Source organism: Bidens hawaiensis, unplaced genomic scaffold (assembly GCF_021521415.1).
Source record: "Bidens hawaiensis isolate Kalapana, Puna unplaced genomic scaffold, B.hawaiensis_p1.1 tig00000358_1, whole genome shotgun sequence".
Taxonomy (NCBI): domain Eukaryota; kingdom Viridiplantae; phylum Streptophyta; class Magnoliopsida; order Asterales; family Asteraceae; genus Bidens; species Bidens hawaiensis.
This window is the reverse complement of record NW_027491026.1, coordinates 1-72,089: the sequence shown is the minus strand read 5'-3', so window position 1 is coordinate 72,089 and position 72,089 is coordinate 1. Positions and strand designations below refer to the sequence as shown.

Genomic DNA, 72,089 nt, shown 5'->3' with positions numbered 1-72,089 from the left:
TTTTTTTATGTAGATCTGATGAGATCTGATTGCCGTTTGTAACAGTGGATGGCGCCAATGAAGAAACGTGTATCTACTCACTGGTAGCAGATCTACTTTCCTCGGGTTTTGATTGTACTATTTCACCGATGGTTCTTCTGGATCTGTGTTCTTCCACCTACAAAATGAACAACGCCGTTAACTTACCCCTCAGAAAGGGACAGAGGGGTCCTCTTTGGGGTAACCCTCCGGCGTGAGAATAAGTATATGTAGGAGAAGATAATAATGTGAGAGTAAGGGAATCTGGAGAGTATTGCTTAATAGCTGAATACTGTATGATTGTGTGACTGTGTTTTTGTGTGTCTTTCCTTGTGGAGTTGATGCTGTATTTATAGTGCTAGGGTTTCCACTGATTGAGCTGGGACCAAATTAGGGTTTTGTTGGCCTCCTCCAATCAATTTGCGCCACGTGTCCTTGGAGACACCTGGTGCTTTTTCATTGGTTATAATCACGTGGTAACCCATGAGTCATGCCGAGCTGTCCACCTTTCATTTAGCAGCTGTCAACAACAGCATATCCTTATTCCTTAAAAAGATGCCTTCTGGAAGGTTGTCTGACGTGCACAATCAAGGTTGCCCTAATCCTGATTTGGATAAGGACGAGGTTGATTATGTGCATGTGTGATATGCGCCCATCCTGAGGATGCGCGAGGTCTTCTCTTTATTCTCACGCGCAGATATTTCATGCGCAGATGTGATACGCACAAGCATGTAATACACGTCACGCGCGGATGCCCCACGCGCAGCTGCGCCATGCGCAACTGTGATATGGGTGGGCATGTATGATGCGCGAGTATGTGATATGCGCCGCGCGCGGATGCGCCACGCACGATGTGATATGCATAAGCATATATGATGCGTGAGCATGTGATACGCGCGAGCATATGTGATGCATGAGCATATGTGATGCGTGAGCATATGTGATGCTTGAGCATATGTGATATGTGCAAGCATGTGATGCTTGAGCATATGCGATATGCGCTGTGCGCATAAGTTTTGGCTTTGTGCCTTGATAGTATCTTTGATTTCTAATGTCTTGTATATATCTTATGGGTTGACCCGCCCCGCTCGATGTTGAGGCGGGTACATACCTCTTCACCATCTAAGCTAGAAAACTTTTGGTTGAAAAAAAGTGTGCCAAAAATAATGAATTTGAGCCCTTTTTTTTGGTAAGTTAATACTTAAATAATTATTATACATTTAGGCTTAAAAATTATATGTTAAAACAATATATTAAACTATTATAAATTACTTCAAATTTAAAATGAAAATAAAAATCTATAAGTTCTGTTCGTTTCTCGGTTGCAAAACCGAAACCGAAGAAAACCAAACCTTCTATGTTTGGTTTCGGTTGGGTTATTTTGGTTTGATAAGCGACATTGCATATGTAGATGCTGAATTCAGTAAGCAGATCATCAAATTTCCCCAAATTAGCCTAAAAATGCACCGATTTCAAGCAAAATCGTTAGGCAATTTACAAATAGAAGGGATGAAAATGGACCTTCGGAACCGATTTCACGTTTAGTTTCAGCTTCAAACGATCGATGGTTAGTTGAAAGGCACCGCCATTGATGGAGAATGTGTATGTATGTGAAAGTGGAGAGTTAATATTATTATTAAAGTCAAAATGAGTGAGTAGGTGTGAATGTATATATGTTTTGGAGTTGAATTTTTGAGTCATAAATCATGCAATTAGTGAGTGTCTGTGTGAATACGTGGATGATATTTGGTTAAATAACAATACGGGTTTGGATCTACTGCTCGAACCATGGGTCTTGTCACGCTATTATGAATGCGGTGGGTTAATGGATGATTTCATGACGGTTTAAAGGTATGACTAAAATTCTCAAGAATTACCCAAAATAAAAGATAGAAAAAGAAAATGACCTAAGAAGAATTGAAGAAACCAAATTCCCAAAATAATTCATGAAATTTGTACTGTATTGGTAATATAACTGACGAGATTTTACAACCTATGAAAACTTAATTAGGTTGAATATTCCGTCTTGACCAACTAAGTCTTTGAATATTCCGTGTACTCCGACTATATTTTTAATTAGGTTACAGGTGGACTCCACTTTCATAAATTAATTTAATAATTAAATCTAATATCCCTATTATTATCTTCATCTTCTTCCGGTTCATCTTCTTCCATCTTCTTCAAGTTCAACTATATTTGTAGTTAGGTTTTAAATATTATTTAATTAAGGACAGATTTTAGTTAAAATTTAAGCGTTTATAATATTACATACACTAAATTGTTACAACATATGTTCAAGGACAGATTTAATTATATAACGAGTTGACGTATGTTCTTATATTTTACACATGATTAATTTTTAAAATTTCATTAGCTAGAATTGCATTTAAATTGTGCAGATTTTAAGCTTTATTATTAAAAAATCACACAAAAAACCATAGGCTATCATCACCATCTCACCATGGACATGCAAACATGTAAAATTATGAACACAACACCCCCATTTTGAACAGTATTCTCTCTAGAAATAACTTTAGGGAAGATAGAAGAAGATGAAGAAAATAATTGAGATATTATATTTAATTAATAAATTAATTTAAGAAAGTGAGGTCCACCAAAACCTAATTAAAAATATAGTCGGAGTAGACGGAATATTCAAAGACTTAGTCGGTCAAGACGGAATACCAAAAATCCTATCGGTCGAGACGATATTAAACTTTTAAAACTTACCAGATAAGAGCCATTAGAATATGAACTTGGAAGACGAAATTCGTTCAAAATGCGTCTTGAAAGACGAAATTCAAAAAGCTCTTTTTTTCAAGAAAAATATAATTTGAACGGACCAGATAAGAAACATAAAAAAAACCGTCTTGAGAGACTGCTTTTTACAAAATGATTTAAATTAGAAATATGGACGAAAACCCCAAGATTTTTAAAAATCTCGTCGAAAATGTCAAAAACTTTCCAAGTGTCAAGTTTTCATTGGTTGTAAAATCCCGTCGGTTATATTACTAAGGTGACGGCTCAGTACAAATTTCATGGATTATTTTGGGAATTTGGTTTCTTTTTGGATCGTTTTTTTCTCTCTCTACTATTTTGGGTCATTTTGGGAAATTTCCCTATTTTGAAGAGATTTCATTCAAAATTTCAAATGCAATTAGTTTTAAAACACGAATGGTCTACAGTATGACTAGAAAATTACAAGTTAAATCTAGTTTGAAACCTTTAGAGAGTTCTTTTGAAAGATATAATTGTGATACCTCGCATTTTCAGGTTAATTTTGTTAACACATGCTCCATAATCCTAGACGTTCATGCATAACATTTCACGAGTCGGTAACGAGTCACACACACACGAGCCCATCCGTACGAGTTGGTGATAAATGTCGAACCCGAAAGCGGTTACATTATAAACGATTATATATGTGTGTTACTTGATAAATTGCTTTACATGTGTATACTTGGTTATTTTACAACAACAACATGTGCAGATCATATTCTTATCCCATATACACGTTATTTAAAAAGAAACTTTCCTATAAACCCTAGATCACTTATAAACAAGTTCAGCCGTTTTTGAGTGAAACACTACAGCTCTTGGGTCGTTTGGGAAGCTTTGGGTGCATAGGAGATGCTAGGGTTCGTGTTTTCATAGAAGTTATCGCTAGTTGTAACTAACCACCTCCTAATCGATGTTTCTTGATTCATTGCATGTTCTTGTGATGTTAAATGAAGCATGGTATGAAAAATATCTGTGATGTACCTACTATATGACATATATGATCGTGGATTGATGATTTAGAATGTTAGGGTTGATGGAAACATGATTTATTTAGGGTTTATGTTAGATCAGATTCTGGACGAAATTTCATTCGCTTATGGTTTTACATGTAACTTGATGAAGAATGCTTAGTTTTGATCGATTCTTGATTTCATGACGTTCCACTTGGAGTATAGTTTTCAAAAACTTAAGGTGAGTTCATACTTTTCATACATGTTTCAGGAAGGAAACCAAACCACTTTGATACATGTTTTCCGGGAGAAAACACCAACTATCTTTCTTTTACATGTTTTTTTTTGGGGGAGGGGGGGGACACATACTTGTTTTTATACTGGTTTTCTGGAGGAAAACGCAGTGGCATACTACGGATTTTTGTAATTTCTTATTTATATCACAAGTTTATATTAGATGTTATATCACTGAAAGTCCTTACATTACTTTGAACCGATAGGATGGAATCGCGGGGTTATATTGAGTAGTACTACTGGGTTTGACAAACCCCACTCGGGCTAGTCGCGCTAGCACGACTGTGATGTCGTAAAACGAGTGTTCTATTTACCTAACTATTATACGCCAGTGTCGATGATAGACCTGGTGAGAAGGCATACATACAGTCAGCTTTGGTTCAACCGTCTAGTAGCTTGTAAATGGGCTAGCTACCCTGATAAAATTGAAATGTGAAAAATCTACTTATACATATTATATTTTATTATAACTTATGAACTCACCAACCATGTGTTGACACTTGAGTATTGATACTTGCCTAGGTCGCTAGGTAGTGCTAGGGACCACGTAGCATACTGCTTGGAGTTTTTATTAATTGCATGAACTTCATTTCATTTTTGTTTAAGACTTATGGGTTGTGCACGTTTGGGCACGCGTTACTTGTTTTAAAAACTGTTTATCCTTTACGCTTCCGCAAGACTTTGAACTATTTGTTTTTTTTAACTCGTGCTTTGGCGAGAGTTAGACCGTGTTTTAAATATTTTATGTGTATTGGTTTGGCATGACGAATGGTTAAGATCCTAGTGTGTCATGCGCCTCGCGGTAAAACCCCGCTAGTGGAAATTTGAGGGTGTGACAGATTGGTATCAGAGCCATTGGTTATAGTGAACTAGGTCGTTTTCAAAGAACCAGACTATAACCGTTTTCAAGGCTTAAAAAAATATATACATATATATTTCAAACATGTCAACCCATTTATAGATTTTCATCCATGCTTGCATTGCATACATTCATACATAGCATTCAAACACACCTTATGTTACAGGCATGTCAACATCCCCCTCTCAGCCATCCCCTAGTGGTCAGACTCCTACCTCTTCTACTACCTCGAGGCCTATGAAGAAACGACAGTTAGCATCGGTGAATGACACTAATATCTACGACAGGCCAGCCCACGTCCGTGTGCTAGGAAATCTCGATGATTGGGAGTGGTACCCGGATTTAATCGCGGACTACGTGCATCTGGAACGTGTTCCCCCTCCTCCTACCTTGAACCCCACCTCGACTAATTCATCTCTGCCATCTTTACCTTGTTCTATCGAACAGGCTTTTGCGGCTTTCGTGGCAAGAACTGATCGTGAGTTTCCGTCATATGCGAGAGGCAGCCGGCGAAATCACCTGCATAATTCAAAGGGAGGTCACTGCTAGGCATCAAATTGAGAAGCTCACTGAGGACTTGGATAAATCAAAGCAACTTCATAACCAACTGGTGAACTTGGTGCATGAGCAGCAAAACCAATTAGCTACCCTAACAGCTCGTGTGGAGGCGGCCGAAGCTAGAGCAGAAGCGGCCGAGGCAGTAGCTGCTGCTGCGGCAGTTGTGCCGCCAACTCCAGATATCGTTGAAGATGAGGAGGAACCTTTCGAGGTTGAGGAAGAAGAGGAAGAGGAGCTATCTGATGTTTCTTCTGCCGAGAGTTCAAACTAATGTCTTTTTCATTTTGTTTCTTTCATTTTATGAACTAATATGAGCGTGTTAGGCTCATACAACTCATGGATTTGGAACCTTTTGATGATTTAACTTTAAATATTTTGTGATCGGAGTTACAACTTATTTATTTAGGATTATTGTCGTTCAAAATTTGTGATGTTGTTCTGGTTTGCTCATTTACTAAATGTATGCTTATATGACAAATATATCTTGGATATTTTTCTCATTTTGGGTATATTGTGGATGAAGGGATATCATGGAGGGAAGAGCTGGTCGCGGTGGCATTCACATGACACAGGCACAACTCACTGCATTGATTAATGATCGGGTGAATGAAGCCCTAGCAGCTTATCAGGCTTCTCATCTAGGAGGTGAATATTTACGTTGCAGATCTAGCTAGTCCTCTTAGAAAACTTTCTTTATGCGTTGTGTAACCAAATCTAACCACTCTCTTGCAAACTCAGGTGAACAACCGGTTAATCCCCCAGTGTGGTACAAAAATTTTATGGACTGTAAGCCTCACATGTTCAATGGAGCTACTAGTGCTGTAAGCCTTCTCCGTTGGTTTGAAAAGCTCGAGTCGGCTTTCTCTATGTGTAACTGTCCTCAAGAAAATTGGGTCAATTCGCATGTGGCACACTGGAAGATGCGGCTTTAACGTCGTGGAACTCACAGACTCAGATGTTAGGCTTGGAAGTGGCAAATGCTACTCCTTGGAATGACTTTAAGGAGTTGGTGCGAGAAGAATACTGTCCCCGGGATGAAATTCAGAAACTAGAAACCGAATACTGGAACCTTAAAATGGTGGGATCTGATATCGAGACTTATACTAATCGTTCCCATGAGTTCGCGACTTTGTGCCCGAACATGGCGACTCCCGCATACAAGCGAGTGGAAAGGTACATCCACGGGCTGGCTCCACAAATTCAAGGAATGGTAACTTCTCAAATCCCGGAACAATTCAACAGGCCATTCGACTGGCACACAAGCTTACTGAGCAGGCCGTGCAACAAGGAACACTACCCAAGAAAGGTGCACATGCTTCTACCACTGTGGATAACAAACGCAAGTGGGATAGCACTCTAAACAAAAATTTCAACACCCACCAGTCTCAGCAACAACAACGAAGAAAGTTTGACAACCAGCGCTTATTCAACCAACAAACCACAGAGAACTAGGGTTCGTATTGTGGAAACCTACCGAAGTGCAACAAATGTAATCTCTATCATCATGGAGCTTGTAGAAACCAGTGTCAGCGTTATGGCAAGTTGGGGCATGTGGCGAAGGACTGCAGGTCTCAACTGCAGGGCAAACAACCAGAGCAACCATCACATAGGGGAACCGCAAATGGGTGTTTCAAGTGTGGCAGCGAAGGTCATATTAGGAAAGATTGCCCTCAACTCAACCAAGGCAACAGTAACAACAGTGGAGGCAGCAGTAGCGGGAATAACGGCAATGGTGGTGGTGCTAAAGGAAGGGCCTATGTAATTGGGTCAGGTGAGAGATATAATGATTCAAATGTTGTTACGGGTAAATTTTATTTGAATGACTGTTTTGCTTCTGTCATTTTTGATACCGAGGCTGACTGGAGTTTTGTCTCCTCAAGTTTTAGCAAACTACTCGATTTAACTCCAACTTCCTTAAAATCCAAACACGGCGTAGAACTCGCAGATGGTAAGCTAATTGAAATCTCTCACATCCTAAAAGGGTGTAAACTCAACCTCTCTGGTCATACGTTCGATATTGATCTCATGCCAGTTCCACTCGGCAGCTTCGATGCAGTGGTTGGAATGGACTGGTTGTCCAGAAACCGAGCCGAAATCCTTTGCCAAAAGAAAATCGTTCGCATTCCTCTCCCCGGCGGGGAAACTCTATCCATCTACGGCGAAAAGAGTGATACCTTCATAGGCCTCATCTCCTGTATGAAAGCCCAGAAATACCTGCAAAAGGGATATCCCGCCATTTTGGCTCTTGTCACCGATAAGAAAAGTGAGGAAAAGAAAATCGAGGGTATTCCAATCATTTACGACTTCACTGATGTTTTCCCCGAAGACTTGCCTGGTCTTCCCCCGTCTAGGCAGGTTGAATTTCACATTGACTTAACTCCCGAAGCGGCAGCCATTGCTCGAGCCCCGTTTCGACTAGCACCAAACGAACTGCAAGAACTGTCCGTTCAGCTCCAAAAGCTTCTGGATAAGGGTTTTATCCGACCTAGTATATCTACATGGGGAGCCTCAGTCGTATTTGTCAAGAAGAATGACGGATCTTTTCGGATGTGTATCGACTACCGAGAACTTAATAAGGTAACGATAAAGAATCGTTATCCACTTCCTCGTATCGACGACTTGTTTGATCAATTGCAAGGGTCTTGTTTTTATTCAAAAATATATCTAAGGTCGGGCTATCACCAATTGAGAGTCCGGGATGAAGATATTTCAAAGACCGCCTTCAAAACTCGGTACGGCCATTACGAGTTTCTAGTCATGCCGTTCAGATTAACTAATGCTCATGCGGTTTTCATGGACCTCATGAACCGAGTTTGCAAACCGTACCTTGACAAATTTGTCATCGTCTTCATAGACGATATCCACATATACTCCAAAAATAAGGAGGAGCATGAGGAACACTTGCATCTCATTCTGGATCTCTTGAGAAATGAGAAACTCTATGCCAAATTCTCCAAGTGCGACTTTTGGATTCGTGAAGTCCATTTCCTCGGACATGTAGTCAACGAGGCTGGAATATATGTCGATTAGGCTAAAGTCGAAGCCATTAAAAATTGGGCAACCCCAAAAACCCCCCACCGAAGTCCGACAATTTCTTGGTCTAGCTGGCTACTATCGTAGATTCATTGAGGGATTCTCAAAAATCGTCAGCCTCTTACGAATCTGACCCAAAAAGGAATAGCTTACAAATGGAGCGATCCTCAAGAGTCCGCCTTTCAACTACTAAAAATCAAACTTTGTAGTGAGCCCATTTTATCATTACCAGATGGAGTGGATGATTTCGTAGTGTATTTCGATGCTTCGATCCAAGGTTTTGGTTGTGTACTTATGCAACGAGACAAGGTGATCGCGTACGCTTCTCGTCAACTCAAAATTCATGAGAAAAATTATACGACCCATGATCTGGAGTTGGGTGCGGTAATCTTCGCTTTGAAAATTTGGAGACATTACTTGTACGGCACCAAATGCACTATATACACCGATCACAAGAGTCTCCAGCACATCCTAGAGCAAAAAGAGTTAAACATGCGACAATGTCGTTGGGTCGAACTCCTGAATGATTACGAGTGCGCCATAAAATATCACCCGGGTAAAGCAAACGTTGTAGCCGATGCTCTTAGTCGAAAGGAAACCAAACCCAGGCGAGTTCGAGCCTTACAACTAACTATCCATTCTGGTCTGCCCGATCAAATCCGTTCCGCCCAACTCGAAGCCTTAAAATAAGAGAATAAGAAATCCGAAACTTTCAACGGTGCCAACAAACACCTGGAATTGAAATCTGATGGTCTCCGTTACTTTATGGATCGAGTGTGGGTTCCACTTTACGGAGACTTAAGGGAACTTTTGATAGATGAAGCACACCGATCCAGGTATTCAATTCACCTGGGGTCTAACAAAATGTATCACAATCTAAAGACGTTGTACTGGTGGCCCAACATGAAGGCTGAAATTGCAAATCATGTTAGGAAATGCCTTACTTGCGCCAAAGTTAAGGCCGAATACCAAAAACCGTCGGTCCTACTTGTACAACCAGAAATTCCATCCTGGAAGTGGGAACAAATCTCCATGGATTTCGTATCTAAACTCCCCAAATCACCCAGTAGGTGCGATACTATTTGGGTGATTGTTGATCGTTTGACTAAATTTGCGTTGTTTCTGGCAATCAAGGAATCAGACAAGATGGAGAAGCTTGCTCAAATCATATAAAAGAAGTGGGGTCTCGTCACGGAGTACCAATTTCAATCATTTCAAATCGTGACGCTCGTTTTACTTCTCGTTTTTGGGAATCCTTGCATGAATCTTTGGGATCGAGGTTGGATATGAGTACATCATACCACCCGCAAACCGATGGCCAAAGTGAGCGTACAATTCAAACACTGGAGGACATGTTACGTGCATGCGTTATAGATTTTAGCAGTAACTGGGAAACTCACCTTCCTCTGGTGGAATTTTCTTACAACAACAGCTATCATACCAGCATAAAAGCAGCGCCTTACGAAGCGTTGTATGGGCGTAAATGTCAATCACCCATATGTTGGTCAGAAGTGGGCGAAAGCCAGCTTACTGGACCTGAACTGGTGCACGAGACTACGGAAAAGATCGTACAAATTCGAAACCGAATGGCGGCAGCTCGTGATCGCCAAAAGAGTTACGCAGATAATCGTCGTAAGCCTTTGGAATTCCAAGAGGGTGATAAGGTCCTTCTAAAAGTCTCACCCTGGAATGGTGTAATCCGTTTCGGCAAACGAGGCAAATTAAATCCGCGTTACGTTGGACCATTTGAAATTTTGGAGAAAATCGGTCCGGTAGCCTACCGTCTGGACTTACCAGATGAACTTAGTGGTGTTCACAATGTCTTTCATGTGTCAAATCTAAATAAGTGTGTATCCGACGATTCAGCCATTATTCCCTTAGACGAAATTCAAGTCGACGATCAGCTCCGATTTGTTGAGGAGCCGGTCAAAATCATGGATCAAGGTGTTAAAAATCTCAGGCATTCGAAGGTGCCTATTGTGAAAGTCCGTTGGAACTCAAGGCGTGGACCAAATGAAACAAAAATATCCTCATTTATTTCCATTACTTGAGCCAAGACCCCATGAACCAGTTGAATTTCGGGGCGAAATTCCTTCAACGAGGGGATGATGTGACACCTCGCATTTTCAGGTTAATTTTGTTAACACATGCTCCATAATCCTAGACGTTCATGCATAACATTTCACGAGTCGGTAACGAGTCACACACACACAAGCCCATCCGTACGAGTTAGTGATAAATGTCGAACCCGAAAGTGGTTACATTATAAACGATTATATATGTGTGTTACTTGATAAATTTCTTTACATGTGTATACTTGGTTATTTTAATAATAATAATAATAACAACAACAACAACATGTGCATATCATATTCTTATCCCATATACACGTTATTTAAAAAGAAACTTTCCTATAAACCCTAGATCACTTATAAACAAGTTCAGCCATTTTTGAGTGAAACCCTACAGCTCTTGGGTCGTTTGGGAAGCTTTGGGTGCATAGGAGGTGCTAGGGTTCGTGTTTTCATAGAAGTTATTGCTAGTTGTAACTAACCACCTCCTAATCGTTGTTTTCTTGATTCATTGCATGTTCTTGTGATGTTAAATGAAGCATTGTATGAAAAATATATGTGATGTACCTGCTATATGACATATATGATCGTGGATTGATGATTTAGAATGTTAGGGTTGATGGAAACATCATTTATTTAGGGTTTATGTTAGATCAGATTCTGGACGAAATTTCACTCGCTTATGGTTTTACATGTAACTTGATGAAGAATGCTTAGTTTTGATCTATTCTTGATTTCATGATGTTCTACTTGGAGTCTAGTTCTCAAAAAGTTATTGTTTGTAATTTTTGGATGAGTTCTTGATAGTTTTTATGATTTTACAAAATCATATGTCGAATCTGTCTGGTAAGGTGGGATTCTGCCCTACAGTCCCGACGTTATAACTTAATGGTGACAAAGCCAAATGGGTTAATTCAACTTCTGAAAGTTTCTACTTTGAATCAGGAAGTTGACCCAATTGGCCTTGCTTGATTTAGTTTGGTTTGGAGGTCTAGCCAAGCTTATACATTTGGTTGCGCAGACTGATTTAAAATCTGTACCTTCTGTGATGATCTGATTGTTGTGAATGTTTTACACAAAGTAAAAATGTAATAAAAATATACTGAGAAACCAAATTTATACGTGCTTCTGTGGTAATTTTTATGGAATTTATTTCAAAGGTATGTCTAGTTAGATAAATTAGTTTCCGCATGCGAGAATCTGTCTCATGAGATTTTTGAACAGATTCGAGTTAATTGATAACTGCTTTATGTTCGGATGATGTTGTGAGATAGGATGCATGCTAGTATAATTGGAAATAGTCGAAATTAATGTCAATCACCAAAGAGTCGTCCGGTCAGGTCCATGTTTGTGTGTGTGGGTCGTTACGCGAGTTTTAGGGTGTCGTATTGTTAAACACATCCTCATAGCTTAACGCTTGTATTGGGTATTGGTTAGGCAGACACACTTTCTTTCGTTAAGCTTGTTCGCGGAATCTCTTTTGCATACTTAAGGTGAGTTCATACTTTTCATACATGTTTCGGGAAGGAAACCAAACCACTTTGATACATGTTTTCGGGGAGAAAACACCATCTTTCTTTTACATGTTTTCGGGGGGGGGGGGGGACACATACTTGTTTTTATACTGGTTTTCTGGAGGAAAACGCAGTGGTATACTACGGATTTTTGTAATTTCTTATTTATATCACAAGTTTATACTAGATGCTTTTATATCACTGAAAGTCCTTACATTACTTTGAACCGATAGGATGGGATCGCAGGGTTATATTGAGTAGTACTACTGGGTTTGACAAACCCCACTCGGGCTAGTCGCGCTAGCATGGCTATGATGTCGTAAAACGAGTGTTCTATATACCTAACTATTATACGCCAGTGTCGATGATAGACCTGGTAAGAAGGCATACATACAGTCAGCTTTGGTTCAACCGTCTAGTAGCTTGTAAATGGGCTAGCTACCCTGATAAAAATTTGAAATGTGAAAAATCTACTTATACATATTATATTTTATTATAACTTATGAACTCACCAACCATGTGTTGACATTTGAGTATTGATACTTGCCCAGGTTGCTAGGTAGTGCTAGGGAGCACGTAGCATGCTGCTTGGAGTTTTTATTAATTGCATGAACTTCATTTCATTTTTGTTTAAGACTTATGGGTTGTGCATGTTTGGGCACGTGTTACTTGTTTTAAAAACTGTTTATCCTTTACGCTTCCGCAAGACTTTGAACTATTTGTTTTTTTTTTAACTCGTGCTTTGGCGAGAGTTAGACCGTGTTTTAAATATTTTATGTGTATTGGTTTGGCATGACGAATGGTTAAGATCCTGGTGTGTCACGCGCCTCGCGGTAAACCCCGCTAATGGAAATTTGAGGGTGTGACAATAACCCCTGGTTCTCTGATCCTCGGAGTAACCTTTTACTCTGATGCATGGATTTCTTCGAGAATTTAAATACCTCGGCTGAGGAAAAATAAAAAGGCCCTTATGCCTTAACGAAATTTTTTTATTCGCTAGTGTACATGTATAAAATTTTTATCATCCGGTTATTATAAGCAGAAACCATTATAAGCATGTACTTATCTAATAAACCATTGCAAATAACCTTATTTTTAACACCAAAAAACATATATATATAATATGTATAAAAAGGTTTGTGCCCCGGCCAATGGTGCGACTCGCAAATCCTCCGAGCCTCCCATGCTCTAATGCCACTTGACATCAGTTGCACCGTCACAAAAGTCGAAACCCTATGTCGTAATCTAGGCAAGATAAAACTCCCATTTTTTCTCCGATTCAAAATGTAAAAGAAAATTAAACGGTTCTCATTTTCTGGCCACACCTAAATATTCGTTTAAAGTGTTTTAAGTTTCAGGTTTATTTAGCATCCCGATCTTCTTTCTAACAATAAAAAAGTATACTAACTATGTTTTAAGGTTTATAATTTTAATTAAAACAGTTCTACTCGTGATTATTTTTTAAATTGTTACCTTTAATCTAATAAAATTAATGAAGTATGTTTCAAGTATGTCAAAAATATTGATCTAGTTTACTTTTTAAAAATAATAAGAAATTTTATTCAAAATGGGTTATCTTTTATAGAGCAGTATTTAGAGTGGCATGTGGCAACCCAGTGTACATGACATTGATACCAATAAAGATGAAAATGGGTCCGAAATTGAATGATGTTTGATAATTAAAAACCAATATCTGGTTATAAAATCATGTCTTATAAAATATTTGTCGACGATCTTATGTGATTGAAAGTTTAGTTGCTCAATGGGCAGCCCATTCCATGCTGTCATAATTGGCACATACTCATTATTCACACAATAAATATATAGATTTATTGGAAGCGTACTTGAATAATGAGTATCTGCCAATTATGAGCACATACTCATTATTCACACAATAAATATATAGATTTATTGGAAGCGTACTTGAATAATGAGTATCTGCCAATTATGAGAGTGGGTAATGGGATACTCATAAAGTAACTTTCAATCACATAAGATTTACCCGTTGCCATGTCTTACTCAACTACTCTTCTAATAACTCTATATATTTATTCAAGTTATTAATAATTTAAGAACTATTAAGTATGTTTTTATGAGCGTATAGTATACTAATACATTTAATTGGTAAATAGGTTCAGGTAATCGGACGAATACCACATATATCATACTATTTATAAAACCCGTGAAAAAAATTTAAAGCTAATTTCATAAGAGAAATTCATTCCAAATGTTTCAAGTTATCCAGGTTCCGTTGATTCATCTGTCTTTAAACTTCTATAAGATTGCATATCCACCGCATACTACACTGTATCATATTAAATTGATTAGCAGGATATTAACAAGGTTTTATGAAATTTTGTTTAACGAATTCTAATGGTTATAGAAAAATTGTTCATGTTACCGGCCAGTCCAGAATTCTTTTTACATGCATAGATAAAGTTCAGGATTTTTAATGTGATTTTAATCTTTTATACAAAATGTGAATGCATGATTATATAATTTATTTTAGTGCATATCTTTTAATTTTTAATGGTTAGTAGACTGTGTGGAGGCATGACTCCCTAGACAGTGCCCTTCTCCAACGGCGTCATTTATGCCCCTTAAAATACGGGATGAGCCGCCCCTATTGTCATGTTCCTAAATCCTATACCTCCTTTTTTCCTTACAATTCTTAAATACAGGGTATATATGTAGACATATATAATAATTATGTTAGAAATCCGTGTATTACACAGGTTGAACAATAAAAATGGTATAATTGATAAATCTTTTTTATATATGTTATATGATTAAACTTACGTATTACATATAATAATGAAAAATGAAAAGTTCATAAATCACTAAATTACAAATAAGTTGCAAGTTTTATATATACAAATAAATTGCTATAGTTTTACTGAAACATTAACAAATCATACGTTGTATAGCAACAAAGCATATACAAATTTTTTTATTTAAACTAATTGCTAGTTTCCTTAACCATTGATGAGACCATCTGATGCCAAATTATTGTTTCTATTATTACCTGCAATTCACAACAAAAAATAACCAAACTAACCATGATTTAATACCCAATACTTGTCTCATTCATTTAGTTCGATATTTACATTCATAATCAGTCAAACAGTTCGAAAGAGAGAGAAAAAAAGGAAAGAAAGATTGGCTAAATTCATTTCAGCTCGATTTCAAAATAATAAGGCTTTTGTATTCATATGTGATACCCATATTGCTAATCAAAATGTTGGACAAGGAGTGTTACGGTTCCAACCGGTCCATACGAAATTAGTCACTTTGACCTTCTACCCAATCCGCTTATGTTTTTGATCTTGTAAAGAAGTTTTTTTTTTTTTTTTGTCAAAATAACCTAGAATAATCTGATCAATTGGTTTTCACCCCAACTCGCCAATGTTTCTGATCATGTTTTTATCATGGTACATCCAAATTTGTCATTGACAAATGGGATCTATTGCACGCAAATTGGAACAAAATATAAACCAATAGTCAATATACTTCAGGTTTGTGAGAAGAGTAAATAAGTCATTCGGGAAATCATAATCAATAAAAGGGGTGGCGCAGTGAACATGACTTTATAATATGAATCAAACTCACTTAGTTGTAATTCACGATAAGGCTAGATAAGAAATGGATGTGATAATGATACGAATATATAAGGAATATTTTAAATCATAATTAAATTTTAGTTGTAAATTACTAAATTTAATTAGAAAATATAGGTTAATACATGAGAGTGTCACTTAGCAAACTATTAGGCCAATTAAGAGATTTGTGGTTCAATCAACGTCTTTGTTTATTATAATAGTAGATATCTCATTTTAGTTAAATCTATGAAGATTAAATTACATTAAGATATTATTTTATTATTTAAATATACCTTTTTTGTATAGCTCGTTAGCTACTTGAAATCAGGTTGTCAAAAGATTAAAACGAGTCGAGCTTAAACGAGTTTATGATTAAGCTTCACTTATCAGGCTCCAGTAGCTACAATAAAAAATGTGAGCCAAAGAACTTGTACGTCAGGTGGTGGAAAGAAAATAAAAGTTAAACCTAAATAGATGTATTAATTTTACTACTATATAAAAGGAGTACCAAAATAAGTACCATACCAACCCCGAAACCTTAAAACGTGGGTATGGAAGAATGAAGGTACAAGAAAGTTCTAAGTTCTAATTCAATGAGATGGAATTGGCAGTGGACAAAACCAATGTTTGAGCTATTAAGGTCCATGGTGTAGACAAAGACAAGTGGCTATGGGTTAGATATGATTCATTTGAGTTTATGGTCTAGCAAAACAAATAAGGATCAGTGGCACCTAATCAGCAAAACTATCCTCACAGGTGGATCAAGTGGGCACCACTAAAGGTTAATTGCTTCTGTTGAAAGACGGCCTTAAAACATGATCATATCGTATGATGCGTTGGTTAGGAGAGGGGTTCCCATTATTTTTGTAAGGAGTGCTCACTACTCAGTTTAAAATCGTCAAACCGTCCAATTAGTCACCGGCTTGGCTTCGTGGTCAGTTTTTTAGTTTTTATTTTTTAAAATTTTTTTTTACTTTTGGTTAGTCGGCTCCAAAGTTTTCAAACTGTCACAAACAATTTGGCTTGAGATTTATACAAAAATCCTGCCACACAAAACCATACCTAACACTAAGATTTAGTTATCTTTAATTTTTATTTTGTATTAGATAATAGATTATATAATTTATATCTATACTATATATAATATAGGATACTATATATAATATAGGAGACAAAAGCAAATTAAGACACTTGATTTTAAGTAATTTACAACAAATAATGCACAATGTACATATATAAAAAGGACAAATTTGTCTTTAAACACAATTATTTTAACTCTTTAAAATATTTACATTATTACACCCCAAACAAATGAAAGAATAATTACATGTTTACCCATTCATCTTTTATATATTAACTTAAATTTCAATTTTAAATTAACTTTCCCTCACAAATTTTAAACGATCATAATTTTTTCACACCTTGAAATTTTTCTAAAAAAGTTACACCATAAAAGTGAACATTTTATTCACTTTAATTTGAGTATGATATTGTTATAGTTTTATAAATTAAATAAATTACTACGTTGTACAATCGGTTTTGACGGTCCTATATTAACCCGTGAGTCCAACCGTTAGTAACATATTTTTGATGTCGAAAACTAAACACTGAAACCACACCAATAACCGGGTTTAAGAGTTTAGACCAAACCATGAATACCAAATACCCGCCGCATCACGCGGGCACCAGTTTATCTTATAGATTATACTTAAATAAATATGGGTCTAAATTTGCATTTAACATTTGGTAGCTCGTGAGTGAGCCCACACTGTACACTTTGAACTTCAGAAGTAAGTTTCTATTTGAAATTTAGCGGCCCAAAAATCAAATTGGTTAACCACTTAACCTAATTTGATACGTAAGTTATTTTTTCCTGCTCCAATCCACCATCTACGAAAGTGTGTTAATTCTTATTATATTATATACATACAAGTCATTTCTAGACCTTTCACACAACATATTTGGGATTGGATTCTTGCATGTGTAACTTATATTCACCATTTCCTCATAGCATTTCCTCATTTCTTGACCTTTCTCAAAATTCAAAACATATATGGAATCGGGTTCTCGATTTTGTCACTATCAGGATCCGTCTCAACCAAAATGGCTATTCAAAGTATTTTCTTGGCCACTATTTGGTTCATTTGGAAGGTGCGCGGTGATAAGATCTTTCTTAACATTCTTACATCAGATCAAGAGTATTTGAGGAGATAATAATGCCTTGCCCAACACTTTTACATTATTGAATAATATGATAAAGATTGAACAACTAAATTGGACTCAATGGGTCGTTCTATTCTATATGACAAGGGTGTGCACGGGTCGGTTTTTTTAGCCAAACCCATAACCATAGCCGATATGTCGATTAATAGATAACCATAACCATAACTGATCCGTTATGGTGACTTTGGTTAATCGGTTTTGAAGTTTATAACGAGTCAGTTATGGGTTGGTTAACCATAACCAAAATAAATATAATTGGGCGTAAAACTTTTGTACCAAATATTTTTAAAAAATTGCCATGATTTGTGAATAGTCGCTAAACTGTAGTGTAGGATTAGAATATATCATTTTTCTAGTGCAGTTATGTAATATAAGCTAATTGATATTTTGAGGAGTTGAAATGGCCGGCAATTGGCAATTCCAAACAGACAATTAATTGTGGAAGATTGAATGAACATGGTAACCACTAATCATCATAATCAATTATATTATTGGCCTAAACCCTAATAGGTGTAAATGTAGAGATATAGGCTACGAACCACGTACTATGAAACGTCTATTGAAGCCGAAGAGTTATAATTGTCCCGCTCTTGCACCAACTCCAATTTTCAAACCCCTATTTCTTGATTAACAGTTGAATTTATGAGGCGGTTTGGTTATGACGGATTTGGAATTATCTTTAACCAAAATCGACTCACATTTGGTGGTTTTTAAAAATTTATTAGACCGACCCACCGGTTATGTCGATTATTGGTTAAAATCGGTTCGATAATGATGATTATGGTTCGGTTAACGGTAATGGCGGTTAATATGCTCACCCATACTACATGGTTATTTGTAGCTACATGCTAGGTTGAAAAATATACCGAACGATGTCTTGTCTTTTAATATAGTTTTCAACAAAGAAAGTTCGTACCCACCACATTTTGTCTCCTCAACATTCCTCCATTTGTCTTGTTTATGATGCCAAAACAAAAGGATTCTAAATGAGGAGCAAGTGGTTGAATTTGGAAGAAGAATACATAGAAATTTTGGGAATTTGAAACTTTAGGCATAGTTATCGTGTTTTGGGTCCACTGACCAGTACTTTTATTTATTATACTTTTTTATTAAAATTTGCTTTACCCAAAATTCTATCGTATTACAACAAATTAAATAGAACACAATAAAATATTTCGTTTAAAAATAAATAACTTGTTCCAAAGTTAAAAGTAACATTTTTTGTAACAATATTTAGTATATTGGTTACTTATAAATTATAATATTACAACATGACTAGAAAACGCAGTTAGATGAACCAGACCAACACAGGCTGACCTGTTTTACCATGTGCTTATTTAACATAAACTTGTTAATCCGTTTTGTCACAAATGATTGATTAGAATCCCTAATTGACACAAGTATTTGAAAGGCTGAAATAAAAATATCTAAGTTTGCACATAAGGCACTTCCATATGAAAGTGCATGCAACATTCAAGACTTGTTAAAGTATACAAGTTTTGACTTTTCTTGACCAAATTCAGAAAACTTATTATCAGGTAACGTGGCAAATGGGTTGAACATCAACAAAAATGTATGCATATGCTTACAATCATCCTTAATCATTTTATTTATAACTAAAGATTAATATTAAAGCTGATCATTTAGAAATGAACAAGAGGTATTGCTTGGTTGACCATCTGTACCGAAATTACCAGTTTCATTGCTCAATTTGGTCATCTTCTAACCTCCCAACTTAAACAAGTAAATAACTAAAGACTATTTAACGGATCATAGAACAATGTAAACGCGTATACCTCCAACTTTAACGATAACTTAGATGATTCATGTGTGATATGGTTGACTTTGACCCAAACAATAAGAGAAAGGAAGTGACCAGTTAACCAGCAGAACACATTGATGATCTGCAACTCTGCAAGAAGTTAAAGAATCATGGAAAAATTCTTACCAAAAGATGAGAATGTTGTTAATAAATTAACAATCGAATCTAGACTATGCAGAAGGGTTATTCAGACCTTCAGTAGCCTACAAACAAGCCTGGCAAACGGTGATCGGTTGGAGGTGGTGGTGACGTCGGAAGTGGTAGTTAGTGGTGGTGGACGACTGCTGGTGATTGCGGTGGGAATTAATGCGGTGGAGATAGAAGATGAGTCAATGCTCATGTCTAATGCTGGCCAATTTGGACCCCTTTTTGAGTTAGAAAGTTATAAAGGTGGCCCATTCTGACCCATTGTAGGATTTTGAGTAAAACCCAAATTGACTTAGAGTTGACCAAATGAACCCATATGCAAAAACCTTTTTTTCACCCCAAATGAACCCTTTACTGGTCACAAAACCTACCTACAAACACACTATAGCGTGTCTATGTATGTATGTATGCGCCAAATAGCTGCAGCTCAGGCCAGATTCCAAAACATAAACGAAGATTCTATAAAAATTAGCATATAACCGGACTGGAAGAAACGTGCAGGGTAATTTGGTAATTTGCAAACCTAGTATCGAGTAAAATAGTAAACAATCATCGACTGTGCAATATGCAATAATACTTCAGGACAAATTGGTAACCTAGAAAGCTAGTATAAATTCAAGGGAACGTATGCAAAGTTACAAACCAACCCGAATAAATGAAAATCCAACCTAAACAGAGAAATCGCTAGTGAAGAAGAAAAACATATCGACTAACTAAACCAACAGTCAAATTTGAAAAGTTAAATGACACGATAACAATGGATGGATAGCATGCTTTGAAACAACATATATTAGTATATTACCATTATTATCAAAAACCAATCAAAGGCATAGCATATGGTTCTAGGGCCACAAGTCAACTGAATCTAATTCCGAAACTTTTAAATAAGTATGCAAAAGTAAAAAAGGGCAAATTATAAACCAAACTTTATAAATGAACTTACAAGTAGGGTGTTCATTATTCGAATCAGACTCGAATAACTCGAAACTCGATTCGACTCGCATTCGAATTTGAAGGTTTGAATTCGATTTTCAATCATTCGAATTCGATTATAGAAATCAAATTTCGAATCGAATACGAATTTATGATTTTAAATTCAATTTGATTCGAAATTCGAATTCAAATTATCATTTATTTATGTTATATATATACATACTTATGAAAAGATAAACAACAATATTTTGAGTTATGGAGATTAAAAATTAAAAGTTCATCATTTTGTTTAATAATTAATGTAATTGGACATTACCTTTTTGAATATTTAGGATGTGATAACTTCAAATGATTTATGTATTTTATGTGCTTGTACTTTTTGTAACTAAAATTTTTAGTGGTTTTTAAACTGAAATAGATTTTTTAACTGAATTCGAATCGATATGAATTCAATTCTCGAATTGAATCGAATTTTGAATTAGCTTTTCTGAATTCGAATCTAGCCTCAAAATTCGAATAATTCGATTAGAATAGATTTGAATATTCGAAATTCGATTCGTTGAACACCCCTGGTTACAAGCCAAACAAAAGTTAAACCATGAGTCAGATTAGATGCCTAAATGGCTAGAGCCTAGATGATCTCATTCCATAAGCTAAGCTAAGGTAATAGTATCCCTAAACTTGTTCCAAACAAATATAAAACAATCCAATCCAATTAAAAAGTGAGATCTGCATCAAAATAAATGAAAATCAAACAAAACATGAATCTGCAGAATCCAACAAGTCATAAAGTGAATATATATATATTTCTGCAATAGCTGATCACATTGATTCAGTGCGGTTTCCGATTCAGTTGATCCAAGGCGGGAGTGGAGTGGAGTGGTAATTAGGAAATTGCCATTGCCGGCGAATCCGTTCCCGACCTGTACCAAGCGAATCAGAAAACCGCCGTGACTAGTAGAGAGAGATAGTAGAGCCCTAGCTTTAGAGAGAGAAATGGGAGATGTGTTTGTTATTACTAATAATATAATAATAATTTATAAAGTAAAGAGACGATGGAGAGGAGGCCACGTGGAGGAAGCAGAAACTGTTAAGTGGAAGGCTGCAAAGTATACCAAGACAACAAGTTAAGCAGTGCAACAGGAACCTCACGTGCAGGACGGTGGGTTGGAGAGTTGTTTCTAGATATAGAGAGCCCCCACTCGGTCAAAACTAGGCATCTTCACGAGCTGAGCCCAAGCCAAGGCAAGCTCAAGCTCGGCTCGATATTCAATCGAGCTGGCTCGGCTCGAGCTCGAGCTCTTAATCGAGCTAAAAATATGAGCTCAAGCTCGGCTCGGTTTTAAATCGAGTCGGCTTGGCTCGGCTCAATTTGACTCGAGTTTACCTGTAATAATAACAATTATATGCAACCATCAAGTTAAACTAAATAAATATGACGTTGAGATCAACACCAACCAAATACAAACTAAATAAATACATCTAATACAAAATTAAGCAGAGAATCGGCGGCCGATGGCGGAGGATGAGCGGCTGCCGATGACGGGGGTGAATATGAGCAACGACGGAGGAGAATATGAGCATCTAGGGTTAGGGTGGAAAATGGAATGTATACTAATTAATGAGTGTGTGAACTATGAAGTCTCATCTCTAAGTTACTCAGTATATTGAATTATGAATATGGACTATGGAGTATAAGAAAGGAAATTGGGCTGGATTAAAGGAAAGCCCATGTGTTAAAATAATTGGGCTCGATAATTATATGCATGTATGTGTATATATATATAATAAATTAAAATATAATAGTTCGAGCCAATCGAGCGAGCTCAAGTCGAGCCGGGGCTAGCTCAGGCTCGGCTCGTTTAGAAATCGAGTCGAGCTAGGCTCGGTTCATTTACAATCGAGCCGATTTCGAGCGAGCTTTCTCCGAGCTTTTTTCGAGCGAGCTTCGAGCCATAAGCTTTTTGAACAGCCCTAGTCAAAACAAGTCGGTCGGTTTGAATGGTTTAATATTAGCTTACCAGTTTTAGAGACCGTATAACACACGAGATTACGTAAATAATAAAGTTACAGTTACGAATAAAGCAATACATAATGTATATAGAATAATGTATTATACCTATGTTTGTATCATTACATAAATTGATTTTATTTATATCACAAAAAGATTTAAAAAAATGAACTTAGTAAAAAAAATGTACGTGCAAAAACATACCCAAGAATACTCCATCTATTATAAATTTCATTCTCAGTATCATATATGTATAATTGAAAGGATTTTGGTTATGAAACAATTCTGAAGAATACTTCTCATATAATAAAAGTTTTGAACTACACAATGAAAAATATTTGGATAAGTTTGAGGGAGCTTCTCGACCTTGCCATAATGAGAAAATAAATAAATAAATAACAGATTAACTCGTTTAATTTTGTGAATATTTTGATTCACTTGAGCATAATTTTGTATGACATAATTTTGTATAACATGCTTCAAATACATTATTCTGATAACTCTCAAAGGAAAAATCAATTGTTACACAAATGTTTCAAATAAATAACATATTAACCAGTTCAATTTAGTTAATGTTTTGCTTCACTTGAACATAATTTTGTATGACATGCTTCAGATACAACATTCTGATAACTCTCAAGGAAAAATCAATGCTTACATGAATGTTTCAAATTTGATAAAAGTTAAAAGCATTGATAGCCCTGGAGGTGGTATGTCAGAAGTGTTTGTTATTTTTTCTTAAATTTTAATAGTCATGGTAAAAATACTCAATGTGCAAAATCCTGAATCTTTTAACTATTTCCAAATATGTCATTAAAAATAAATTCGAAACTCAGTCACATTAAAATTCTAACTTTCATTTGATTTACATTTTCAAGTCAAAACTTTGAACTCGTAACAAGTTTATCGATAAATCTATTTGCATTCTCAAAATTTTAAAAATATTCATATTACCCTTTTTTACACATAACAAATTTGAGTCAAATGTAGTTAATTTGCACCAAATGATTTATATACCAACTTTTAACCCATAACAATCAAATTTATGTTCCAAAAAAGCCCGAAACAATCATTGATAAAAAAATCAAGAAATTATACACACACACACAGTTTACTAAATTAACCGAAGAAATAAATGGACATATTTAAATCATATATTTATAATTTAAAATTTTATATGTCAACAAAAAAAATAGATAGATGGATTCATTTTTAAAAAAATAAATCAACTTTTAAGCATATATTTATAATTTAATGATTAAAACTTTTACTTCGTAAAATGAAAGCATATTATAGTTTTTGTTTTTTATTTACAATCTTCCACAAAATACATAGTATAATATGTTAATAATAGCATTTAAAATTAAATTCTTTTCAATCTTTAACAAACACGGTTTGTTGTTGATTTTTGGATTTCACAAAGTATGTTGTGAAATATATTCTAATAATGTATAGTAGTGTAATATGTAAATATTTATTTTTATAAAAGTGTATAGATATAATATAAATATAGTTTAAAGAAAATTGAATAATTTAATCATGTTATAGATATAATATAATATAAAAATAATGTAAAAGTAAAGTGCATAATTATGATCTATGACATATATTAGTTTTGGAGGGAAAAAATTGTGAGGATTAACCACAAAGTGACACGTGTCTACAATTATTTTACTTTATTAGAATAGGTACATGTGGTTCAGTTTGAATTAGTTTTGTTTATAACGGTGACTTTTCCTAGATAAATTTAACACAAAAAAAAAACAGGCTTAGATCCGTATGTTAGGGATAGAGACAAAGAAGATTTGGGATACTTAATGGCTACTAAAGAACGGTTGCATAGACCTTTATAGTGCCATCCGGAAATTGCCTTGTCAAGACACAACCTGGTTCATTATTATCTCAATGAATAAAAGTGATCATCATAGCCTGCATGTAAAATCATTATACCTATAATGATACTGTTTGGATCGTAACTTCAGAGAAGCCGTTTTTGCTATTGATCGTCACTGACAACAGAGCCCCACTAAAAGCACAAATTGAATGCCAATGTGACATTCGTCAAATTCGGGCCTCGATTAGTTTTCGTGTTGTAAACTTTTATTATGTGAAACCGACTCAACATTTTAGAAACTTACTTTATTATTACATAATATTTTTATAGACCTCAATCATCAATAAACCGATGTTTGTCATATTATAGTGACGCTAAGAAAAAACTTAAGGGGTCCAAACTGATTTTTTGTAAAGTTGTTATAAGTTTTAAAAACATTTAAACTCCTTTTAAACTTTGATTGAAACTTAGAGGGATGTTATGAAAATATGCATACATATATAAATACCTAACCCTAACCCTAACATATTATTATACACACAGCCTCCCCTCTTCCCCTTGCCGTTTTCCGGCGACCGGCGACGCCGACGATGCCGATTCCGGCCACCACCCACCTCCGGCCGTCTTCCTCCACCCTCTCCTTCGTAACTCCGACCCCAAACACCTCCGATTCCCCCTCTCCGTCCCCCCTCGTTTTTCCGGCGAACCCTTCGGAGCTCCGTCTCTCTCTCTCCCCGTCGCACACACTCTCTCTCTCTCTCTCTCTCTCCGGTAACCTCGTCTCTCTCTCTCTACTCTCTCCGATCTCTCTTTCTCGCTCTCCGCCACCCTCTCTCTTTCCCGTATCTCTCTCTCTCTTTCCCGTATCTCTCTCTCTCTCATTCTCGTATCTCTCTCTCTCTCACACACTCTCTCTCTCTCTCCGGTTCGTTTTTCATGCACGGCTCCGGCAGCCTTCATCTCCGGCGACCATACGAACCTCTAAAAGGTAATAAGTTTAGACTTTTGGGTGTTTATGTTGTGGGGAAGAGTTTGTTTTAAATTGTTATTTAAAATATGGAATTGGATTGTTAATAAATTGTGTTTCGGGATTAGATTGTTGAGTCGTCTCGTCAAGACCCGAGTTCGAGTCCCACGTTAAAACCGATTTTGTGTTATCGTTGTTAAAAGCCGTATAATTAGTATAAAACTATTTAAATATATAAACTCATTATTTTTAACAATTATTATTATTATTAACTCTTAATAAAAAAATGTATATCATTATTAATTCTAATTATTAGTACTATAAATGTTCTATTTATTAATAGATCTTTAAAATGGTGAACTCGTTTAGAAACCGAATCAAAATTTAGTATGGTATTATTATTACTATTATTAATATTATTATTAGTATCATTATTTATATAAATATTAAAGTTGTTAATATTATTATTAAAGATCATATTATTATTATTTATTAAAATTATATTTTTATCATTTATTAGCAATAATATTATTATATTTATTTTGTGAACTCGTTTAGAACTCGAACCGACATCAAGGGTGGTATCATTATTTACTTTCAATATTATTTATTATTATTTTTATCAACAACATTTTAATTAATACTAAGATTGTTATTCTTTAACTATTATTATTAGTATTATACTATAATAGTATTATTAATAATAATTATTGTTATTATTATTATCATCATTATCTTATACACACACACACATATATATATATATCTAACATATCTTTTTAGAATTATTATTATCATTACTATCATTATCATTAATAATATTATTATAAACTTTATTATCAATTCATTTATATAAAACCGAACTCTTGATTTAAACCCGTCTTGTTTCTTTTAATATTGGGTTAGCTATTTAAAAGCTCAATAAAATAATATTATTTTATTTTAAATTACCAATTAAGTACGAGTCCCTAATCGTTAACAAATTTACCGGTAACCCGATTAACAACCGAACCTTCTCGTCCAATGTTTCAAATGTAAATTCAACTAAAGTTCAAGTTCATTAATATATTTTATTTATTCGTTTTTCATTAGCTTTCAAGTCGGATTCGTTCCTTTCGTTCACAAGCTTTCTATACGTCGATCATTTATTAGTTCTCAATTCGTCAGTCGAGGTGAGTACATTTCATCCCTCGTTTTCACTTTTATATTTTGGGGGTAACATGCATATTTATTCAAAACAAGAATGATTTATTATACACTTTTCTCAAACCACAAACTTTAGGGTGTATGATACTTAAAATACTTGCTCTTTTGTGTGTTATATGCCTCATATGCTTTACGTGCACGAGTGTTTATTTTTATGTTGTTGTTGAGCCCCATTAAGTATGATCATACGCTCCCCTAACTACTTAGCCTTGTGCTAGTAGAATAGGGTCTCATTATCCGAGTAGGTCGGTTGTTACCGATTAGAAAGGATCCTCATTTACATATGTTTTATATACCATGATTGATGCTTTTATTTATAGTCTCATATACGTTTGTGGATTTCGCTCATATTATATATACTCAAACTATGAAATTGCTCACCAACATACGTGTTGACAAATATTATTTTATGCATTGTTACAGGTTTGACTTTTATCGACTTGAGAACTTGACGAAAAACGTTACCAAGACTATTAGAATATTAGTAAAACGAACAATATATTTGTTTACTTGTTCAATTTGTTTGTATAACCAAGATGTGCTGTTTATTGATTGTGAAATAAATGAGTTGATTAAATATTGTCATTTTAATAGTGTCTTGTGTTTTGGGCAATCGGTTGCACCCTGGCATGTTCTGCCGCATTTGGTCGGGGTGTGACAGCCAAGAACCCTAAATTATCTATCATCTAGTTAGTATAATTGAGAGGTTTTGCGCCACAGATTCTCTTTGTATAAATCGAAAGAACCCAATGTCCCAATGTAACACCTTAGAGCAGTGTTCAAAAGCACTAATTGAGTGTCAAGAGACCTAAATTTTCAGTCACATGTTAAGTTTACAAAGCAACAGCCACATGTTACATTGCATATAAGCACATACCAAAAGCTTCCAATCTCAGGCGGTAAGCACTCCCGCCCACCACACCACCACCACCACGACATCGCTGCCACCTAGGGTTCCAAAGAAGAACCAGGAAGCAACAGTCATCGATGATGAAGATGGATTGGCTAACAGGAGAAAAGATACCGGTTGTCTTGCGTCATGGAGAATAACATTTTCAACGGGTCACGCCACCGAAGCTACCTTTGCTTCAGTAGATCACCACCAGACAACCGTTACCTAGGATTCCGAAAGGGAACCTGGCAACAATCGGTGGAAGGCTGGTTCGATTAACCCTTAATAAAAATCAACAAATAAAGGATTCACCAGACAAATCTAACATCTGGTTTGAAACACAATTGAATTGTAACTGATAACGCAAATGAGGGAGACATATAGGCGACCCAAGAGACGTGCACGTGTACAATGAAGCAACGTGGATAGTATGCTAAAATGAACTCTGTCACCACCGCCCAACACAAAGATGGGCCTACCTAAAATAGAACATTAAAGAAAAATAACATCGGTTGGACAACAAAGTGACAAACAACAAACAAGGAGTCGAACTCGCGTAATAAATCAGTTACAACATGTGTAGAGTACAACACAACCACCCGGTCAAAAGAAAATCAATGCTAAAGGATGAAACTATTATCAAATATACAAAAACATAAAAAAAATATATCTTGTGAGCCAAACTTATCAAATATACTGTATATAAGAATGATGTTAGAATGACAAAAACGTGTGACAAAAAATATCTATGTTTTTTGTTCCTTGAGTGAGTAACTCATATTCACTCAACTTTTCCAAGTCTTTTAACGTTTTGTCCACAAACCCCAAACATCACGAGGATGATTATTACGTCAAACTACTGACTGGTATCCCAACGAAGGAAAAATGTAATTTACTCTTAAATAGATATTATCAACTTATCTCTTTAGTAAACTTGAAACTCCCAAATAAAATATTATTTTAAGTTGAAAACAAAGACTGTAGAACAATTTTATACGACGAACATGTATAGGAAAGTTCGTTACTAAAGGCAAGTTTTTAAACAATTGGATCTGTAAGTGTACTCAAGTTTATCAGACGACAAAGATTAAAAGAAATTAATCATAAAAAACAAAAGAAAATAAATATAGAAAGTTGCAGCCTAGCTAGCAATTCCTTTCCTAAACTATAAGAAACACCCCCAATCCCCATGAGCCAAAGTATAGATCACATTAATTTTTCATATTAACAATCACATATATATCTTTTTATGAACCAGCGTCTATATATATACTTTATACAAAAACAAACGAACCATCTCCAGGATTAATTCAAGATAATATTGCATATATGTGTGATCATCATCACCTTTCTTAATGCGACTTGGTGCTACAGTGCGGATACACCGCGGTATAATCAATCGGCAACTGAAGACGACAATTAATATGCAACCAAAACTTTGCAGATCCTAAAGGCCCAACCCTCCACCTCGCCCGCGAATTCCCCTTCAAGAAAAACGGCATCCTTTTGGTGTTCGCCAGCGACTGCTCGGTCAGGTACTGCTCGGGCGGATCCAAGGGGATCGGAGACGATTCCACCACGTAGTACAACTCGGTCGACGTGTTCTTGGACACTTCAAACGGATCAGCCACCAGTTGCGCAATACTCAGCCCGTGGTAATCGAGTATCAACTTCGTGTCGTAGAAGCTTACATGTGCTCTCATGTTATGGTTCTCGGCTCTCATGATGATTGTTAATCGGACGGCTAGGACTCCGGCTTGGTTGTAGTCGAATCTGTCTAGGCGAGCGGCGTGGACGTAGAGGAGTGGGACTTTGGGGCGGATTGCTAGGTACCCGACAATAAATTTTTTTTAAAATGGTGTGTATGGAAAAAAAAGAGGAAAATGGGAAAGTAAAAAAAAAAGGGAAATGGTTGAGCCGCTATTGGGAATAGCGGCTTAGGAGTAAATTTATTTTGCTTTTCTGACTTAGAGAGAGGGAGCCGCTTTTGGCAATGGAGGCTTAGGAAAAAAAGAGGGAGCCGCCATTGCCAATCGCGGCTTAGGAACAAACCAACTTAACCCCGTTTAACCTCCGTTAGTTATAGTATTGGGTATAAAAAAAACCCACCAAAACCCTATCACACACCCTAACACACATTATAATTTTATAACTTTAAAAAACCCTCCAAACAAACTAATACACATTTACATATCTCCATTTATATTTTATAAAAACTATACCTATTTACATATGTTAATTTATATATTTTATAAAACTAATTTGTTTAAATGATAATTTATTAGTGTAGGATTCATTATTTATAACCGTAATTTAATTTTTATAACTCTAATATTAATTTGTTTAAATATTGCACGTTATGGTTTAAATAAGTATAAATATGTTAAATTATTTTAATGTAATGTAAGATTATTTGACATCTAATAATATTAAGATAATGAAATAAAAAACTATAATACTATCAAGAACACGAGATACAAGACCTAACATTCCTCAAAATATTAAACTGGTTAACATAATACACATACAAAGTAACACGAGATACAAGACCTAACAGCACTAATTTGGTCGGTTTGGGCAATTGTTGATCATGTGACCCGGTTGTTTACAGCCAGAGCACAGACGCCCTGTCCTTTCCTGTGCATAGGTGTTATCCATCTCGTTACGCATCCTCCTCGCACGACGTCTTCCTCTTAGTATGGTTATCTTATTTGCGTCCTCATAAAGTGTCCATCCGGCGTCGTTCCAATCTTCTTTATGACTCACCGGATGATAGCTGTTGTTGTATTGCGCACGTTATGTGTCTGTGTGAAACATGCTATTCACAATACTTTTTGGATCTTCTTGTAGATAATGGCAAACTGCAATTGCATGGCTACAAGGAAACCGGTAAATTTGCCACTTACCACAAGTGTAGGTTTTCTTCTTGAATTTGATCGTATAAGGACTATCGCCGGTTTCATCGGAGGTCTGTAGGCATTTTTTCACCATGAACACTTGCTCAGGTACTGAATAAGGGAATACTCTATGTTCTCGAGCCCTTATTTTACGACCATGGAACAATGTCCACTTGCGGTTTGGAAATTGGGTTGAGCAATTATACGCCTGTTGGTAGTTTATGACGTATTGGTGAACCTCTCTTGTAAAGGTATGCTCAACCAATGCCCTTATCGGGAGCATCCGGGCACCACGCAACACATTGTTCATGCTTTCGGAGATGTTCGTGGTGAGGTTACCCCATCGAAGATTTTTCTTGTCATGCAGGAGTGTCCACTTACTTCTATCAATGTCTTTCAGGTATTTCCACGCCTGTTTATTTGTTCTCTTTAGGCTGTACATTAGGCGATCGTACTTTCTTTGTTGTGTCATGCTTCCGATCTCCCAACACATCTTCTTCAAGCTCACACCCTTGAAATGCGTGGCGAAATTGCTCTTTACATGCCTAAGACAAAATCGATGGTAGGCATTGGGTTCCTGCCAGGCTTCCAAGTTTTCCATGGCGTTCTTGATTCCTGCATGCCTATCGAAAATTACACACAACCTTTGGGATCTGGGGTCTTCAACGTTCTCCGCAAACATTTGAAGAAACCACCTCCAGCTGTTGTTTGTTTCTTCATCAACCACGGCGTAGGCAAGCGGCAAGATCATGTTATTTGCATTTTTCGTAACCGCCATCAATATTTTTTCTTTGTAAGTGCCCTTAGATGGGTTGCATCTATGCAGATTACATGCATGCAATAACTAAAGGCCACAATACTTGGACGGAATGCCCACAAAAGATAGTTGAATATTGGTTTTCCCGCAGGACTCCCTGGATGGTGTAACCACTGGACAACGGTACCCAGGTTTGCTTGTTGTAGTGCCAATAAGTAGCTTGGAAATTCATGGAAGTTTTCTTCCAAGCTACCGTGTATGTTTTCGACGGCCTTTTTTCTCGCCGCCCAAGCCTTACCGTAAGTGATATCAACATTCAGTTTCTCTTTGATGAGAGACTGAATTTGTTTCACTTTAATCAATAAATCTACTTGAACTTGCTCTTGAACGTGGGTTACAACAACATTTGATCTTAGGGACCGGTTGTTGTTGCGAGAAACAGTTGTGAAACATGAATGGGCAGGAGTCCATGTTGTTATTTTGAAAAAAATTGAATTTACTAGCTTTCTGGCTATGCATGTCCAAAGACATGGTTGAGAGCTTTGGGACTGGTTGTTTGTATCCTTGATACTTTTACATTTCGCTGTCCAGACTTTTGGTCTTGTTTCAGCCATATACAACTCTCTGTTGTGGCTGATATTCCATATTCTGACAGCGTAATCAACTTGTTTCTTTGAAGTGAAATACATATTTAAACGTATTTCTGGATTGTCTTTGTCCCAGAACACCATCTCATCTTCCCCATCATTATACAGGGGAGTATAGTCTTCATCCCATCCTATACCAACAACATTAAGTTCAGGAAATTGAGTTTGTCCCTGACTTTGTTGTTGAGGAAAAAGAGGGATTCCATCGTCTTCTTCCTCTGATTCATACTCAGAAAGAGAGGCTTCACTCTCTTCAGTTTCTTCCATTTCTTCGTCCTCTTCACTGCCTTCGTCTTCTTGGTAGACGTGTGAGGAACCCGCATGTAGCAAATTCATGGAACCACCTTGCTGCAAGGTGGGAACTATCGGCGTCCATGTGACATTTTACAGGTGTACGGATGGACATGCGAAGCTAGTTGGTATATTAAGTCCATACCGTTTTCTCCATTAACACATGCTGTATATGAACAACCATTGAATTCATATAAGAGAGTTAACTGCGGACAAGAAGACTCTCTGTCAATTTGAACCCATTGACATATGTTATCAACGAACTCTGTATAACTCATACGATTCATAACTAAAAACGTTGTGCTACGAGTTCCCGGAGCACCTACAACCACCCCTTGTGTGTATGAAACTTCACCCCCATAATATAATTGTACCACAAACTGATAATGTGGTTGAGAAGAAGAATCCATTTTGATTTAGTGTAAGGGTTCTGTGGAATTTTGAGTGATGTATGTATGAAGCTAGGTAGATGTCAAAAAGGGTTTCAATTACGTATGAGGGGTAAATGTTACTACTGCTCTATATACAGTGACATGTTTGTATTTTAGTTCTAGACATGTGAACCTTTAAAACTATGATTAGAAAAAGCTGGTGACAACCCCCTCATTCATTCATGTCAGTGTATGGTTGTGAAATGAATTAAAGCTGATGTATAGTCTCAATCAACAGCAAAGATAGTACTGTATTAAACTAAGTTGTCCTGACTCTACCCTTAAATCTGTGACTCTACCCAAATCCACGGCCGACTCCATAGTTTGAAGACCGTTCTGGACAGCTGTAATAAGGTCTACATGGACTGGTAAAATGGTCTGAGATCTTGATTTCCATCTCTTTCCCGCAGTTGCAAATCACCATTTTTACTAGAAAAAAGATTGAGATGCATATAAAATTATGAAATTTGTTTGAAATCAGGGTATAAAATGAGAGGTGTGGGGTGTTATTTATATACAAGTCGGATGAGGAGGAACCGCTTCTTCTAGTAGCGGCTTAAGAGATGTTTAAAGTTGATGCGTTGTCTCAATCAACAGTAAACCTATTTTGGCCTTACTCTACCAGTACTGCATTATTACTACAGGCTTTAATCAATGAGTTACATTTAAAGCTGATGTCAGTGTATGGTTTTGAGATGAATGAAAGCTGATGTATGGTCATTCATGTCAGTGTATGGTTTTAAAATAAATTAAAGCTGTGACATGCATAATTACATTATTGATGCGTTGTCTCAATCAACATTAAACATATTTTGGCCTTTCTCTCTTACCCGCCACCCGTGATTCTGTGACATTTAACAGCATGTGATGTTTCACGGGTTTTCTTTATCCAGTATTTAAAGACAATACTTCATCTCTTATCAAACATAATTTGCATCGACACACTAAGTTTCTTCCTAATGGCGCACCGAAGGGACCAAAAAGATAATGAGAAATTTTACTCCTCTCAACCAGTGACCAAATCAGCACGATGGACTGATGATGTTTGGAGGCGTTTGAGGAACCCTCATACAGTTATTTCGGGTTCCTCTTCATCCGTTCCCGAAAACCCCTCTTTACAAAATAAAGAGGCAACTTTGAACCCAGAGGGTAAAAATTGGTCTAAAGATGCAGTTGAGTTTTATACTAACGGAGATGCCCCTTTTTGTTATACGAAGTTTTTACCCACGAAACAACTAGATCGAAGTTTCTGGGGTAGTTTGTTAGGGTACGAGTCCAATGGAAGCCTTTCTGAGATGGTAAATTTCTAAACTCACATATGCTTGTACATATGATCTCCTAATTGTGTAACTTATATGATTTTTAATTAAATTTACAACACATTGAAGGGTGGACCGCAAGATTAATGATCCATCGATACGCAAAATTAAGAACTGCACCAGAGTCAGCACAACGTTGGACGGTGTTACCCCCGTGTTTTTATGATGAAATGAAAAAAGAAGACTCTATAATTGCCTTAGAGCTGGCCGGAACTAAATGGCCATATCCAAAACTTTGGGAGGTTGACAAAGTGTATATTCCTTTTTCGTTTAAGGATGGTAATTGGTTACTCGTTCACATAGATATGCGGACGATGGAAATTACCCAATACTAGACTGATAAAAGGTGGAGAAGTGAAAGACTTCAAAGTGCTAAAATGGAGATGTTATCAGTGTTTTTTCCGTGGTTTCTTGATCGTATACGATACTGGCGAAACTCGGATATTATATACGATAAAAAAGAAATGGTCATGGGTTTAAGTGAAGTTGACGTGCCTCAAGACAAGGGTAACACTGCTAATTCAGGGGTTCTGGTTTGTATGATGATGGAAATGCTGGTTAAAAAGAAGCCTTAGTGATTGAAAATGACGTTGAAGAGTCATGTTTTAACTACCGGCATCATATGGCTGACGTGTTATATAAATGGCGCGTGGAACCCGATAATGTTTAGTTGTTAGTCTTGTTTAATTTAAGCGTCCCAAAACTCTTTGTAGGTTGTGACGTTTAACTGTGTTATGTGTGAGTGTTTGGTTTGTATTATGATGTTTAAGTGTAGTTTATGTTTCTGGTTTGTATTATGATGTTTAAGTGTAGTTTATGTAATGTTATGATGTTTAAGTGTTTGGGTAAAAGTAAAAATATATTTTATGTTTCTGTTATTATATATATATTATATAAAGAATATTATGTTATTATATATATATATATTACATATAATTTATATATATATAAGAAAATTATGTTATTATATATATATATATGCATATAATATAGTTTATATATATAAATAATTTATATATTATTTATATAAATTATGTATATATAATAATTAATATAATACGTATATATATATATATATATATATATATATAATATAGTTTATATAATAAATAAAAATATAATGCATGTCTAGGAGATTTAAAAAGCTTATTCCTAAACCGCCATTGGGAATCGCGGCTCCCCCTCACATGGTTTTTGGTCAAAACCCTAATGCATGTGTCAGCCTTTTTTTGTCCTAAGCCTCTTTTGGGAATCGCGGCTCCCCCTTTACTTTTTTTTTTCAAAATTCCGAAACCCTAATAGATCTGCAATATATTTATCTCACTCAGCTTTTATCCCTACCTCTTTATTATACCCTAATAGTCCAAAACATGTGATGAGAAGACAATATATGCATGCACCCAAATTATTAAAGCAAGGCACAGGCATGCATGCATGTCATGTGATTAAAGCTTCCAAATTATTAAAGCAAGGCACAAGCATGAAGACAATGCATATGATTAAAGTAAGAAAGCAAAGGACATGCATTATGGAAACGATTCAGCATTTTATTCAGCATGGCATGTGAATTCAACATGTGAAAGCAAATTACATCCCTATATATTTTCTCATATATTGTCCATGTGAATTCTCATCCAACACCACCATAATTCTCATCAATCTCTCACACCACAAAATTCTAAATTCTCCTACAACCATCAAACACCACAAATACTTCATACACCTTACAACCATCAAACACCACCAGAAAATGAATTACAACCTACATCTCAACCCGGGTCCAATGGATAGTAGTCTTTTTGTACCTGGGTGACGAACACAGAGCTAGAAAATTGTTTTTGAATCCACAAGCGGGGGATGTCAATACCATTGATTTTAAACGGGGTGATGGTACTCTTTGGGCGTATATTAACGAAGAGAGAATATCTATATCAGGTAGAGTTGGAAATTTCATCAATATGCTTGGTTTTGGCGGCTTGGTGTCATGTGGAAAGGGTCGAAAAATTGATAGACCTTTGGTAGAAGCACTAGTCAAGAGGTGGTGGCCCGAAACTAACACGTTTCACCTGCCATTTGGTGAGCCCACGGTAACGTTGGAAGATGTTAACGTTCTATGGGGTTTACCATTGAGGGCCTGGCAATAGCACCGGTTGAGGAGTCGTACAGCCCCTTTGATCGCGCGCATATGTGCCAAACTTACTTAGGTTTTACTCCGAATGAAGATGATTTGAAAAATCACACGCTAAAAATCGGCAAAATACAAGAGTTTTTGTTAGAGAATCCAATACATGAACATTCAACAGACTTGTTATGTATGCAGCATGCGCGTTGTATCTGCCTAATACTGATTACTAATAACTTATTAGCAGATACGAATAACTCGTATGCATCGTTACATGTGTTAAATCATTTGCGTGACTTTAATACTTGTGGGCAAATGAGTTGGGGTTCAGCCGCGCTAGCTTTTTCGTATAGAGAACTGACTAAGGGAACCAAGCCAGAAACTAGGGCTCTAGGCGGCCCAATGTCACTCCTACAAATATGGGAATGGACCCGGATTCGGCCAATGGCACCCACAATTATCAATGAGCAAATAGATTGGGAAAAAGCATATGGTGCAAGGTAATTAAATACGTACTATTGTAATACTAAGATAAATATTAATATTCTAATAGTCGTTAATGTCTTCCTGAAGGTGGACGTATAATAAAATCAGTAGAAGAGAGACGCCTTCAAATGTTATAAAGGCCCACCGTACAACGTTACAGAGTCTACGAGAGTCCGATGTATGTTTTCTTTAACATAATGGTTTTATTAATTAAATTTTAAATACTAAGTATTAACATATTTGTATTCTTATAGTTTAATTGGATGCCTTATCAGGGCGTGATCCATAGACTGTTGGGAATGTGCACATCAGGCCAACACAGTTGGAGATCACAATGTTATTTAATCTATTATAACGTGGTGGAATATCATCTGGTGGAAAGGGTGAAGAGGCAGTTTGGATTGCTTCAAGAGATCCCTCCCTCATTCCCTATTACCCATGCCGTGGTTACAAAACTACGAAAAACGGAAAGAAAAGGGAGAACTGGAACGGACTGGTCTGTTTACCATGCAAGATATGTCGAAAAATGGAACAGTAGACACGAACACGTGTTGGAAGGTTGGACACCAACTTGCCTACGACAGTCAACAATTACAGTGACTGGTTCCATCAGCATACGGTCCTTTATGTAACGGACCCGAGGCACGTACGCGGTGATCTCCATACTGGATTCCATGATCACGGTGGACATGCAAGATACTTGGTTAGTATGATTATTAATCTTGAATTAAAATTAATAATTAAGTAACGCGTGTAGATTCTAATTGGTTTCATTTTGTAGGCGGATGGTATAAGCTTCATTGGTCAAGAAGCAACGTGTATGTAAAACATGGGTCCTGACCATTACTACGCAAATTTGGGAAGGGTCCAACAAATGGCTTCACAACTGGTCGGATCAATTAGTCAATTTGGTCAGCCTAGTTACATACAGACCAATGAACCGGATGTGGGACCGGATAACACTATCCCCCAGCATGCTCCCCGTGGTCGGGGTCGTCGTGGTCGGCAAAGAACCCGGCCTTCAACAAACTATGGTGGAGGTGAGGGGGCGGAACCCCAACAATTTACAGGGCCAAACTATGGGGATGGTACCTCTACTATTAGAGGTGCAACACCCTACCATGGGGAGGGTACCTCACAAGTTGGAGGGGAAGCAATAGATTAGGATTCCGGTTATAGACCTTCATTTCAGAATGCTGGAGAGGCATCATCAAGCAATCCATTTGGTACCCAATCGAGTTTTAACTACAACCTAGAAAACAGTTGGGCTGGATTTTTTGGACAAACTCCTTATACCAATATGATTGCTCCGATGTACTCCGACCAGTCGGGGAACTTCCAGAATTTTGATAATACCGGTCTTGATGTTCCACAACCGCGATACCAACATTTAACTCCGGTTCCAATGAGCTTGGACCTGCACACGAGTCAACCAGAAAGCTCCGGACAACCAGATGATGATGAAGCCGAAGATCCACCACCAAGACGAGGACGACCACAAAGGCATCCTAGACCTGTTGGTTGTGGCACCGGCGGCTGTCTGATCCGCCATCCGCATAGGCATTAGATTATTACTTGTATTGTAAATTTTAAATTAGCTAATGTAATAAATCTTATTTTAACAAATAATATTGTTTTAATAAATAGTATTATTAAAAAAATATCATTCATATATATTTTAAATATACTAGAGTTATAAAAATTAAACAAATGGAGATATGTAAATTATAATGGAGATATGTAAACATATTAGTTTTATAAAATATATAAATTAACATATTTAAACAGGTATAATTTTTATAAAATATAAATGGAGATATGTAAATGTGTATTAGGTTGTTTGGTGGGGTTTTTTAAAGCTATAAAATTATAATGTGTGTTAGGGTGTGTGATAGGGTTTTGGTGGATTTTTTTTATACCCAATACTATAACTAACGGAGGTTAAACGGGGTTAAGTTGGTTTGTTCCTAAGCCGCGATTGGCAATGGCGGCTCCCTCTTTTCTTCCTAAGCCTCCATTGCCAAAAGCGGCTCCCTCTCTCTAAGTCAGAAAAGCAAAATAAATTTACTCCTAAGCCGCTATTCCCAATAGCGGCTCAACCATTTCCCTTTTTTTTTGACTTTCCCATTTTCCTCTTTTTTTTCCATACACACCATTTTAAAAATTTTTTCTACCCGACAAAGACGACTATCCCAACGACGATTACTATGGTGAAGATGAAGGCGCAGCACCAGGTGAAAAAGTAGGGTTTTGAAGTGTGTAAGGGAATGAAGGTATATGAAGATGCCATTTTGAGGGGACAAAAGTAAAGTGGTTACCCTTATTTTAAGTTAGTTAATCTTTGGTGTGCCCGGGATATTATTGCTTTGGTGTTATCTTTTTTACTTTCGGTTTCAGACCAATATAATTCCAGCTTTTTTAGATGAGACAATATAGGTATTTTTCATTCTATTGATACATTCTGTTATTCTATTATGTAAGTATGCACCAGGTAATGAAAAGGAATCTTATACATCCTTTACTTTGTCGGATAGAAGTTGTTGAGTTATGTTAACATTGTACATATGCTAAGAAGCTAATAGTATGAAACTTATATTTAGTTGTACTTGTAGATGTGGATTAGCTAAAGTTGACACCATAATTTTCTTTTAATCTGGTTATCCTTTTGTGAAAGACACTACAAAAATGTTTTGTCTGATACGGTAATTTTTTAGCGATATGACACTTTATAATCAGAATGAATGAATTAGGGTTTTATGAGATTTAGAAATTATCATATAAACATCTAAGTAATTTAAAATGGTAACCCAAATTCATGTTTCGAAACATCAAGATAAAACCGAATGTCATAAATCACACAACACTTATATTTTAGGAAGTAACACCAGTCATAGTCTTAATTTCTTGAACTTGTGGTTTTAAATCGTATGTTCTTTCTTGATCTTGTGGTTTTAAACTTAGACGCATATGAGGGTTTTTTTTTGGGGCGGACAATCATAGTTTTTGTTGGCTTAATTAAACCCCTTGGCTTTCTCAATCAAAGTTTCCCTCTTTTGACTATTCATCAAAGGTTTTCTTGAACATTTCTATTGGCATTATAACTGGACTTCATCACCAATTTCTTACGAATCTGTTGGTATATCAAGTGTACGTCCTCTAGAATATGTCAATCTAACAAAGTGGCATGTACCATCCAAAACTTTATCTTAGAAGTTCATGGGAACATTACAAATTTCACTTTCTTGTACTATCTATAATTTAAGTTCGTTATACTATCAGCTTGCTTTACTTCTCTAATCCACTTTTTTATTGATCCAATGAGTCCACGGGGTAGGATATTATAGAGGTAGGGTACCAAAAAGGCACAAATACCCTTAAGTACCATCCGCGGGTAGGAGAGGAACCCCTTATACGCCACCCGCGGAGCATCCGGATCACCCGCACAACATGGTAGAGGAAGAACATCCTTACACCACGCGCGGAAGCATCCTGGCACCCTCGAAAGTCATCCGTAGGACAGGACACCTGTCCGCCAAAATGACCGAAAGGCAATGCCAAATGGACAGCTGTCATCAACTAACTATCCTCTAGAAGAATGTCCACGATTGTTATTTGAAGAGTAAAGGACACCTGACCAGGTTGTTATAACCGTGCACATGGCTAGGCTATGGTCCATCCTATCATAAGGCGACGCATGTCCAGGTTGTTATACCCATGCACATGGGACGTATAGCTCAACATCTCACAAAGGGACACGCGTCCAGGCAGTTATCAAGATCTTCTAGAAGAGGACAGCTAGCCCAATCACCTTCCCACATCCTTCAGCTCTAAATACCTTGTCAACCTGCATGAGGTATTCATTCACATTTACTCTGACTCACTTATACTCTGACTACACTTAGTCTTTGTACTTAGTACTTTCTCTCTTACGAACTGTACTGATTCTCACGCTGGAGGGTGGTTACGGGAGACCCCCCCTCTTGTCATTCCCGTAACGAGACTCACGGTGTCTGTTTTTCAGGTTTCGGTCATTGGAATTTGGGAAGTTCTGCTCATACTGTGTTAGTAATTATTATATCCTACCCTGTGGACTCATTGGATCCAGGACCCATACGTGGGAATCTGATCCGTGTTTCTTCAGATACGATAACAACCAACACAATATGAGTACAACTTCCCAAAGTCCAATGACCGGAACCTGCAAAACAGACACCGTGAGTCTCGTCACGGGAAGGACAAGAGGGGGGGGGGGGGTCTTCCCGTAACCACCCTCCGGAATGAGAATCAGTACAGTTCTTAAGAGAGAAAGTACTAAAGTATTAGAGTAAGTACAGTGAGAGTGAATGTGAATGAATACCTCATGTAGATTGAGAGGGTATTTATAGCCGAAGGATGTGGGAATTGTGATTGGGCTTGCTGTCCCTTTCTAGAAGATCTTAATAACCGTCTGGACGGGTGTCCGTTTGTGATAGGTTGAGCTATACGTCCCATGTGCATGGGTATAACAACTTGAACACGCGTCACTTCATGATACGACGAATTAAACCCTGGCCATGTGCACGGTTATAACAACCTGGCCAGATGTCCTTCATTCATTGGCTGACGAGTCACGTATTCTCCAAGTAACAATCGTGGTTGTTCTTCTAGAAGGTAATTAGTTATTTACAGCTGTCCTGTTGGCATTGCCTCCTGGTCATCTTAGCGGAAGACTGTCTTGTCCTGCGGATGTCATCTGAGGGTGCCTGGATGCTTCCGCGTGTGGTGTAAGGATGTTCTTCCTCTACCATGTTGTGTGGGTGATCCATATGTTCCGCGGGTGGTATATGAGGGGTTCCTCTCCGACCCGCGAATGATACTTAAGGTTATTTGGGTCTTTTTGGTACCCTACCTCTATAAGTCCCCCCAGTCCAGTGTTTCTTCCACGTTAAGTTTTTATGCGGGTGAAATTTTGGATTTAATGTAAAATTCGGGGGTTTTTTGAATTTAGGAGTTTGGTAGAAAATATCTTCTGTTGGTGTGGATAATCATGAAAAAGGACAAGTTGATCACTTGCAGGCGCGTGGGCAGATGATGGGACGTTATGCCGGCTGTCATTGTACCCGACTGTTCACCTTTTTCTCTTTTTCGAATTTCCCGCGTGACATGGCCTTTGCCGATTGGATCCTAATTTCCTCTCTCCACTGTTCATATCCCATCGCATTAATTGCGATGGGTATAAATAGTGGAGGCTACCTTCTTTGAGAAATTTTGTCGCCTTTGATTTCTTTGGATTTTCATCTCTCTCAATATATCTAGCCAATATTTTTACTTCTTGTCACGATTGCTCGTCGCTTACCATTTGTAAACGAATCGATGGCTGATAGTGCAGGATCCGTGGTACCAACTATTGATACTGTGGAGATTAGGTGGGATGTTACTGAGTACGAAACGTTACTTTGTACTTATGGAATCCCACCGGAGTGGGGACCCGAGTTCCCTGCTGCCGGATCTGTGGCTAGCTTGCCTCCGATTGGCAAGATGGCCGTGTACTCTGATTATTTCGAATATGGAAATTTCCAGTTTCCTATAACGAAATTATTTATAAAGGTACTAAGTGCCTATGGGGTCCATTTATCCCAACTACATCCTCTTGCCGTTATGCTAATTCCTCACTTCGAATTTTTTTGTACGGCGAATGAAATATTGCCACGTGTTGACCGCTTCCAGGTGTTCTACCGGATGGCTAATCACAGTGGGTGGTTTAAGTTTTATGCCCGAAAAGATAGGGTTATTGGCATTCTGCCGGAAGGGGGTTCCAATGATTGGCATCACAAGTTCTTCTGGATTTCAGAAGACGTTGTTCCGGTCGCCATGGTTTGTCGCCCTGCCGGCGGGACGCTTCCTGAGGTTGTCACAGCCCCTCATGAAGGTCGGGATTGGTTCCGCGCTTTAATTTCGAAACCAACCCCAATGTGGGCGTTGCCTGAGGAAGCCCTTGTATGGGCGAGTATGAGCCGTTTATGGCTGTCTCTATATTTGGAACCTGTTTTCATCGGTTTGGACGAATGTAAGTTGCCCTTTTTTTTCTCTTTCAGGTCCGGGTCCCATGTTAAACGCTCTTTTTGAGGATAGGGGTTGTACCAGGAAAAGTATTCGCGATGCGAAAGTTAAACCTATCCTTGAAAAGACTAAGGACCAATTTCTTTTTCCTGTGAGGGTGCGTGCCGAACCCGTAGTTTCGGATGCTACCTTTGAATCATGTGTGTATGTTTTAAACCCTCCTCTTCTTAACGCCCTTACTTCTGATGGGGTGGTCGTCATTCTATCATCGAGTGACGATTCTGCAACCCAAAAAGAGGGGGACTCTGACGATGCCCCTGAATATTCATCTGTCTCCCACCTATTGGCAGAATTGAGGCGCATGGGGACCCTACATTTTCTCAAGCAGGTGATGCGGGTGCAAGTACCGCGGATGCCGGAGAAGAATCGGCGAAAAAGAAGCAGCGGAATCATCGCCCCAAGAAGCAGGAGGTCAGTCTTGCTGAGCGCATGAAGACGTTGGCTGGTAAGTACTATCTTTTAACAGTTCATTATCTTGATCGATACTTATATGTTACTTTACTGTGCAGATCCATCTATGGTTGTTGGCGGGAGTGTTGTGTCGGACACGCTGCCGTCGCCAACACCTGCATCTGAGAAGCAACCATCTCCTCCTCCAGAGAAAGAGAAGGAAGATAAGCCTCCTACACCTCCTATTGAGACGAATGTAGAGGGTCTGAATCTTCAATCAGGGGGTGATGACTCCTTGGACTACCTTTTTGCGGTTGGAGGGGATACCAGTTTCCAAGAGAACAATCCCGCTATGAATGCGGAAGGTTTTAGAACCGAGGAATCCCCGCCTCGTCCTCCTCCACAATTTTCTGCTACTTTCTCGCCTCCACCCACGGGTGAGGGAGGAAGTTTGCGATTTGGGCAATCATTTTAAGGTGCTGGGGAGGCAGCAACACGAAGTGCTTCTCAACAGTCTTCCTCAATCCCTGTTCGTCTCCGTGCGTCAAGTTCTAGTTATTGCAGAGAAACGAACCTAGGAGAGGACTGCCATTTGTTTGTCCCTGACTGGGACATTGTCAATGGGTCTCTTTTTACTAACCCGGACGTCTGCATGACGTTCGTTAATCAGTGTGTGCCTCCCGCTGAACGAGTTCACCAGCGAGGACGTTCTCGTCATGATCTTCACTCTGATTTTTCTTCGTCCTTTGCCAACACTTTGGCTTGCGGACAAGAAATATTACGAGAATGGCGTACGATGGGAGGGAAGCTAGGAGAAATGACCCAAGCTGCTGATGCTGCTAAGAAAGAAGCTGAGGAGCATCTTGTCGTGGCAAACACTGCTAAATGGAAATTATCTGATGCAGAGATTGCCCTGAAGAGTGAGAAGGATCGTAATGCTACCGCTTCTCGTCAGTGGAAAGAAGCCTGCGAGAGGCAAAATTCTCTACTTGAAGCTGCCCGCGACGATGCCCAGTGGAAGAAAGAGGACCTGGCCAAGGCACTTGAGGTTAATTTCGCTTTGGAAAGCCAAGTGACCCGCCAAGGTACCAAAATCCAAGAACTTGAAGCAGAACTGAAGCTGCAGAAGGAGCAAGCTGAGCTTAAAGATAAAGGCGCTGCCGATATACAAGCTGCTTATGACTCGCTTCTGCAAGCTCGTGACAAAGCGGAATCCCGTGCAGCTGAAGCTCTAAATGATAAACAAAAGACAGCTGACGGGTTCCTAGCGCTTCAGGAAAGGGCGGAGCGTGCTGAGCGAGACCGCCAATGGTTATTAGGTCGAGGGATTGACTCTGTAAGTTTCCCTTACATATCTTTCATCACCTACTTAATTTTGTTGATGCTAATGAATTATTTTTCCTTTGTTAGATCATTCGGCATGTTAAAAAAGGTCCGGAGCTGAATGAAAGCTTTGCCTTTTTGATTGCTGCTTCAACCCAACTTGGTTGCGTGACAGGTTTTAATGAAGGGATGATGTATGCCCAGACAAGTCGCTCTTTTGAGGACCATCCTCTTCACGGCCTTGATGTCAAGCAAGAATATGACATGCGGATCAAGGAATACAATGATCTAGTGTTTCCTTCGCAGGGTATGCTTCCGGAGTTTGCTTCCGCCGATGATGGTGTGCAACAGTTGAGGGAGTATCTGGATGACGAGTCTGAGGACATTCCGTCTACTCCTCCTGAGGACATTTCATTAACACCTCCGGAAGATACATCAGCTCCTAACCCTTAGGCTAGATGTAGTCGCTAAGACTTTGTAATTTCTTTCATATTTTGTAATTGTTTTTTACTATGAATGAAAAAGAAATTTTTGTTTTGCAAATATTATATTATATATAAAATAATATATTTTGTGAGATATCTTTGAGTCATCAATAATTTGAATTCTTGCAAATGGGATAGTTGTGATGACGTGGCGGAAAGAGAAATATCGTGGGACGGCTGACAAGACGTGTGCAACGCCTTTTGACAGCCTGTTCTCACTTTTTCGTTTTTCCCGCCTGACGTGTCCATCATCTACTGGTCCACTTTTTCTCTTTCCTCTGGCAATCCATCAGTCGCATTAATTGCAATGCATATAAATAGACCATATCCACATTCCATTCAATCTTTATCATTTACAGATTTCTTCACTTCTCTTTTCAAAAGCAGATATGAGATTTCTTCATTCCATCTATTCAATCTTCTGATTTAAGTTCTTTGCCATAATCTTAATATATTGATCTATTTAGATGGCCGGAGATAAGAAGAGTGCTCCTGCTATTCATGAGATTGTCGTGAACCTCAAGGAGAAGGATTACAACGATGTTGTAAACGTATACGGCCTGGCGCCGGAGTGGGAGCCGGAGCGTCCGGCGGACGGTTCTATTGCGATCGACCCACCCGCGAAGAAAATGGCCGTTTATGTGGATCATTTTACGACGGGGAATTTCCGGTTACATGTGACAGGGTTTGTTCAATCTATTTTGACGACATACGGAATTCACTTGTCGCAGGTCCATCCTTTTGGGATGTTAAGAGTTCGTCACTTCGAATTCTGTTGTCAAGCACGTGACCTTGAACCATCCGTCGGTATGTTTGCCGTCTTTTATAAGATGACCTACCGCGATGGTTGGTATAGTTTTGCCACGACCGGGAAGGAGGTTATTGGTACTGAATATATCCGCAGCCTCCATGGCTGGAAGCCGAAGTTTTTCTGGATCCGAGAGGATGTTATTCCGTTCGCGATGGTTCATTGCAAACCGGACGACGGGCTGCCGGTAGTCACTGCTTCCGCCCATGAAGACCTTCCCTGGTTTAACACTTTAACCACGAAGCCGACACCCATGCGCCCAATCCATGAAGGGGCGATGGTAAGTGCTAGGATGAGCCGTCTGTGGCCATTCCCAGATTTGTAACCTTATTACGAGAAACCAAATAAAAGTAATTTTTCCGTTGTTTCAATTTTCAATTGGTAAGTGTCTGGTTCCTGACTTTTATTTCTGTTCATACAGGTGAGGGTTCTGCCTTCGATACTATATTTGACCATGAAGAGGGGCTGATGGTGCGCCATCAAATCGATCCGAAGGACGCGCCTTTCTTAGAGCGTACGCGGGTCAATTTCCTATTTCCCACCGCGCTTCGCTCGGAACCTGTGGTTTCCAAAGCGATGTACGCTAAAGGTGAGGAATTTGTTATGAAAGTTGAGAGCATTTTACAACCTCGACCCTTGACTGCCGTAACTTCCAGCGGAGTGATTGTACTCTTTTCGTCTAGCGAGGAGTCATCATTCGGCGAAGGAAGTTTGCCAGTTGATGCTACTCATGATGTGCGCTCAACTGTAGGTTTGACCCGCAATCAGGATCATAAGGCAACCACCAGCCAGGCAGCGGGTGATGAAGGTGTTGATGCCACTTTCAAGGGTGATCGTCCTATTGCTGGTGATGTTAACATCGAGGGAGAGCCTCAAGCTGTTGACGCGGGTGTTTCCAAGGTGGATGGTAAACGGAAAGTTAAGCCCACCAAGGTCGCCCCATCCAAGAAGCAAAAGACAGTGAACTTGGAGGCCCGCCTCCAGCAGATTTCTTCCAAGGACATTTCTTCAGGTAAATTTAACTTTCTTCACCTTTGACAGTTAAATTATGTCATATGTATTTTTGACGAATGATTGTCATTTTACAGTAGCCTTGAACGATTTTTTTGAAGACGTTTCAGGTCTGAAGAGTTCAACTCTGCCCCTCAATCCACTTCGTCACCGCTCAATACCGCCGAGGATCCGATTATTGTGCCGGATACCTCTCCTTTTAAGGAGAAGGAGGTTGGTACCTCCAAAGACCCCGTTGCGTCTCCCTCCTTTCGTTTCAAGGATCAAGGAGGGATTATTGCATTTACCTACGGGCGTCAAAAGTCTCTGCCTCCTTGTGAGGAAGGATCTACGATACATCATCCGCGATGGTCTCTACGCCAAGATTCAACTCTTTGCGAATCGGATGTATGCTTCTAATATTTGCAGGAAAGCCTTCCTCCTGGGGAGAGGGAACGTCAACGCATCCGCATTCGCCAAGAATTGCTGAACACTCATTCTTATTGCATGGCGAATGCGGTTTCCACCAGTCAGGAGATATGTCGAGACTGGTTGGTTATGAATGAGGCGTGGGAGGACCTTGAAGCTAAGGTGGTTGAAGCAAACAAGGAAGCCCTCGGGGCTATGGATGAGGCCAAAGAGAGTCGCCATGCTTTAGAAGCAGAAAAGGCTGCTCGTTCTGTAGCTGAGGAAGCCACAGTTGTTCTCCAGCAGCAGCTGGATGAACGTGATGAATTGATAAAAACTCTAAAGGCTGAATCAGCGACCAAATACGAACGCCTTAGCAACCTTGCTTCCAAGAACCGAGAACAGGCCTTGGAGTGCGATAGCCACAAGATGGAGCTTGTTAGAGCTCAGACGAATAAAAAATGGTTATTGGCGGAAGGAGTTCTCCAGGTAACTGTGTTTCTCTATATTGTCATGATCATTTGTGAAACACTTGCTTACATTTTATTTACCAGGTAATTGTTCATGTCCGCGCTAGCCCAGGAACTGTGTCGCCATCCTCTTAAATGCATCTTCCCAAGTCGGCCGCCAAACAGGATTCCAGAAAGGTTTCAAGTTTGCGGAAGATGGCAAGCTTCGGGAGGAATTTGTTTTGCATGGTCGGGATACTGCCAAGACCCTTATTGAGAAAACCAAAATTTTCGACAATTTGAAGTTTTCTATTATGGGGCAGATAACTGCGCTTGCTGATAAAGAGGATGGCGTGGATCAGCTAAAAGCTCTACTTGGAGTTGGAGAAGAAGGCGAAGAATCTCAAGATGATGTGGAAGATGAAGACGCGGAAGGCGAAGACGCAGCGTCATAGATATAGATTTTTCTTCCTTGTAATTAACATCTTTTTGTAATCCCTTTTGATTAATAATAAGAAGTTTGTTTTATCCGATACACTATGTCTTATTGTTTATAATATAAGTGCTTGTAGTACCTTCTTTTTGTCAATAAATGATTACACCATTCTTGCTATCCGACCATATAAGTCCTTCTGATACGCGACCAGAACTTGTATATTACATAAGACTAAAATATGAAAGTATGAAACTAGCAAACTTTCATAAACAAGGCATAAGCCGACTGAATTTACAAGAAATGACATTACATGTCTTTCATTAATCTACGTGGCACGCAGGCCTGAAATAAAAAACATGTCTTTCTAAATGTAACATCTCTTTAGTTGTGCTATGTTCCAAGTTCTAGGGATCTCAGTCTCATCCAGCTTTTCTAACTTGTAGGCGCCTTTAGATAACACTTGTTTGACTTTGTATGGGCCTTCCCAAGTTGGGGCTAACTTACCCGGAGGCTCTTGGCCAGAAGCCTCATTGTTGTGGAAGACAAAGTCTCCCGCATCAAATTCACATTTTTGGACCCGCGAGTTATAATATTTCTGCTCCTGGCGTTTATAATTGTGCTCGCGGATCGATGCTAGTTCATTCCTTTCTTCAAGAAGGTTGAGATTTATCCGGAGTTCTTGATCGTTATCATCGATCAACAAGACTCTTGCGGATGGAATCCCGATCTCAGTTGGGATCATGGCCTTGGTGCCATAGGTTAAACTAAAGGGTGTCTCAGAATTGCTAGAATTCTTTTGGGTGTGGAAGGCCCAAAGTACATGGGGCAATTCGTCAACCCAACCCGTCCGTTTAGTTCCTAACCTTACTTAAATCCCTTCCTTAATTGTCCGGTTGGTTCGTTCAACCTGACCATTCGCTTGCGGGTGGGCTACGGATGTGAAGATTTGAGATATATGCAGTTCTTTCAACCACTCTTGTAGCCCACTATCCGCGAACTGAGTTCCGTTGTCACTTACAAGTTCCAGCGGAAGACCAAACTAGCATATTATAAATTCCCAAAGGAATTTCTTAACACTTGCTGCTGTTATGGATGAAACTGGTTTGACTTCTACCCACTTCATGAAGTAGTCGATGGCTAATATTAAAAACTTGACGCGTCCCGGGGCTTCAGGGAAAGGCCCCATTATGTCAATAGCCCATTTCTGGAACGGCTAGGCTGAAGTGACCGGAATGAGTTCGTTATTTGGTCGTAGTGTGTTGGGAGTAGGACGCTGGCACGAATCACATTTCTTGATTTCATGCACAACATCCAGATGCATTCCCGACCAATAATATCCGGTATTCATCAGCTTTGTTACGACCATACGGGGGCCTGCGTGAAGACCACAAATGCATTCATGAACTTCTCTGATTAAGTAGCTCGCGTCTTCGGCATCCACGCATCTAAGTAGTGGGTCGAGGAAGGAACGTCGGTATAAAACACTGTCATGCATCTGATAGTTCAAGGCTTTGTGTTTTATCTTCCAGACCGTGATTTTTTCTTCTGGGAGAGCTGATGACAGGTATGCTATGATAGGTGTCATCCAAGATTCCACTCCAGTTTGAATTACCAAATCTTGATGTTGTGGGACGGACGGGCGATCCAGTATTTCAATGCGGATGTTTTTAGTAAAGTGTTCAAAATTCGTTGAAGCCAGCTTACTAAGGACATCCGCTGATTTGTTCTCGCTTCTCTTTATGTGAATTACTTTACATGAAGAAAACTGAAGCATCAAATCTTTCGCCTGTGACACGTATGAAGCCATTACATCATTTTTTGCTTCATACGTGCCATTGATCTGTCCTGCAATTAACATGGAATCCACGCGGGCTTCCATGTGTTTCATCCCGAGCTTCTTTAGCTATCCGCAGGCCTGCAAGAAAAGCTTCATACTCCGCCTTGTTGTTAGTACTCTTAAAGTCTAACTTTATGGCGTATGTAAATTTGTGGCCTTCGGGATTGACTAGCCTGAGGCCCGTGCCAGATCCCTTGCTGCTTGAAGCCCCATCCGTGAACAGTGACCAAATTTGTCCTAGTTCAGGAGGTGCTTGGGGTTGCTGCTCAATCAAACATTCTTTCTCTTTGTGTCGCGAAACTTCAGTGATAAAGTCCGCCAACACCTGCCCTTTAATTGTTGGTCTGGGTTTATATTCTATCGCATGTTCACCAGCTCGATGGCCCACTTCGCCAATCGCCCAGACAATTTCGGCTTATTCAGAACGTTCTTGAGTTGGTATCCAGTTAACACATAGATGGGGTGCCCGTGAAAGTACATGCGGAGACGTCGGGCGGCATAGACCAGTGCTAAAACAAGTTTTTCCAGCATTGAATTTCTGGTTTTCGGGTCTGATAATGTTCTGCTGACGTAGTAGATCAGTGTCTGAACATTCTTTCTATCCGTCTGGAGTACAGCCCCAATGGTGATGTCTGATGCCGACAAGTATAACGTAAAAGGTTCCCCCGCGGAAGGTGCTGTCAACGTGGGTAGTTCCATCAAACATTTGTTGACCTCCAAGAAAGCTTGTTCAGCTTCCGTGGTCCATTTAAAATGTGCCTTCTTGAGGCAGTTTCTCAACGTTGAGACGAACGGATAAGATTTAGCTGCATGATTCGCCAAAAAACGATTCAGGGCAACCAATCGACCATTACACGTCTGAACCTCTTTGAGGGAAGAAGGAGAAAGCATATGGGCTACGGCTTGGACCTTATCCAGATTAGCCTTGAAGCCCGCACCAGTGACAATTACCTCAAGAAATTTTCCTTCTTCCATTCCGAAAGAACATTTGGCTGGATTCAGCTTCATGTTGATACCCCTTAAGGTTTCGAATGTCTCTTCGATATCTCTCAACATTTGATATTCCTCAGTGCTTTTGATCACAAGAATGGAGTTATGTAAGAATTCTGTGAAGCAAAAGGAATATAACAACAATTCTCAGCTCCTAGAACTCCTAAACAAAATGGTGTTGCAGAAAGAAGAAATAGAACTTTGATTGAAGCTGCAAGAACCATGTTAGCAGATGCTAATCTGCCTGTCACTTTCTGGGCTGAAGCCATAAATACAGCCTGCTATGTTCAGAACAGGGTGCTTGTTAACAAAAGGCATAACAAAACTCCATATGAAATATTCAATAACAGAAAACCTTATATCTAGTTTTTAAAGCCCTTTGGATGCAAATGTTTTCTTCTGAACACAAGGGACTATTTGAACAAGTTTCAAACAAAATCATTGGATTGTTTCGGTCATCCATATAGACTTCCAAGTTTCGACCAATCTGACCTTTAAATGCTATGTCCATCAATCGTTGATATGTAGCCCCAGCGTTTTTTAGACCGAATGGCATCATTTTATAGCAGAATGTGCCCTGGTCTGTTTGGAACGCAGTCTTGTCTTCATCTCCCGCCGCCATGCGGATTTGATGATAGCCTTTGTAGGCATCACAAAAACATTTGAATTTGAATGGGGCTACGACATCAACCTTAAGATCGATCTCTGGCAACGGATAACAGTCCTTGGGACACGCCTTGTTTAGATCCTTGAAATCTATACAAATCCGCCATGTCCCATTGCTCTTAGGGACAATAACTGGATTGGCGACCCAAGTCTGATATTGGATTTGACGGATAATTCCAGCCTGTAAGAGCTCTTGAACTTGTTCATTCATTGCTTTTGTTTGTTCCGGGCCCATCTTACGTTTCTTTTGTACAATCGGAGTAAACGCCGGGTTCACCCGCAGCTTATGCTCTGCAATCTGTCGTGGAACCCCGGTCATGTCCGCGGGTTGCGACGCGAAGACATCAACGTTCTTTGTTAACAATTGTTTCAAAAAAGTCCTCACTATCTCAGAGATAGCAGGTCCAATTGTTACAGTTTGTTCTGGGAATTTCTTGTTTAGTACCCATTTCTCGGGTTCAGTTCGCCGGGTTTGCTTCGGAATCTTGCTAGGCTTAGAACTCTCTGTCGCGAAGCAATGGCGATTGACGTGAATGATAGCCACTCCGGTACGAGTTGGAATTCCAACTGCACCGTGTGCTGTAGAAGGATGAGCATTGAAATCTCCAATCGCTTCCCGCTCCAAGATAATGTCATGCTTCGATGTTGCTGGTAAAACTAAAAATTCGACCTCCTCGGTCCTTGAATGAACCCCGTCACTTAGAGTGACTGGGAAGGAAATCACCCCTCGCGGATGCATTACCTCACCTCCAAATCCCGATACAGGAGCATGAATGGGTTTCAATCTCTCCTTATCGTCCTCATCCAGCTGTTCGAAGCATTGTTCATACATTATGTCCGACGTATGACCGGTATCGAAGAAAATGTATTGCGAGCGATAGTGGCCGAAAAGGGCAGTGATGATCAAGGGGCTCTTGTTACTAGGACCTCCTTTGATTCGTGGGAAAATCACTGGCTCATTCTTCCACGCTTCTTCATCGGACTCTCGTCTCTTTCCCCCAACCTTACGTCCGCCCTGGATCATATGAACGTTCAAGTCCTTGACTTGCTTTTTTGGCGGGCCCTGGTTATCTTGCGCGGGAGCCTTACCAGTCCCGGGTTTTCCACATTTCACCAAATGTCCAAGTTTCCCAGTCTTTACAACCGCCTCAATCTCACTTTTCAAAACATTACATTCATTCGTGTTGTGACCGATGTCATCGTGAAATGAACAGTTGTTGGGGCCTCGATTCGAGGGTCCCATTTTGTTTTTATTGCCAATGAGAGATCTTGCATCGAATGGTTTTGATACCTCCGCGCTCGGCTGAAGTCTTGACCAGATTGGCCCCTTTGCTTGTTTATTAGGTCGTGGAGTTTGAAACTCTACTTTTAACTTTATCTTTGAGTTGTTATACCCCAAAGTTTTTTCAGTTATGGAATACAACTTTGTCGCGGTCATGATATCATTCCATTTTTGTGGCATTCCATCTCTACCGGTTAGTGTGCGGATCAATGCATCATATCTGACATTCTTGTGGAAGGCACCACGAAGCATGTCCTTGCTGATTTCACCGATGTTTAGACTTTCATCATTGAATCGGGTAATAAAATCTTCCACAGATTCGTTATCACGACGGATAACATCCAGAATTTCTGACTGATCACGAGTATGCTTCTTTTGCTGGATAAACTGTTGAGAAAACTTTTTCACCAGATCATCCCAGCTAGAAATTTAACCATCAGGTAACTTTTCAAACCATTCTCGTGCTGCCCCCTGTTAGTGTCAATGCGAACATGTGACACCAATAAGGGAGCGTCCATCCACTAACACCACCTACCGCCACAAAGTTTTGGAGATGATCGCTTGGATCAGTCATTCCATTATACTTTTCCACCGATGTAGGTATTTTAGCATTGATTGGAAAAGGTGCTGTAGCGATGCTTGTTATACTTCGATTTTTCAGCAAAGGCTGCTGGGCGGTACGGTTTAGTGAAATCTTCTTCCGCATCGCTATGATACTCAGTGTGGCGGACTACGTCCCGCGGGCGACTACTTCTTTCCCGCGAATGCATCCTGCTGTCACCAGTGAAAAACTGAAATCTTCCGGGTGATAAGTTGAATCATAACTATCGAACTCATCTACATAAGATGGCATCCGCATGTCCATCCGAGGACGGGGGCGTAACCTCCGTAATTCACCAAACTCCTGTTCCGTCTGTTGACTATAACGGATTTGACTTCCTCTCACTGTTGGTGGAGGAGAAAGAGATCTTCTGGGAGATTCTTCGTAGGTCAGAGTGCGAGCATGAAAACGTTCATTCCGCACTCTACGCTCAAATTCGGCTGTCAAGTTCTCTTGCAGGATGCGGAGCCACTCTTCCAGAGACAGTGGTCCCCTAGATCTAGAATTATGTCGATGAGTCCTCGCCAGATCAGAATCGCCTGAATCGTCCTCCAGACCCAATACTGATCGAGTTCGGCGAGTTTCTCCCATAATTCGTCCGAGGTCACCCAGATTGGAACCTTCCGGTTCCGTAACACGTCCCAAATCGGTAGGAGTTGGCCCAACTGGTGCTGTGACACGCTCAAGGGTACGACCACCCGGTGTTATATCGGCATTTCGTGAACCCGGAGCTGTGATACGTGCGAAAACATTTGAAGCAAAACCTTCAGGTGCTTCCGTATTACTAACACGTGAAGTAGGTGCAGGAGTTCCCGTCGGCCCCTCAGGAAGTTTACTCATACTGAACGAACCTAAAAATCAATGAAAACTTGTGCAGTTCTAACACCAAAACGGATGGCGCCAATGAAGAAACACAGATCCGATCCCCTAGACGGGTCCTGGATCCAATGAGTCCACAAGGTAGGATACGATAACAACCAACACAATATGAGTACAACTTCCCAAAGTCCAATGACCGGAACCTGCAAAACAGACACCGTGAGTCTCGTCACGGGAAGGACAAGAGGGGGGGTCTTCCCGTAACCACCCTCCGGCGTGAGAATCAGTACAGTTTTAAGAGAGAAAGTACTAAAGTATTAGAGTAAGTACAGTGAGAGTGAATGTGAATGAATACCTCATGTAGATTGAGAGGGTATTAATAGCCGAAGGATGTGAGAATTGTGATTGGGCCAACTGTCCATTTCTAGAAGATCTTAATAACCGTCTGGACGCGTGTCCCTTTGTGATAGGTTGAAATATACGTCCCATGTGCATGGGTATAACAAGTTGGACACGCGTCACTTCATGATATGACGAATTAAACCCTGGCCATGTGCACAGTTATAACAACCTGGCCAGGTGTCCTTCATTCATTGGCTGACGAGTCACGTATTCTCCAGCTAACAATCATGGTTGTTCTTCTAGAAGGTAATTAGTTATTTACAGCTGTCCTGTTGGCATTGCCTCCTGGTCATCTAAGCGGACGAATTTCTTGTCCTGCGGATGACGTCTGAGGGTGCCTGGATGCTTCCGCGTGTGGTGTAAGGATGTTCTTCCTCTACCATGTTGTGCGGGTGATCCATATGTTCCGCGGGTGGTATATGAGGGGTTCCTCTCCGACCCGCGGATGATACTTAAGGTTATTTGGGTCTTTTTGGTACCCTACCTCTATATCGATGAACTTCATATCACAAGTGATGTTGGATGACAAAAAAAATTAAATTTTTTGAACTCATTTATTTATAAATTTATATTCATCTAGCATACAAAACATGTACCTTGTAAAATCTTTAAAAGAATGTGTATATGACTCAAGCCTTCTTTTTGCCATTTTAATTTACGTTATTCATTGTACACGTTTCTAAGAAACGACACATTATTATGTATTTCGGCCTTGGCATTATGTCATCAAATCTTGTTTTTTAGTAGTCAATCGCATTGCATACGGATGACTTAATATGATGTCAAGATGAGGATTATGTGTTCTACGCAACGACCACTGAAAAATGATTAAAACCCAATTGATAGATGGCCCACATCACTAAAGACAAAAAAAAGTCCGTAGGGGCATATATATGGTTTTATTCTTATTATAAAATTTCTTTTCTTTGCGTCTCACCTAAAAAAACAAAAACAAAAACACAAAGATTTATTCCTTGATTTTATGGGTCCCACATCGTTGTATGGTCACATTGCAAGGGGCGTTGAAAAATAAGAGGGTGTGTTGTTTTAAAAGGTGTGTTTGCCTATATCAAGACCCTTAATTTCTTTTAGTAAGTGGTATTCGTTGCTTGTTGATTCCTGATTCACACGTCGACATTCAAAAAAGGTTAGAATAAAAGCCAACTATGGTCAGTTGTATAATCAATAACTATAAATAATGATATAAAAACGACGAATAGGTGAAAATCCAATGGCTCATCATAGGCTGCAATAATGCATCATCTAAAAAACAAAAAAAACTTGTTAACCTATGACATTGTCAAATTATTTGCATCCACAAAACACATAGGTTAACCTCATCATAATATAAACCAATACCTAATTTAAAGGGCAAAAACACTAACTTAAAGTAAGTTCTTATCAGTGATTCGATCCTATAATAAAAGTTGAAAAACTTAACAGTTGACGTAACACTCCAACTTTACACACACCACCACCAATCAAATTATGCCACGTCACCAACCCCAAATCCATCACATTTTGATGGAATTTGATACGGGTGGTGTGGTGTGATAGGTTTTGGTATATATACATACATATATATACATATAGGTTTTTGTGTGAGTGAGAGGAGTGTATTTGGGGTGTATATATATGTATATAGAGAGGGAGAGTTCCATCACTCAAACCCATCACTTGCGTGATGGCCATCACGCAAACATACCCATCACGCTTGAAGAAAGGACCGGCGGCGGTGTTCCACGCTCCATCAAGCTTGGTGGAAGCCCCATCACGAACCGCCCCGCTCCCCCTAAATCTACCATTACAAACAATTACTAAATTACAAAGCTTCATTTAAACCCCATAATCAAACAACCAATTACCTGTCATTAATCTTATTCTCCCTCTTTCCAAACAAACACCCAATCCCCATTAATGCAGAATCAACATCCATCGATCCATCCAAACGCCCTATCAAAAAAGACAACACACACAAACTAACCCACCCAAAGCCACGTGCCTTCCACGTGTATTCAACAACAAACACCACCAACACCCACTTCCAGAAATCCCCAATTTCCCCAATTCCAATTGCATTCCATTCACTCACTAAAAGCAATAATAATCCCCAAATCTTCACAATCCAAAACCCTAATTCCATCAATTGACACACTGGAGCAGCTAAAGACCATCGGGCGTGAGCTGGCCATGGGGTCCCAGGGCGGCTTCAACCAGTCTAAAGAGTTCCTTGATCTCGTCAAGTCCATCGGCGAAACCCGCTCCAAATCCGAAGAAGACCGGATCATCCTCCACGAGATCGAAACCCTCAAACGCAGGATCAACGACCCGGACATCCCCAAGCGGAAGATGAAGGAGTACATCATCCGCCTGGTCTACATCGAGATGCTCGGTCATGACGCCTCCTTCGGATACATCCACGCCGTTAAAATGACGCATGACGACTCCCTGCTGGTCAAACGGACCGGCTATCTGGCGGTCACGTTGTTTCTGAACGAGGATCATGATCTGATTATACTGATTGTCAATACCATCCAGAAGGATTTGAAATCCGATAACTTTTTGGTCGTGTGTGCCGCGTTGAACGCCTGTTGTCGGTTGATTAATGAGGAGACTGTGCCGGCTGTGATTCAGCAGGTGGTGGAGCTGTTGGGGCATCAGAAGGAGGCCGTGAGGAAGAAGGCAGTCATGGCGTTGCATAGCTTTCATCAGCGGTCGCCCGCCTCCGTGAATCATCTTGTGTCGAATTTTCGGAAGGTTGGTGCTTTATGGTTGGTTATACACACATTCTGCTTGTATAGATTAAAAATACAGTTTTAAGATTGCTTTGGGACTCTTTCGAACTAATGGGGCGGAATTTTGTGTCTGAATTGGCATGTTATGCATTGCATTATTAGTTAGCTTGTCGTTTTAGGGCTGGTTCATCTGAAAACTGAATCAATTGTGTTGGAAAGTTGAACACTTTAGTCTTTACATGATGCCATGTATACTTGGCTTAAAAAGCGCGTATATGATATATTTTATCCGTCTGGTTAAGAGACCCTTAAATGCAGAATCAACATCTTGTTACGAATTTCCGAAAGGTCGGTGCTTTATGGCTTTACATGCTGCACACATTGTACTTGTATAGATGTAATTTTACATGCATTATGGAGTGTACAGAATATGATGTTTGCAGTTAAGAGTTAGAAGGTTACTTAGTTAGATATAAAATCTGATTTATTTCTGCCAGCCAGACATGAGATCGATTTTTTAAAATACAGTTCTAAGTAGTCCTATTGTTTTTTGAATAGCTTTGGGTATGAAAAGATTGCTTTGGGTATGAAAAGATTGCTTTGGGATTCTTTTGAACTAATGGGGCGGAGTTTTGTTTTTGAAATGATATACTACTGTTAAATGCATTGCATTTATTAGTTAGCTTGTCGTTTTAGGGTTGGTTTACCTAAGAAGCTGAATCAAGCTTGTCTTGTATGAAAGGGGAAAAGATGCATCATACCCTGCATTCTTGGCTTAAAAAGAGTGTATACGATCTAATTCATCTTTCTAGTTGATAAACAAAGTTAGCTTTGAAAAATGTCGGCTCTGCGAGTGTTAAACTATTATTTATTGAGTTTAAAGGTGAAAACTTAGCCTAGAATAACTCAACTACTCAAATAGCCTACAGATGATTTATAACGGCTGAATCTGTAAATAGATTAATTGATCATATTTGTCGTATCTGCTTCTTTCTGTTGATTTATTTGCATGACGTATTGAGTTACAATAGACGTCTACCGGTGCAATTAAATGCACTCTGTTAAGTCTTTTTGCGTGTCTCATCATTCTTTTTGGATACTGGAAGCATTCTTACTATGGAAAGTTCATTTTTCGAAACGTGATAATATCAAGATTTTCTGATTCTTGATTTGTATGTCTTTTCTTTTGTAGAAACTTTCTGATAATGATCCTGGTGTGATGGGTGCTACACTTTGCCCTTTATATGATCTTATTGCAGTAGATGTAAATCCTTACAAGGATTTAGTTGCAAGCTTTGTGAACATTCTTAAACAAGTTGCTGAACGCAGATTGCCAAAAACTTACGACTATCATTCGACACCTGCTCCTTTTATACAGGTATGCGCTTAACTAGCCCTACATGTAGATACTTTATAGTCCTATTCTTAGAATATGTTATTCCTCATTTCTTAAAAAAGTAATATTCCTTTTTGGGTTGTTTGTTCCGAGATGCAATAATTTTTTTTAGATGAGTTTTCGGTTCTACTCTACCTTTGTTGCCCGTTTATGGTAATTACTTAGATTAGTAACTTTGTTATTGGTCCACAAGTTTTCTTTGCTTTTTGATCAATAGCCAAACATTATGAACTGCATGTCAAGTCAAATGTTGCAGTTGTTTCTTGGATAGGAGTGTTAATTTTGTTTTGGTTTTTTTAGTTTTTCATGCTCTGTTTGTTTAATTGGAGGATCAAAGCTTGATCCCATTAACCTTATGTAAGGTGGAACTTGGAAGCTAGATCAGATATATGATTTACTAAATGTAGTGATGACATTACTACTTGTGTGCCTAACTTAAACTGTAATTGTGTAAGCTTGGGCACATGAGCACATCTTTAATAGGAATGCTTCTAGACGTGCTTCGTTTCTTTTTTCTTAATAGGAAAACATTTATAAGCAACAAAAAGCTTAACAACCGTTTTAGAACAGTTAAGGTATACTAAAACAGAACTTAATATACTAAAATGGAGCCTAAAATAAATTACGAAGCCCTGCGATCTAGAAGCAATTCAGCAAATATAATGAACCTCGAGGGCCCTACACATGAAGAGAGTTTAACATTAACTTTTATTGTTGGCCAACTCTTTTTTGTATGCGTCATTTATGTCATACACCGTGTTAAGATTATCAGTTAATCAATTGTATAAATTAGTTTAAAAGAAACTTTTAACTTGTAACTGCGGTATTTAAAAGAACCGAACTAGATAAGCTCTTTGAAAATGAGTGATGTGAGTTACTAGACCACATAATGTTGATTGCTGCAAATATATGTATCTCTTCACTTACTTTTGGTATTCATTTTCGTACAATCATTTGAAGAAGTAATTTGTTACCACTGCAAATATACAAGATGGGTCGCTATTTCTAGTACTATTCAAGGATAATGGATCCATGAGAAGTAACTTTTAACATAGTTAATGTGCTTAGCACTATTCAAGAATAAAAAGATGGGTCAGTAGTTCTAGTAATAGCTGAGAAGTTGATGCTTTGGTGGTGTAGTTCTTCAAAGGTGCTTAAGGTGTGCACCTGCACCTAAAGCAAAATCATTGATATCCTCAAATTAGTAACCATGTCCATGAATTCATAAGGATACTAGACTGGGGACACGTAATAGAAAAAGTTGGGTCTTTTTAACAAAAAAGATTAGTCAAATGCTAAAACAGAAAAAAAGTGATCTTTATGTTTTCCTTGGATAGAGAATTTAATACAATAAATTAATTTTCTGATACCTGGCACAAATTTGGGCACATTAGGTAAAAAGTAAAAAGGATCTTAAGATAACAGATTTATTAGGCATGCTTAATATATCAAGTATGCGATTTATTTTCTTTCTTTGTTTGGTTTAGATTTGTAAACTTAACACATCTATAAACTCACCACCACTCACATTCTTAACTTTTTAGAATAGCTAATGGTTGTAAAAGTCCACCGGGAAGCACCGAACTAGCCTTACATCGTTGGCAGGTATCACACTCACGGATAAACTGTTTAATAGTAGAGGTCATACCAATCCAATACACATTAGCAGCCAACCTGCGATATGTTCGATAAAATCCCGAGTGACCCCCCGTAGCGGTGACGTGAAATTCATGGAGAAGAGCCGGAATATATTTGGATTGCCGAGAAATAACCACAACAAGACATTATTTTTGATAGAATACCCATGGTATTTTTCTGGATTTGCCAAATACTTAGCGCGTAGTGTTTGAATTTCCGTATCACCTTGAGCTTCTTCAATCAGTAGGGCCCCTTGCAACCAAATAGGGGTAGAGACAGCCTGAAATAATAACCCGGAATCAGCCCGACGGGATAAAGCATCGGCAGCTCGATTCTCCCGACCTGGCTTGTATTGAATATCAAAGTCGTACCCCAAAAGTTTAATGACCCAGTTCTGTTGATCAGACGTTGTAATAAAAATTTGAGGCTCTTTTGATCCGTACACACCGTGAATTTAGAGCCCAACAAATAAGGACGCCAATGTTGCACCGCCAAAACTAATGCCATCAATTCCCGTTCATATGCGGACTTTGAAACATTCCGAACGCTTAAAGCTTTACTAAAGTAAGCAATCGGCTTGTTATGTTGCATCAAAACCGCCCCAATTCCGCATCCAGTTGCGTCACATTCAACCACAAAGGGAATGGAAAAATCTGGCAAAGCTAACACCGGTGCCGAGACTAGAGCTTGTTTCAATTGATCAAAAGCTGTTTGAGCCACTGGAGTCCAAATAAACGCATCTTTCTTAGTGAGATCAGTCAAAGGACGTGCAATACTACCATAATTTTTCACAAACTTCCGATAATACCCCTTCAACCCCAAAAAACCTCGAAGAGCCTTCAAAGTAGTGGGAACCGGCCAATTTACCACAACAACAACTTTCGAGGGATCCATTGATACCCCTTGACCATTATTGACATGACCCAAGTAATCGACAGTGTGTTGACCAAAACTGCATTTGTCGGGATTAACTTTGAAATTATGAAGTAATAAAATCTGAAATACCTCATTTAAATCATTGATATGAGAATCCCAAGTAGGGCTGTGAACAAGAATGTCATAAATTAAATGACCACCTTATGTCGAAGAAGCGGGAGAAAAATGTCATTCATCACAGATTGAAATGTGGCCGGTGCGTTCATGAGACCGAAAGGCATGACTAAGTACTCGTAATGCCCGTCATGTGTACGAAAAGTCGTCTTTGTGATGCTATCCGGATGCATCCTAATCTGATTATAGCCGGACTTGAGGTCCAATTTAGAGAAAAAACTAGAACCGTGCAATTCATCAATGAGCTCATCAACAACCGGTATTGGGTACTTATTGGGAATCGTTGCGCTATTCAAAGCCCGATAATCAACACACATACGCCATCAATTATCTTTTTTTCGAACCAGAATGACTGGACTCGAAAAAGCACTTGTGCTAGGTCGAATCATACCGATATGCAATAATTCACGAACCTGCCTTTCAATCTCTGTCTTTTGAACATGAGGATAACGGTATGGTTGTATACATATGGGATTGTTAAAAGATAACTAAATGTGGTGGTCATGAGAACGAACCGGCAGAAGAGACGAAGGGGGCTGAAAAATCACATCAAATTGTTGAAAGAGAGAAGATAAGGTAGATTGTTGGGAGTCGGTTAGTAAAGAGAAGACATGAGCAGCAACAGTAGAAGGTACATCAGTCAGTCCCTCCATAGACAACCATGAATGTAGCGCTGACAAGGAAGATTGACCGGATTGCAGCCCTTGTAATTGGACCGATTTCCTCTGATATTGGAACCGCATCCTCGAATGTTCCCAATCATGGATAACCTCCCCCAAAGACTTCAACCAATCCAACCCCAAAATAAAATCCAATGAACCCGTGTCAAAACTAGTGCATTCACTGAAAAAGAACAGGGACCAATGGTCACAGGTAGAGCTACACACCGTTCATAAACGTAAACGAAGTGACCGTCACCCAATTTGATTTTTATGCCCTTGAACTTAGAGGAAGTCAAACCTAACTCGGTGACCAAACGACAAGAAATGAAGCTGTGAGAAGCCCCACTGTCCACTAACATAAAGATTGTAAAGCCCAATAGGAGACCTTCCAATTTCATAGTAGAAAACGACTCTTGAGCAGCCAAAATACCCATAAATTCTAATGCATTACAGGTCCCGTGAGAACAATCAGAGTCATTATCCTGAGTTGCCAGCTGATCCGTTTGCAAGACACATTGATCCCCACTCGGGAAATCATCCTCGTCATCCCCCAATAACAATAATCGTAACTTACCTTCAGGACATTTGTGAGTAGGCCTGTACTGTTGACCACAACGAAAACAAAGTCCCTTCTTGCGTCGATCGTCATATTCAGTACGAGACAATGAACGAACACCTCTATCACGAGGGGAAAGCTGCCCTAAGTCAGTCACCGGAAAAGAGGAATTAGAGTTTACAACTGACCTTGGAGAGTCAACCCTTGGGAAAACAGGTCTGTCACCTGATCTAAAAGGAGAAATGGGCTTGGACCCCGAACGGCCCATGACAGAAGAACCATCTCTAAACCCAATCGAGTGAGGCCCATTAGGGTAAAGATAACGGAATTGGCCCAAGGTATCTTGACCCGAAGCTGGATGCAGCATCAGCTCCACCTCCTTCGCCAAGTACATGGCATCCAGACGAGATTTAGGACGGTGAAGACGCACCCATTTTTTGACATCGTCTTTCAAACCCGCCACAAAATAGTGAAAGACCCGCCACAAAATAACCAAGCGATTGTGATTCGGGTAATCGCGGAACCAGAGAAAGAAGGTACTCAAAGTCATCAATATAATCAAGAATAGAGTCTGCCTGTTTAATTGTAGCCAATTGCTCATATGGGTTTTGAATCTCCAAACTACTGAAGCGTTGAAGAAGCTCCAATTGAAAATCAGACCACGAAATTGTGGGATGGACCTGTGTGATTATTATGAACCAGTGTTGGGCCACCCCAATCATGCTCAAACGAGCTAATTGCAATCGATCATCATCCACTGTGTGTTTCAAATCAAAGTATACATTCGCTTTTTGAATCCACCCCTGAGGATCAAACCCAGAAAACTCAGGTAGCTTTACCTTCTTAACCGCCCATGGCAGGATGGAAGAATGATCAGTGTTCACTGACGGACCGGGACGAGATCTGGCACCGGAAACATCAAAACCCAGATCTGATTTCCCAGAATCCAACGAGTCATCAACAACCCTCTTATCCTGCTTTGCCATCCAAGTCAATACCACTTTTCGGAATTCCCCAGGTTCCCCTCTTTCCACGCACAACGATTTCTCCACTGATTGTAGAGAAGTACGAAAATTAGCAAAATCAGACCGTAATTGCTTAATCTGAGCTTCCTGTGCATCTAATCGAGAATTTGTACGGGTTTCCATGATGATAAATGTCGAAACACAAACGGCATGTCAAGGCAGTGTCGGACCAATGATAGGTATTGAATCAGCAAAGAACAGAGTATAGCAAATGTAAATATAAAGTGGATATGAAATCTGAATTTGTGTAAGAACTATGATGTAAAGGAAGGGAATGATTGATTGAATAAGAAAAAGAAAGTACAGCATAATAGGATAGCGACCTCTTAACAACCCAAGGATACTCCTCTCATTGCATAAAGCAAGAGCCGTTCACAATAACAAATTACATAACATAACAATAAAGATTATTCCCTTCCTATTTATACTAACATGTGCCCACTTAGCCACTTTGCATCTTGCCCCTCCTTGAATACACAATTAATTCTTTTGGTCCCTCATGATTCTTATCAGTTTGGTTTAGATTTGTAAACTTACACATCTATAAACTCACCACCATTCACATTCTTAACTTTTTAGAATTTCTGATTCTTAGTATTCACTTATCGCTTACACATATCCCATACATAGAAAGGCACTATTCAAGGTTGTATCTACTTATATGGATTAAAATTCTCAATCATACTATGTTAGTAACTAGGCATAACTAGCACGTGTGCAAAAGCAGAGGTATGATTGTAATTGTATAAACTATGAAGGACAAATAGAGGAATTTCGTGTTCTATTTCTTTTTATTAGACTAGCAGTAAGGATGTGTTGAATGCCTATTTTGTTATCTTGATCATTGCAACTTGCAAACTTCTTTGATTTTAACTTTAAATCCATCATGACATCATTTAAACATTGTACACGCCCTATATTTATCCCATTTCATACGATCTCGACATCTTAACATATTTGACTTCTTTTTTACTGGATTTAGAGCATTCTCAGCCCACCCCCATCCCCATCTCTATAATTATACTAAAAAACACTACATTCCCCTCTCAAGTTCAATTAAATAATACTTTTTATACCTTTATCTTTATAGTTTCTCTCGTCTTTACTCACAATCAATTTCAACAAATATTAAAAATAAAAGGGTGCAAAAACAAGCTTTCCCAAAATTTACAAAAAAACACTAACTTTTCTCTCTCCTTCACTCACAACCACTCTTAACCCCATCCTATAGTTTACAAAAACTTCCCACAAAAATTTAGGGGATGGGTTGGGATGCTCTTATACCCAAATTAAATTGAAATTCGCGCATCTTTGATTGCATGTGCTCTTTATCATCATCTCACCATTCCGTTTGTGTGATAAACTGTCGTATTACATTTCTCGTATATAATACATGCACAAGATAAGGGTTTTAAACTTTCCTTTGAATCTCAGTTCTTGATTTGTTTCCTTTCATTTCCCTTTGTTTTTGTTAGGTTCGGAGTCACACACAAACACGAATACAATAGTAAAACCGAAAGAATAAACGAAAGAGACACAAGGATTTAAGTGGTTCGGTCACGGTGTATGACCTACGTCCACTGTCGATAACTAGGGTTTTCTTATTATTGAGTGATACCAACTTACAAGTACAGGAGAGAATATATAGACTAGACAATTAGGGTTTAACCCTTTAACTAAACTGGGCCTGATTAGAGCTTTTGGGCTTGGCCAAAACTCAAACAGCTTAATCTCCTAATTCTGTCCGGACCCGACCCATGATGGATCGGAGACCACAACATAACAATCTCCCACTTGGGCTTCGAGACATCTTCTCTAAACCACCACTTGGATGCGTCAAACATTTCAACCTGCTCCCATTTGGAGACGTAAAATGTCTTCACCTGCATTGCCTTGTACATGTAAAATAAAACCCATCTGGTTTTGCACCTCCTAGTTACCCTTCGCCTTCTCAACATTATTCCTGAAGGCCTGCTGAAGCTCTGCATAGCTTCAGCTTATCCAGCATCACCGGCTTGGTGAACATATCTGCTGGATTCTTAGCACCTGAGATATTTTTCAAACTGAAAACACCATCACTGATCAAATCTCTGACAAAGTGATATCTCCTCCCGATGTGCTTAGTCTTCGAATGATAGACTGGATTCTTCGCAAGTTTCACTGCACTCTCATTGTCACAATATAAGAAGAACTCTGCCTGTTTCTTTCCCAACTCTTCAAGAAAAGTTCTCAACCATACTAATTCTTTACTTGCTTCGGCTGCTGCCATATATTCTGCCTCAGTGGTTGATAAAGCAACACTTTTCTGAAGTCTGGACATCCAACATACTGCTGTTCCCCCAACTGTGAAAACATAACCAGTAGTGCTTTTAAACGTCTTCTTACATCCACCCAGATCAGCATCTGAATAACCCCTGAGAATTGTATCCTTCCCCTTAAAACATAACCCCAAACTGGAAGTACCCTTTAAGTATCTGAGTAACCATTTCACCGCTTCCCAATGTTCCTTTCCCGGATCCGACATAAAACGACTAACTACCCCGACAGCATGAGCAATGTCTGGCCGTGTACAAACCATGGCGTACATGAGACTGCCAACAGCAGATGCATACGGAACTTTAGCCATCTCTGTTCTTTCTTCCTCTGTTCTGGGAGACTGGTCTTTGGTAAGTTTGAAATGACTTCCCAGAGGTGTGTTTCTCGGTTTAGTCTTCTCATCATTCATCCTGAATCTTTCTAACACTTTCCCTATGTATTTCTCTTGGGATAGTGTTATGGAGCCATCTTTCTTTCTGGATATACTCATCCCCAAAATCTGTTTGGCTGTACCAAGATCTTTCATCTCAAATTCATCAGACAACTGTTTCTTCAACTTGCGAATCTCCTTCATATCAGATCCTGCAATTAACATATCATCTACATAAAGAAGTAGAATGATAAATGAGCCTTTAAACTTCTTTAAGTAGCAGCAATGGTCGGCCTCGCATTTCTTGTACCCAGTTCTCACCATAAAATCATCAAACTTTAGGTACCATTGCCTAGGTGCCTGCTTCAGACCATACAAGCTTTTCTTCAATTTGCAGACCCATTTTTCTTTCCCGGCAACCTGAAATCCCTCAGGTTGTGCCATATAGATCTCCTCGTCAAGATCACCATGTAAAAATGCTGTCTTAACATCTAATTGCTCTAGATGTAAATTTTCTGCAGCAACAATACTTAAGATCAATCTGATGGTGGTCATCTTCACAACTGGAGAGAATATTTCATTATAATCAATTCCCTTCTTTTGCTGGAAACCCTTGACCACTAAACGAGCTTTGTATCGTTTAGACCCATCATGTTCTTCCTTGACTCTATAGACCCATTTATTCTGTAGAACTCTTTTATCTGGTGGAAACTTGGTTAAAACCCATGTCTGGTTTTTACTCAAAGAGTTCATCTCCTCCTTCATAGCATGCTCCCACTGGAGCGAATCTTTCAACTTAAGTGCCTCATAATAACTCTCTGGCTCACCATTTTCAGTTAAAAGGAGATAATTAACTGAAGGTTTGTAACGTACCGGCTGTTTAGAAACTCTGGTGGACCTCCTAACCCAGTGCTGAGGCGGGTCAGGTTCTTGTGGAGACTGTTCATCCTCAGACTCTGAACTCCCACTGTCAGAGACTCCCTCTGACTCTTCATTTCCACCAATATCATCATCTTCAAATTCAGGAACTGTGGTTTCTTCAGTTTCTGTCTCGGGTTCGGTAGCTGACTCAACTGTCTTTTTCTGAGCATCAATTTCATATTCAACCTGCTCTTTCTGAACCCTTGATTTTGAAGTGTTTCTATCTTTGTATAACTCAGCCTCATTAAAAGTTGCATGCTTGCTTCTGACTACTTTTCTGCTTTCTAAATCCCAAAGCCTGTAGCCCATTTCGTTTGACCCATATCCAATGAAAACATATTTTTTAGCTTTAGCATCAAGCTTGTCATTTTTCACTAGATCATAAGCGCTACACCCAAAGACTTTCAAATGCTTATAATCTGCAGCTTTACCTTTCCACTCTTCTTCTGGTGTCTTGAAACCCAACGGTACTGACAATCCCCGGTTAATTAAATAAGCTGCAGTGTTAACTGCATCTGCCCAGAACGTCTTTGGAAGCCCGGCATTAAGTCTCATACTTCTTGCCCTTTCATTTAACGTCCTGTTCATTCGTTCTGCCACTCCATTTTGTTGAGGAGTGCCAGGGACTGTAAAGATCATCCGAATACCGTACTCTTCACAATAATCACGGAATTCTTTGCTAACGTATTCACCACCGTTATCCGACTTCAGGCATTTCACCTTCAAATCAGTTTCCAATTCAACAGCAGTTTTCCATTTCTTAAAAGTATCAAAAACATCAGATTTATTTTTAAGAAAGTAAACCCATACCTTGCGTGTCGAATCATCAATGAAGGTGACATAATAGTGCGATCCTCCCAAAGAAGAGACTGAAGTTGGTCCATAGACATCAGAGTGAATAAGCTCCAATTTCTGAGCTTTCGGTTGTTTTCCGGTCTTCACAAAAGATACTTTCTTCTTTTTACCGAAAACACATGGTTCACAAAATTCAGATTCAACCTTCTTCAGTTCTGGAATTTTTCCTCTAGCAACGAGCATTTTCATCCCTTTTTCACTCATGTGGCCGAGTCGTTGGTGCCACAAACTAGACTGACTCGGTCCACTGGTCACTGCATTTACCCCATCAGCTGGAATTTCAACCATGTATAAAGTGCCCTTCTTTTTACCTCTGGCGATCACAAGATTCCCTTTCACAACTTTCCATTGACCCCCACCAAACATAACATCATATCCTTGGTCATCTAACTGCCCAACAGAAATTAGCTTTCTTCTAAGGCTAGGAACGACCCGAACATCCTTTAGAGTCCATGAGGTGCCCAATGAAGTTTTTTGTTCAATATCCCCCATCCCCGTGATATCAACAGCATGATTATTAGCCAAACGAACTTTACCAAAATTACCTGTTCGGAGATTCTTCATCTTCTTCGTGCTATAAGTGGCGTGAAAAGATGCACCAGAATCCATAATCCATGAATCTGTTGATTCTTCAACACAGCAGATAAGAGTCTCTTCTGAACCTTCTGAATCATCTGAACCGGTGGCCAGATTAACTTCCTTCTTAGATTCTTTCTTTTCTTTTGAAATTGAGGGGTTAGGGCATTGGTTTCTGAAATGCCCCATTTCTTTGCAATTCCAACACTCAATGTCTTTTCTGGGCTTTGACTGACTTCTTCTTCTAGACTTTGACCTACCCCTGCCATTACCTTTCTCTCTTCTCCTACCTCTCCCTTCGGTGCTCAATATAGAACTAGATGTCTCACCAGAATTCCTTCTTCTTATGTCCTCCCCTAAAATCAAATCCCGAACTCCTTCAAAAGTAAGCTTAGTATTCCCAGAAGAACTACTAACTGCAGTAACAGTCCCTGACCAACTTTCGGGTAACGAGGATAACAAGAGTAACGCTTGAACTTCATCATCAAACTTGATATCAACAGAAGACAAACGAGAAATAATAGTGTTGAAGTCATTAACATGAGAGGTAACAGATGCCCCTTCCTTCATTCTGGTGTTAACTAGCTGTCTAATCAGAAATACCTTGTTTGATGCAGAAGGCTTTTCATACATATTTGACAAGGCTTTCATAAGACCATACGTGGTAGTTTCATTTACAATATTGAATGCCACATTCTTAGCTAGTGAGAGTCTAATAACAGCTATGGCTTTTCTGTCAAGTACCTTCCACTCATCATCTTTCATACTTTCCGGTTTCCTCTCTTCTAGTGCTTCCATTAAGTCTTTCTGACATAGCAAATCCTCAATTTGCATTTTCCACCATCCAAAATCCTGACCATCAAACTTCTCAATCTTGATCTTTCCGTCCTCAGCCATTATCCAAACTGAGTTTTGATTACAGCAAACAACCAAACTACCCAAGGAATAAAAGGACTGGAAACTGATCAGAAAAAACGAACCAGCAGCTGCGGAACCCTAATCAGCGGCGGCGGAACTGTAGCGGCGGCGCGGTACTGTAGCGGCGGCGGTACTGTAGCGGCGGCGGTGGAACTGTAGCAGCGGAGCAGCGGCGGCGGAACTGTGTGTATAATCGAGAACCAGGCTCTGATGCCAATTGTTAGGTTCGGAGTCACACACAAACACGAATACAATAGTAAAACCGAAAGAATAAACGAAAGAGACACAAGGATTTAAGTGGTTCGGTCACGGTGTATGACCTACGTCCACTGTCGATAACTAGGGTTTTCTTATTATTGAGTGATACCAACTTACAAGTACAGGAGAGAATATATAGACTAGACAATTAGGGTTTAACCCTTTAACTAAACTGGGCCTGATTAGAGCTTTTGGGCTTGGCCAAAACTCAAACAGCTTAATCTCCTAATTCTGTCCGGACCCGACCCATGATGGATCGGAGACCACAACATAACAGTTTTCCACTGCTGATTCCAGCCAACTTGTATGAATTCAAACTTTGTATCATCCAATATTTGTTTAGCCCAACATGGATTACAAAATAATAAAAATAGTAAAATATGCCTATTAACTGACTTGGACAATATATTTCGCACTGCATCAACTTGCAATATAACATTTACGCATAACTTTAAACCTTGTAACGTACCGTATATGCTACTTGATTCATATAAAAAGATTGTAACACGTGTTTTACACAACAACACCATTCACATGGACCACAAAAAAACTCCAGATGGAGTTGTAATATACACCGTTCTATAGCCCTAAACAAATGGCATATATGGCCAATTATAATTGATATTACATGTGTGCTCGATATATGAAGTAGGTTTTTTTTTGTGTGTGTGAATTGTCATCGCTGTTATAAAGCAAGTCTTTGGGATAAATCCTTGCTCATTATACTTAATAGTTATTACACATCAAATTTTCTGCGTCTGTTGTCCTTTAGGGGGTGTTTGGGATTGCTTATTTTCACCAACTTATAACTTATAAACTTTTTGAAAAGTAATAAGGTGTTTGGGATTGCTTATATTGTGAGAGGAAAAGTTTGATAAGTTACAATGTTGTAACTTATTAACTTAATGAAAAGTTATAAGGAGGTAAAATAAGGAATACCAAACACCCCCTTAATTTTATTGAAAAAATCTGAGGTAAGAGTATCTATCCTATAAACTAGTTCTTTGTCTTCTACTCTTCTTTTAACTTTATATGCAATTTTGATTATTGATATTGCTACCTCTTGTTGTATTGATTAAAAACAAGTCTTAATTTTGGTATCATAATATCTCTTTTAAATATGCAGATTAAGTTGTTAAAAATCTTGGCATTACTTGGTAGTGGTGACAAAAAGTCCAGTGAGCAAATGTATACAGTCATCGGGGACATACTGAGGAAAAGTGACACAGCCAGTAACATAGGAAATGCCATTATTTTTGAATGCATATGTTGCATCTCTTCAATACAACCGAGTCCCAAGTTATTGGAATCAGCTGCTGATGCAATCGCCAAATTCCTCAAGGTGTTTCCTTACTTCTATACTCTTTAACACCTAAACTATAAAAGTTTAGTTTCTTTTTTCTTTAATACATGCCAAGTCTTATATGAAAATATTTTTCATTTTAGAGTGACAGTCATAATTTGAAGTACATGGGTATCGATGCTCTTGGTCGATTGATACGAATAAGTCCAGAAATTGCTGAACAACATCAACTTGCTGTGATTGATTGTCTAGAGGTGAGTACTCAGTTAAATCAGTAAATATATGTTTATCTAGTTTGGAAATAAGGTTAAGGGGCAATTCATATGTACCCCTAAAATCTTGGAAAATATCATATATACAACCATGCAAAACTAAAAGTATAGTATCGTAAATGCCCTTACAAAATGGTTAAAATCTCAAATATAACCAATTCATTAAAAACAATTTATAAATGGCCATTTTACTCTTATTTTTCTAAAACTTTAAAATGTCATATATGCCCATCTTTAACTTCAATTTAAAAAAAAAAAAGAGAGACGACACTTCAGTTTGCTTGTCGTTGATGTCAATCAAAATCCAAATAAAAAAATAGGGTTTTAAATATATATCATGGAAACGGGTAGGATGGTCATTAAGTAAAGGTTCATTAAAGTTGGGTATATGATATTATTAGTTTTGGTTGAGTATATATGAAAATTTTCTAGTTATATATGAAATTAATTCTAAGATTAATTACTTGTTGATGCAGGATCCGGATGACACTCTAAAGAGGAAAACCTTTGAATTGCTTTATAAAATGACAAAATCCTCCAATGTGGAAGTTATAGTAGATCGTATGATTGATTACATGATTAGCATCAAT

General features: G+C 38.7%; 2 protein-coding genes across 2 annotated transcripts; one reads left to right on the top strand and one right to left on the bottom strand.

Annotated features, from left to right (window-relative positions):
- Positions 1-29,011: 29,011 nt before the first annotated feature.
- Positions 29,012-29,554, bottom strand: LOC143622536 (uncharacterized; the record flags this gene model as incomplete). The annotated part of the gene is made up of 1 exon (XM_077093654.1): positions 29,012-29,554. A coding segment is annotated over one exon (489 nt), but the record flags the coding sequence as incomplete, so codon positions are not given.
- Positions 29,555-56,784: 27,230 nt separating this feature from the next.
- Positions 56,785-72,083, top strand: LOC143622551 (AP-4 complex subunit epsilon-like; the record flags this gene model as incomplete). Its single annotated transcript, XM_077093665.1, has 5 exons — positions 56,785-57,405; positions 58,576-58,761; positions 71,051-71,266; positions 71,371-71,481; positions 71,976-72,083. Coding segments are annotated over exons 1-5 (1,188 nt in total), but the record flags the coding sequence as incomplete, so codon positions are not given.
- Between the last annotated feature and the right edge of the window lie 6 nt (positions 72,084-72,089).